This window comes from Python bivittatus, unplaced genomic scaffold (assembly GCF_059951505.1).
Source record: "Python bivittatus isolate LINGU-HERP-01145 unplaced genomic scaffold, Pbiv_v1 ctg000810_np1212, whole genome shotgun sequence".
Lineage (NCBI taxonomy): Eukaryota > Metazoa > Chordata > Lepidosauria > Squamata > Pythonidae > Python > Python bivittatus.
Genome location: NW_028277111.1, coordinates 1,584,501 through 1,654,421, shown reverse-complemented (window position 1 = coordinate 1,654,421; position 69,921 = coordinate 1,584,501). Strand labels below are relative to the sequence as shown.

Here is a 69,921-nt window from a genome sequence, read left to right as displayed (position 1 = left end):
GATGTCGAATAATTTAAATATCCTCCTTTTAATACCGGCATAAGGATAAGAGCTTAGTAGTGGGTATGGCTGGAGAAAAAATGGCAAGTCTGACTTTAAATAATCATGCGATATATAATCCAGTTGACCTGCTTGCCTTGCCTTTCCTTGGTTCATCAGGATACTGATGTCCTGAAAAGTTGTGGGTTAAACATGAAAATGTCTCCAAAGAAAAGACGCATCTGTCCTTTTAAATTTGTTTTTGGAACCCTTCCATCCATCAGGAAAGCTGAGACTTTAAAAAGGGCCTATTCCTACAGGAGCATATGCCTCTCGGTGGCTAGATGGAGCTTCCACGTTCAGAAGCAGTGTACCTTTAGAAAGCCGTTACAGAGGGAAGGGCTGCTTCGCTCAGGCCAGGGTTGTCGGGTTTTCAGAGGCCTGGTGAGGAGAATATCTTGCTGGGCTCAGCGACTTCCATTCAAAATCTCTAGGACCGTTCACCAGAGCGCCCCATCCAGGTTTGCTCTTAGGATAAAATGGATAGTGTGAGACTAGGCTGAAGCTGCCATAACTAAAGATGAAGCAGGCAGGTAAGCAGAGAGGACCAAAGCCAGGAGACTTGTCTATGCGATCCCTTCCGGGAGGTAGATAAGAAGGAAGCAAGTCGTTAAGGAAAAAAACAAAGGACCTGAACCAGACAAAGGAAGTTGGGCCTGAGCACATGGAAACCCTCACCCCAATCCCATCAACTTGTGAATCAACCCAGCAAGGGCTTTTGGGGATAAAAGGGGTCCCAAAGCCCGCCCACTCTGAGTCGTCTTGAGTCATCTGTGCTGAATCATCTAAGTCACCTTTGTATCCAGACTTGGCGGCTTCCGTCCCTCTAGCTAGTGCCTGGCAGCCTAGTTGGGAAGGACCTGGGTAAGCGTTGATCATCCTCTGTTTGTCTGTGTGTGTGTGTGTGTGTGTGAGAGAGAGAGAGAGAGAGAGAGAGAGAGCGCAAATGTACCTTGCAACCACTAAAGTTTTGCTGTTACTTTAAATTCACTGGCTCTCCGTGTACTACAAAGAACCTCTTGTGCCTCACTGTTCGGTTGGAAGTGATTTGTGTGTGTCCCTAATTATTTCCCCACTGTTGACCAGGGCTGCGTGTCTCTCTGCTCCGGCCGCACCTATCAGGAAAACCCAAGTCTGCCTTTTGGAGACCAAGGGCCATGTGCAATACTTTACAGCAGGCAGAAATACGTAGGAGCACATTATATGAGTGCAATCCTTTTATTCATCACACGTCCTGGTGGTCTCCCATCCCAAATATTAACCAGGTCTGCCCCTATTTAATTTCTTTGGGAAACAGCTAAAACAATGGAAAGGAGAGTGTCCTGTATTTATTTATTTCCTTTTTATGAACTTTCATGTATTTTACAGCTCAAAAACGGGGGCCTTTGTGGTGCTGGGGTGCATGGGGCCCACCCCACCCCCAGGGGAAGGAAGGTCTGGGTTAGCTCCGTACTGGGGCCCCAACTTGGCTTCCTAAAGCTCCCCACCTTCAATTCCCAGCCCTCCAGCTTGCTCTGGGAACACCCTTGCCCCCTTCCCTTGGTGCCCTAAGACAGACTGCCAGGCCCGTCCCAAAGCCGCCGTCCCTGGTCTTTGGGCAGCTCTCACTCCTGCACTGGCTGTTTGGGGCCAGGAAATGTGGCGGGGACCTGGTAGCACCGGCCCAACGGTCTCTTCCGCAGCAGCGTCCATCTTTCGTGCGTCTCTGCAGGCTCTGTGCTTCCAGCCACGATCTCTGCCTGCCGACTTTCTCACTCTCAGGGGCCCATCTGGTGCCAGCAAAAGAGCGCAGCTGCTTCGTACAAGGGAGCCAGCTTGGTGTGGAGGCCCTGAGTTCCAGTCCTGCCTTCCGCATGAAGCCGGCAGGGTTGCTTTGGGCCGGTCCCTGTCGCTCAGCCCCAGGAAGGAGGGGCAGGCAAGGGCAAACTGCTTCTCAAAGCGCTGCCAAGGACCCTGCAGGGACTTGCACGGGGAGCTGCCAGGAGTCAGGACTGACTTGGAAACAGAGAGAGGTTTATTGACCCTCCCCTGAGCAGCCCATCAAAGTCAGACTTCTGAAAATGATCCACCAAGAACTCTCAAGCAGAAGAATTCAGAGCTACATTTCTCCTTGCAGGGAAAGCTCTCCTTGCAGAAGACGCCCGATGGGGAGCCGGAGGACAGAGGGGCCCTCCCCGTGCGATGTGGGGCAGGACAAAGATCTTCAGGTGGCCGACCAAGACTTTGGGGGCGAACCTCCCCAGCGCGGAGGGTCCAGCTTTAAGGCCTCCCCGGCAGGAGGGGCAGCATCTGCGCTGGGGGGCGAGTCCCGGGAGCCCCGCCAGCCCCGCCCGGCAGCCTCAAGGCCGGGGTGGAGGCGGAAAGAGCTGCCCGCGATGCTGCCCTCCCTGCCATGGAAACGGCGCCCGGGCTGGCCGAGGGAAGCCGCGGCAAAGGAAAAGCCGCGCTGGGGACGAGGACCTGGCCCAGGGGGCGGGGCCAATGGTGGGCTCAGGCCCTTCCCTGCCGGCCAAGGCTCCCGGGAGGGGCGGGGCTGGCAGAGGAGGCGGGGCCCGAGCGCAGCCCCGCCCCCCGCCTCGGCGCCGGACCCTCGGAGGGCTCGCTGGGCCCCGGCTGCGGGCAGGTAGGGCTCCCCTCCCGCGGCGCCCGCCCGGAGCGCCTTCCCCGCCGGCAGGACCGCGGCTGCGGCGCCGCGCCTCGGCCCGCGTCCCCGGAGGCTGCGGAGCTGCGAGGCCTGCCGGGGGGCTGCCCGGGCCGGGCCGGGCCGGGCCGGGCTGGGCTGGGCGGACGCGGAGCCCCTGCTCAGCTGGGAAGTTACATATCGATCAATCAAATCTTTGTTCGGTCAAAGACCAGCATAAGGAGCGTGGGAGACAGTCAGTTAAAAAGCATAGAAAATACATCGGAGTCTAAGTAATAATAATGATAATATAAAAAAACAGCTAAAAGATATAGAATAGGATACTAATAGTAGGGGTAGGGGCATTAGGTGGGTGTAGGGCAGCATACAGGTTCATACACGCAGACTAGTTTACGGCACAGGCCATCATCGGACGAAATTTAATCGCTGCCGTGCGGAACCGGGCACCGGGCACGGGCACCGTTAAACGCTGTGGCAGGGCTGGTGTCTGAAGGCAGCAGGGAGGTGCGGGATTGCCCCGTGCGCCCTGGATGTTTATGCAGTGATGGTGAGGTGAGGCTGGTACGAATGTCTGTGTGGTGCAGACGCTGGAGAAGCACCTGCTCCGTTGTCCCTCCGTGTCCAGAGTGAGAGCGACATGGTTTCTCCAGGTAAGGAGTCCTCCTGTACTGGCCTTCAAGGACAGCTGAGGGGAGGGCGTGGCACGGTGGCAGAGTAACGGCCCTCCCGTGGTTAGGTACTTTGAGTTAGCTGAGTATGTCGTAGGGCAGGCAGAGTGCCTGTTGGATTCACTGGCAGTAAAGGTTGGGGACCTGGCCAGATCCAGTTGGCACCCTGTGTCTGCTGCCCGCTATTTAAGGAGTGCTTTGGCCTGGTCAGATCCCCTGCTGAGTAGAAGACCTGGAGTAAAGCCCAGGGATGAGATTTTAGTTGCTACTGCCTGTTGCCATGTGGACTGAAAACCATCCCTCAGAGGTGATGGGGCAAGGCCAAGGGGAAAAAAGGAGAGTCTGAGCCAATGGTTGAGAATGGTCACCCACCTTCTAGCCTCCACTTTCAGGAAGCCTGTTTCAGGGTGGCATTAGAGACCCATCTGGGGACTTGAAGGGCCGATCTTAGAAATTTGGATTGTACAAGTTCTAACGGTGCGCAGTTGGAGAAGGGGCCCAGCTGGGCACCATAAAGAAGCTGTGCTATTGGCTTGGCTTCAAATAGTTTGAGTGCTGCTGGAATATAGTGGCCACCTCTTGTCTTGAGGAATGTAAGGATGGCAGATGAGCTCCTCTGTGCATTTTCAGCAGCGTAATCCCCATGGGCTTTTTTACTGCTGGCAGAAGGAAGGACTACTGCCAGGTATTTGAAACAGGACACCTGCTCAGTCTTGTGGCCATCGATGCTCCATGAGTGGCTCTTGGGCCTTTTGACAAATGCCAGGATTTCAGTTTCCTGATAATTGAGTTCTAGCTGGTCTTCCTTGCAGTTCTGGGTTAGTGCTCTCGGTGCTCTTTTAAGGCCAAGAGGTGTCCTTGAAAGAATTGCTGCATCTTCTGCATAGAGTAGAACAGAGATGCGTCTTCCTGCAAGTTTGGGGGGTGAGCGTTTGTGTTGAGGAGATGGCCCACCGTGGAGTTGATACAGAAATTGGACCAGAGTGGGGCCAATATCCAGCATAGCTTCATGCCTTTCTCAGTTCCCGTGGTGCTGGTGGGATGGCCCTGGGGGTTACATCTTACTTCGAGTGAGGCCCCTTCATGAAGCATACGTATTAGATGAAGTAAACGTCAGTCAATCGAGGAGGCCTTCAGTTTTTCAGTTCAGTTTAGCTCGGGATATGGAATCAAAGGCTGCTTTGAAGTCTATGAAAGCGGCATAAAGGGAAGTTGTGTTGTGGGAGGAGTATTTTTCAATGAGATGTTGGAGTACTAGGCATTGATTGATGGTGGATCGGCCATCTCTAAAGCTGGCTTGCTCCTCTGCCAGTATGTTTTCTTGTTCCAGCCAGACCTGAATTTCCACTGTAGATGTCTTGCACAGAGTTTGCTGATTGTGTTGAGGAGGCTGATTGGTCTATAATTAGCAGGATCATCCTTTCCCCCTTTTTTATATATAGGGACAATGATTGCAAGCCCCCAGTTGTTGGGGGCTCGGCCACAGGTGTTGACGCAGATAAAGACTGAGGCCAGAGTAGGGGCCCATAATCCCAAGTTGTTTTTAATAGCCTCGGGATGGATTAGATCTTCTCCTGAGGCCTTCCCTGGTCTTAGCTGAGCAACAAGATTCTTGATCTCTGTCACTGTCACTGGTACCCACATTGGCAGATTTTCTATACAGGTAGTACTCATTTAATGACTGTTTGTTTAACAGCAGTCTGGTGTTACGATGACCTTGGGAAAAGTGCGTTATGACCTCCGAGGTCATGTGATCATGATTTGCGACTTTTTTTACAATGGCCGTTAAGCGAATCACATGGTTATTAAGTGAATTCCTGCAAAAAACTCCATTGGGGAAGCTGGATTCATTTAACAACAATGCGATTTGCTCAACAAATACGTGATTCGCTTAATGACCGTCGTAAAAAAGGTGGTAAAATCAGCTCCTATTCGCTTAACGACCAAATTACTTAGTGACCTAAATTGGGGTCCCTGTTTTGGTCGGATAGCAAGGACTACCTGTAGTTTGGCTAGGGCGCCCACTTCCAACAGTGGTGTCCATATGCAGTTCCTGAAAGTATACCTCCCAGGTCCCTGGGGGGATGTGATGTGACAGTCCACCATGAGTGGACCATTGCTTTGAGAGCTTGGTGTGATACGCCAGAAAGAGGCTGAGTCATTGGATTTGACTGCTTGGATGAGTTGTGTCCATTTGTTTTTCATGGCTTCTTTTTTCAAAGAAACTGCTTGAGGACTGAGCCCAAAGTCTGACCTGGACAGGTAGGACCATCTCGGGAGGTTTTGGTCAAAGAATGCGATGAGCCTGCCTTTCAGGAAATGGAGGGCTGAATTGACCCCCAACATGGAGCTTTGCAGACCTTGAGGATCAGATTTACACCCTCTGTAAACCATAAAGAAACAACAGGAAACCATGCTAGGAGGATGGCCGTGTTACTCTGTGGTGGCAAAAAGAACCATGTCCATATGTGTCTACATGGGATATACGATCTGTATGTATGGACCTACCTAATACATACAAGTCCTGCGGTGGTCCTCGCAGTGTCTCTCACATGTAATTTGCGTCACCTCCCAACCGAGCGAAAGGAAAAGACGGAGATCATACCAGTTCAGGCAAGCAAATGGGGAGCAACAGGGACTCTGTTAATCTTGCTAAGAAATGGGGAGGGGAGATCTCAAGTCAGATTCAGAGGGAAAATCGCAGCGTTGCTTTGGTTTGGGTGGGGGAATTGAGGTTTGGGGGCACCTTTGTAGCTCATGTAAGGGGTCTCCTAGCTATTGTTTGGGCTATTTTTGGAGCTGGAGAACGAAACTTCCTCTCTTCTTCACTTCTTTTTCCTTCATCCAACAGATGCCGCCTGGAAAAACCTGTGGCCAAAGTTTTGCTTGCAAATTGTCTCTGGTTAGAAAGCCCTGCAAGGGAGAAGCCCCCGGAAACCATGCAGGGGGGGAAACCCTTCGACCAAAGGCCCCCTCAGGGGAAGCTGCGGAGACTGGCCACATGCTCCGAGTGCGGGAAATCCTTTACTCACCGGTCCCTCCTTTTGATCCACCGGAAGGGGCACACGGGGAATGGATCGCATCTGTGTTTGGAATGTGGGAAATCCTTTCCTTGAGTGTGGGGCTTTGCCAAGCATCTCAGGAGCCACCCCGGACTAAGGCCCTACAAATGCAGAGAGTGCGGAAAGCGTTTTGCTAAAGGCTCGGACCTTGGAGCCCATCAGCGAATCCACCGGGAAAAGAGGCCTCAGGAATGCTGGAAGCGCCGCAAAAGTTTTCCTGAGAGATGGTGTCTTTCTAGGCCTCAGAACAGCCCAACTGAAGAGAAGCCCTGCAAGTGTGTGCAGTGTGTGCTGTGCTTTTCTCAAATGTCAGAGTTTCTTAAAACATCAGCAAATCCATACCAGAGAACAACCTTATAAAAGTCTGGAGTATGAAAAATCGACCCTTAAGACCCATGAGAAACATCACACAGGAGAGAAACCTTACAAATACATGCAATGTGGAAAGAGCGTTGCTGGTAATCCGCAGCTTTGGGTCCATGAGAAACTTCACACAGGAAAAAAATCTTATAAATGCTTCGAGTGTGGAAAATGTTTTACTTGGAGTTCATCTCTTTGGCGTCATAACAAAACACACAATGGGCAGAAAAATGAAATGTGCCTAGAATGTGGGAAATCTTTTTCCAGGAAATCAAGCCTGGTGCGACATCAGAGAATTCATACCGGAGACAGACCCTATGAATGCCCAGAATGTGAGAAACGAGTTCTGGCTTCTTCTGAACTTCGGAGACACCAGAAGGGGCACAGAGGAGAGAAGCCATATAAATGTGGAGAGTGTGGAAAAAGCTTTTCACAAAAACAATACCTTGGAAGGCATCAGAGGGTCCATACAGGAGTGACACCATATAGATGTATAGAATGTGGGAAATGTTTTTGTCAAAAGACAGTACTTTCAGAACATCAGAAGATTCACACAGGAGAGAAGCCCTATCAATGCATCGAGTGTGGAACGTTTTTTCGTCGGAAATCAAACCTCACACGTCATATGAAAGTTCACACAGACGAAAAAGATTATAAATGCTTAGACTGTGGGAGAGCATTTGCTTATTCATCATCCCTTAGAAATCACAGTCGCTTAATGCATATAGGAGAGACGCCCCATAAATGCTTGGAGTGCAATAAATGTTTTTCCAGGGAAGATACTCTTTTGAAGCATCAGAGAATTCATACCGGAGAAAAACCTTATCAATGTGTACGGTGTGGGAAATCTTTTGTTCACAAAGAATATCTTAGAAAGCATGAGAGAATTCACACAGGAGAGAAACCTTACAAGTGTGGGCAATGTGGGAAGTGCTTTACTTGGAAATCAAAGCTTACAGTTCATGAGAAGCTTCACACAGGAATAAAATCACACAGAGGGGAGAAAACCAAAAAGTGCCTAGAATGTGGGAGATGTTTCTCCCAGAAATCACACCTGGTGCGACATCAGAGAATTCACACCGGAGACAGACCCTATGAATGCGCAGAATGTGATAAAAGATTTGTGGAGTCTGCTGAACTTCGGAGACACCAGAAGGGGCACAGAGGAGAGAAGCCATATAAATGTGGGGAATGTGGGAAAAGTTTTATCTCAGCAACACAGTTTCGGATTCATCAGAGAATCCACACGGGGGAGAAGCCGTTCAAATGTGGGGAGTGTGGGAAATGCTTTTCCCAAAAACAACACCTTGTAAAGCATCAGAGGGTCCATACAGGAGTGAAGCCATACAAATGTGTAGAATGTGGGAAATGTTTTGCTCAAAAGGCTGGACTTTGTGAACATCAGAAAATGCACACAGGGGAAAAGCCCTATCTAGGCACTGAATGTTGAACATTTTTTTGTAGTGGGTCAGCCCTTAGAAGTCATATGAAAGTTCACACAGGGGAAAAGATTACAAATGCTTGTCGGTCCCTTAGAAATCACAGCTGCCTAATGCGTATAGGAGAGACGCCCCCTAAATGCTTGGAGTGTGTTTTTCTCAGAAAGGTGGTCTTTTGCAGCATCAGAGAATTCACACTTGAGAAAAATTTATTGGTGCTTAGAATGTGGCAAACGTTTCTCCCGCTAATCAGATCTTCAGGTGCACTTGGGAAATCACACAGAAGAGAAAGCTTACATGTGTGTAGCGTGAGAAAGCTTTTCCTTGCCAATTGAAAATATTTATTTATTTATTTACTTATTTACTTATTTATTTACTTATTTATTTATTTATACATCACATTTATATAGCCGCCCATCTCACACAAAGTATGCACCACAGAATCCAAACTGGAGAAAAACAATTCAATTGTGAACAATGTGGGAAATATTTTTCTCAAGAGCCACACATTAATGTTCACTTCAGTGTCGGGAGTCTGGGGAATGTTTTGATCAGGAAGCAGCATTAATGACTCATCAGAGAGTCCACATAGGAGGAAAGACAATGAGAAGTGTGAGAAATGCTTTGTAGAGAATTCAGTATTAGAGAAACATCAGAAAGTTCACAAAAGGAAAAGTGTTTAAATGTTTGGAATGTGGAAGATTGTTGGAAGGTCAGTCGGACCTCCGGAGCCACCAAGGAATCCACAAAAAAGACCCACGTGAATAGAGTGTGGGAAATGCTTTTCCGAGACAGAGTATCTTGGCGTGCATGAAAGAGTTCACGAGAGAAACCCTGCAGCTGTTTCCAGTGCGGGAAATCTGTTTCCCAGTTAGATGCACGTCTTGCACACCAAAGCGGCCCCAAGGAAGAGGGCCCAGAAATGGTTCAGCAGAAATCACATTTGTTTACATACCAGAGGATCCAGACCGGAGAGAAACCACACAAGTGCTCGGAGTGTGGGAAATCATGTGCTTCAAAGGCCAATCTTTTGCGTACATTTAAAACTTATCAATGTTTGCAGTGTGGAAAATGTTATGCCAAAAACATCTCTTAATAAGCACAAGAAAGCTCATAATTCTGGAGCAGTGTGTAAGGAAAATGCTTTCCTCACACAGCAACTGTGACACATGAGAGAAATACTGTCTGAACGGGGGGAAAGATTGCTCAAATGACGGGTATCTCTAAATGTCTCCACCACAACCCCTACCCTGCCCTCATTTGTACTCTTGTATTCACACACGGAAGAACCCCCAAGAGACTCTTCCCCAGAACAGAAGAAGGAAACCCTGTTTAGGCTCCTACGGTAAAGAGAGGTCACGGAAGTTGCCTTCTGATTGCATTGCAACTAAACGAAAGGGAGATCCCACTGTGCTCTTGGATATGTATTTATCTCCCAGCTCATTGTAGAAGTCCTGGTGGTCTCCCATGTAACACTGCTGGGCTTTCCAAGAGTAGCCAAGGTTGTCCAGGTGTGGCCTACCTGAGTCCAGGCTCAGAAAAACACAATTAAAGGGAGTCTCTTAGGCCTGGCAAGATGGTAAAAAAGAAAGTCATGTGTCTGGTTAAAAATAAAGGATATTTTCAAGAGCTTCACACAAAAATTGCAAAGCGGGAAAGGATTTGCATTAGCCTCCTGTAAGCCACCAAAAGTCTTTTTGGAATTAGGCAGCTTTAAGAAATCTAATAAATAATTAAGTATCCTACAGCGCAGCAGACAGAAGCTAAGACAATAAAGAAAGTGAGGAAGAGGAAGTCCATGTTGAAGAACCAGAGAAAGATCACGATGCTTAAGGAAAAGCCGGGGAAGGTCTATCCTGTGAAGGCATGGAATGAAATCAAGGATATATTAAGATGGGAAGAATTACAATTGTCATTGTGGGGGAGAATTTTTGTGATAAAAATGAATATCACATAAAATGCTGTTTCTGTTTCTAACAATACCTCTCTTGACAATTGATGCACCATTTAAGCAATGGCAGAAAGATATATCTAGGTTTATACGGCAGGGAAAAAACCGAAGAGTTCAAATTAAAACTCTTCAAGACGCAAAGGAAAGAGGAGGATTGGGATTTCCTGAGTGGAGATTGTATTTTCCAGGCTTCTGTTTGGTTTGGATGAAAGAGTGGGTGTTGCTGAGAAGAGAATTTTAAAATTAGAAGGGCACGACCTGAGGTTTGGATGGCATGGTTGGTTATGGTATGATAAGGTGAAGATTAATGTAGACTTTAAAAGTCATTATCCTCAAAGTGCCATATTGAGAATATGGAATAGCTACCAACCCAGGCTGTGTCTGAAAATGCCTTTGTGGGTCTTGGCACAAGAAGCATTTTATAGAAAAGGAACAGCAGGCAAAGAGTAATGGTTACAATATCAAGAGTTGTGAGAACAAGAACATGGAGAACCGAAGATGAAGTCAAGAGATCAATTGACTGCCAATGGATTTAGTTTTCAATGGTCTTGATATGTACACATAAAGGAAAGATTTAAAGTAGAGACAAGGACATTTGGAATTGAACAACATAAGACAGAATTTGAAACTGAATTATTGTATGTGCAAATGATGAACTTGTAGTTGCTGAGATGTATAAGCTTTTACTGAAATTTGAAACGGAAGAAGAACAATTTAAAGAGTGTGTGATAAAATGGGCCAAGACCTTTGGTTAGAATGTACAGATGGAGCAATGGGAAAATATGGGGCTGAAAGGACTGACATTCTCATTGTGTTACAATTTAAAAGAGAATTTTTATAAAATGATGTACTATTGGTATATGACACCAGGAAAATTATCTAGAATGTATTATAAAGGTACTTAAAATCTATGTTGGAAATGTGGAAAACACGAAGGGTCAGGTTATCATGCTCGGTGGACTCGTAAAAAAGCTAGAAAATTTTGGGTTCAGATCCATGTGGAATCAAAACGCAGGACCTGAAGTAAATAATCAAGGCTCACTGCACTGTTTATTATATAAACAGCAGGTGCTGGAGGGGACCCCACGAAAAGGATAGTGAGAGACACCCTTGCAAATAAAATATATAAATTTCAGAAAAGGGGAAGGAAGGATGCAGGCATGAATATTCACGAGTAATCAATCTTTGGTGACTTCCTGCCCCTCTGCTTCGAAGGAAACACTTGTCTTAGCAAGAAGTTCGAAGGGAAAGGACAATTTAGGGTGCCAAGATGCCTGGAAGAAGACTTCCTTTAACGGCATCTGGAGGACAGTTTGATGGGTTGCCCTGGGAATGCTCTGATGAGATGTGCAAAAGGCTGGTGTGACCTAGATGCTAAGTCAGCTGCAAGGCCATTGCAAATTCTCTCTGTAACAGTGTGATTGAAATGATCCCATTCGTCTGAAAACTTATTTTCCTCACATACATATAACAGTACAAAGCATTTTAAAGCATTTAATTTTCGACTGAAACCAGGCCTTTTCTTCCTGGGACTAATGGACAGACAGCTAGAAAGACTTAGGGAAGGCTGTTTTTGTACATGATGACTGTATTGAGATTATGATATGTACAAAGATGGAAAGACTCTGAAATGCCCACAAGGGGAGAGTGGTTGGCGACAGCGACAGCATTTGCAAAGGTGGCCAAACTGACTTGTCTGATTAGGGAAAAGGCAAGAACCACATTTACTAGTGAGCGGAAACCCTTTATGGACGTTTTGCTGAAAATGGGAAAAAATGACCTTGTGATTTATGGGTCTGATGGTTAGAAAGGGTAGAATACGGAACGAAGGGAGTTACGATGTAACCTTAGAGAATAAAATATTATCGCATTTATAACTGATCAGAAGCCACTCTTATAAAAATGTTCACATCTTTTTTCTGTGTCTTTTGCTTCTTTGTTATTTACTTATCACTTTTGTTTCCTTTGTTTCCTAAAGTTGTATTGTTCTTATTCTGTAAGAAATTTCTCCATTAAAAAATTATTGAAAAATAATTTTGAATCCTTGAACTTTTTAGAGTTGCTTTGAAGTTCTTTACCATCAGAAATGTGCTGGAAATTGTGGGAAATGCTGGGGGTGAGAGGTTTGTTTTGTAAGCAAAAGCAGGTTGTTTTGCTGTTGTTTTAAAGATTGTTTACCACTTCCAATAAATGTTAATCACTTTTCTTTTCCATGGATGGATGGATGGATGGATGGATGGATGGATGGATGGATGGATGGATTTATTTATGTATAAATTTGTATGCCGCCCATCTCCCCCCAACGGGTGACTCTGGGCGGCTCACAGTTAAAATCAAAAACCCCATCAACCATTAAACCCCCCCCCCAAATAGTTAAAATAAATGAATCCATTAAAAATCAAATAAGGACAACAAACCCTGTATATAAATACTAAAAACGTTCAAGATGACGGGGGGGCAAGGTCAATCACCCCATAAGCCACCTCCACTGGTGTGAGCCCCCATCTGGCCCCCAGGCCTTCTGGCACAGCCAGGATTTCACCCCTTTCCTGAAGGCCATGCGCGTGGGGGCACACCGCACCTCGGGAGGCAGATTGTTCCATAGGGCGGGGGCCACAGCAGAAAAGGCCCTCTGCCTAGACCCCACCAGTCGAAATTCCTTGACCAGTGGGGTCTGCAACATGCCCTTTCTGTCGAACCGAGTGGGGCGGGCTGAAGTAGCCGGGGCAAGACGGCTCCTCAGATAACCTGGTCCTGTGCCATGAAGGGCTTTAAAGGTGATGACCAGCACCTTGAATTGGACCCAGAAGCAAACTGGCAACTAGTGCAGCTCGCGTAACAGCGGTGTTAAGTGCCCCCCAGGGGCATTCAGAACTGTCCACGCCGCCGCGTTCTGCACCAGCCGTAGCTTCCAGATACTCTTCAAGGGTAGCCCCATGTAGAGCGCATTGCAGTAATCCAACCAGGAGGTGACCAGAGCATGAGTGACCGTGTGGAGGGCCTCCTGATCGAGGAAGGGGCGTAGCTGCTGCACAAGACGAAGTTGCGCAAAGGCCCTTTATAGTTACAGTTGTCATTGTCAATGCTGCAATGTGCAGTAACTGCCTGGGCAGTGTAGCTGGTCATGGAAACTCTAGTAGGAAAAAATATCTAGAAAGAGCAGAGAAGAAAGAACAAGCTGTCAATAAAGAAAATGGTATAGCAACGCAAGGAAAAAGATGCAGAAGAGAAGATGATAAGGAGGTTTTCTGCTTAACCCTTTGGGGCTTCACCCCCAACTTGATCCTCCTGGAAGGCAAGCTGAACCAATCATTTATTTATTTTGGTTAACTGGAGCTTAAGGCAGCACAATTCCCATTTTATTCAACTGAGTTTATTCTCAGTTGCTCTTATTCCAACTACAGTATTTGTTTGCTAGCACGCAAATCCCAGCTCCCTTTTTGCCCACTTAGTCCTTGACATTACCGTTGCGACAGACACAACCATTCTGATTATTGCTCTCATGAACTTGGTTAGTCCTGTCTTGTTTCAAGCCGTGTTCGGGGTTAATTCCACAGAGCGTTGCATTCCTAGAAGGGCGCCTTGGGGGAAAGAGAGGGGCACTTCTGGCCAGCCCTGGCTCCCCAAGCCCCCCCCCCTTACGCAGGCAAAGGAGATTTTGCGTTTTCTCCTGGAAGGAAATAGGCAAGTGGGGCTGAAGGGGGAGAGAAAACCAGGGCAATGCTTTGCAGTCGTGCTAGGGCTCTGCGCTCCCAAATGGGATGCTGACTGGGAAATGTGAGCCAGGTGGTTTTTCCCGCTCCAACCCAGATGATTTTTATACAAACTCATTTTTAAGCACCACTTTGTGGTCAGGTCAACCTGTGACTTGCTTTCCAGTTTCCAGTTCTGGAAGCTTGTTTTATTGGGGGCCTTTTCACCCATGTCTCCTTTCAGAATAGCTCTTGAAGAGTAGCAGAATTAGCAGACGCTTTGCTGCTTCAGCTTACAAAACCAAAGCTGTAACCTGAGAAGAAAAAGAATGGGGAGGGAGGAGGAAAGAAGCAAACTTAATTACCCAATGAAAAATTGATCCGGATGCCTTTCACAAAGGGGCTGCTGGCAGGCCACTCTGTGAGGACCGTGGGAAAGGGACAATCCTGCTGGAGTAAGCCATGATTTTTCCTCTATGTGTCTCCAGTTTTCCAGTAGCGTTGGTGTAATTATTTTAGGCTATGACAACTCCTGGGAAGATTTCAGTCTACTGAGATTTCAGAGAAACTTTTGTAACTGCTTTGATTCCAGGTTGATTGCTAAGTGGCTTCAAACTCTTCCTGAGCTGACTGGGTTTTTAAAGCATGTTGCAAACAGCTTTCACTGCAGTTGGGATTTGAACAGGTTGTCAAAGGGCTTTGAATCTGGCTTGGTTTTAAAATGATATTCAAAATAGTTTTAAATCTGGCTGAGTTTTCACATTTCTCGAAAACCCTGTGCTAAGTGGCCAACCATCCTAACATCCGAGTTAGGCTGAAAGAGGGCCCAAATGAATCCATTTCCACTGTGGGGCGTTAGCTGGTTGTGGAAGAAAGCGGGGAGCCGGGGTATGGGGTATCTTGGGCTTCAGCAGTGATGTGGGTTTTTAATAATCCTCAATAAAAGAATGCCCCCTACCTTATTGTGCCATCCTGGTTTTCTCAGTGTGAATTCTTCCTACTTCATTTCTCTTTCCCACAGGGAGAAAGTCTTCTCTGAACGGATGTATCCTTTTATTTCCCAATATCTGGATGCCTGGAGGTTATAATGAACCAAAGCCCTGGCTCAGAGGGAGAATTATTAAACAGACCTGTACGTGGAAGCCCCAAAGGAGGGGAATCTTTCCCTCCCAGGTTTCTGAGTTGAGGCTACGTGAGAACAGAAAATAAAAATGGGAGGAGGAGACCTTCGAGCAGGAAAAAGCTCTGGGAATTTCACAGGAGCCAGCCGGGCTGAGGACGGCAGGGAGTTCTGGGAAGAATCAGAGGTCACCAGTTCGGAGGCTGAACAGCAGAGCATCAGGAGGTTCCTCTATGTATGACGACAGAGGGTCCCCGCGAGGTCTGCCATCGCCTCCGTAAACTCTGCTGTCGGTGGATGAAGCCAGAAATACACAGCAAGGAGCCTGGAGATGCTGGTCCTGGAGCAGTTCCTGGCCATCCTGCTCCCGGAAATGGAGCGCCGAGTTCAGGAAGGTGATCCGGCCAACCGCCTGCAGTCTGTGGCTTTGGCCGAGGATTTTTCAGGCCAACGCTCAAAAGACGGGAGACGGGAAGAGCCAGTGAGCGTCAGACATCTTGGGGGTTCAGCGGGGTGCATGTCTGAGTTGAGGCCACGCTGCAGACGTGCTGCATTCCCAAAGTGCAGTGACACGGGGGGCTGGTTTCTCAAATAGGAGTCATTGATTGTTTAAGCCTGCACAAGGATTGAGGCTCCTGCCGGACCCTCTCTACCTCCGCCTAACCCCCTCCAGCCCTGCCCATGAATCGTGGCCAATTGGCCAGAGGGGGCACTCACTCCGGGGGATTCTAGGGAATGCAGAAATGTGGCGGGTCCCTCTTTACACTCCCGTGGTACTTCCCAGAGGCAACTAAAATTATTCTTGACCCCCTCCCTTCAGGAGTTGACGCTGCATCGGGCCACGCAGACCCATTCAGTCCCCCTCCCTGGGTGATCCGGTGGCCAAGCAGAGCCTTCGGGCGGCTTGGAAGGCCCAAAGGCCGATGGCTCTCGTCCCCCATCGCTCCCTCGCAGGTGGCACTGAAGATGCCCTGACTGGGAGTCCGGAGGTAGCAAACCAGCCCCCAAACTAGCAACCGCTGGATTTGCCTGCTGTGTTTTAAAATGGGCCAAATTTGGGGACTGCAGATTCCATCGTTTAAGACAGTGTTTCTCAACCTTGGCTGCATTAAGACATGTGGACTTTAATTCCCAGAATTTATCAGTCCATGTATCTTAAAGTTGCCAAGTTTGAGAAACAGTGCAATCTTTAGATATTAAAGGTATTACATGGGCAGGGTGTGAGTATAAATTATTTTTTTATGCTCATGAAGGTTTGGCAATTTTGGATCACTACCCTACCTGTATGCCTAATTTTATAAAGATTGTAGGGTAATTTTGAAAGTATTCTGGTTATAAAATAAATTGGGATAAACCTTGTTCACTTCCCTTGGCACATAATTAATCTATAAAGTTATACAAAGAGATGGATTTTGTGATTGCTACTGAGTGTATTAAATATTTGGGGCGTTATAGACTCTTATTTATCTGTCTGTCTGTCTGTCTGTCTGTCTGTCTGTCTATCTATCTATCTATCTATCTATCTATCTATCTATCTATCTATCTATTATTAAATTTGTATGCCACCCATCTCCCCCAACGGGTGACTCTGGGCGGCTCACGATTAAAATCACAAACCCATAAGCAATTAAAATACCCCGTAAATAATAAATCAATACATTAAAATCCAGTATAAAAACCAACCCTATACATAAATACTAAAGACATTCAAGATGACAGAGGGGCAATCAATTACCCCAGAAGCCACTTCCACTGAGGTGAGCCCCCATCCGGCCTACAGGCCTTCTGCATAGCCAGGATTTGAGACCTTTCCTGAAGGCCATGTGGATGGGGGCACACCGCACCTCGGGAGGTAGATTGTTCCACAGAGCGGGGGCCACAGCAGAAAAGGCCCTCTGCCTAGACCCCACCAGTCGAAATACCTTGATCAGTGGGGCCCCAGGTCCTTCATGGTTTCTTCTGAAAATGATCTATAGGCTGGGTTACATAGAAACACTGTTGGGATTTTTAACCAACGTTTGAGGATACCATAATAGCCTGCGTTCAGTGCTAAGCCATGATGGGTGGCCTACTCATGGTCTTTGTAACTCTTTCAGTGGGAAGAGTCTCAGATGTTCTTGGGTTTCCAAACCCCAACCATGGTGGGAGATGATGGGAGTTGTCACTGAGTGCATCTCATGACTCTTAAACTCCTTGGTGATGGATGGGAACCCAGATGAATAGATTGATGGTTTGCCAGAACCGGCATATCAGAACTACCTTTCTCCTTGCGGGGAAAAGCTCTCCTTGCAGAAGACGCCCGATGGGGAGCAGGAGGGCAGAGGGGCCCTCCCTGTGCGAGGCGGGGTACGATGAAGATCTTCAGGTGGCCAACCGAGACCTTTGGGGGGCGACCCTCCCCAGCGCGGAGGGTCCGGATTCAGTCCCCCCCCCCCGCCAGGAGGGGCAGCATCTGCACTGGGTGGCGAGTCCAGGGAGCCCCGCCAGCCCCGCTCAGCAGCCTCAAGGCCGGGGCTGGAGCCGGAAAGAGCTGCCCGCGATGCTCCCCTCCCTGCCATGGAAATGAAGGGCATTATTTTGATACACAATTTTATATTCTATATATACACAATGTTATATTATATATATATATATATATATATATATATATATATATATATATATATATATGCTTCACATAATGTATAACCATACCTGTAACAGTGCACTCTATTTTATTTCTAAAGGGTTAACTTGCTTTTGTTTTGTAAAGAGCACTGGTTTCTTCCCCCCCCTTATCTCTTTGCTGAATGCCCGAGTACAAGCTCAATGTTGTACCAAGCTTTTTGCAACAGTTGTGAGGCCCTGCATTCTAGAGAAAGATAAGAAGAATCTGGTATGCCATTCCCTTGGTAACCAGAAGAAAAAGTTACATTTAAGTTTACCTTCCTAAGAACCACCTTTCACTTGCTCAGACCATCCCAAAAATCCCTTGTATGGGTATGAGGGGATGTACTATCTGATTACAGATTTAAATGTCTATAAAGCCTCTGATGTTTGTTTTGTGAGGTGTGGTTCCATCAACATCTCTTGTTAATGTGTTGATTGGGGTCACCCAGCTGTGTCTTGATCAAAATACATCTGCTATCTTAAAGAAGCCTCGTCTCAAGTCTTCTTATTGGCTTTTTATTGAAACTTGGGAAATAAAAGTGCCATACAGAAACGGCGCCCGGGCTGGCCGAGGGAAGCCGCGGCAAAGGAAAAGCCGCGCTGGGGACGAGGACCTGGCCCAGGGGGCGGGGCCAATGGTGGGCTCAGGCCCTTCCCTGCTGGCCAAGGCTCCCGGGAGGGGCGGGGCTGGCAGAGGAGGCGGGTCCCGAGCGCAGCCCCGCCTCGGCGCCGGACCCTCGGAGGGCTCGCTGGGCCCCGGCTGCGGGCAGGTAGGGCTCCCCTCCCGCGGCGCCATCCCGCCCCGCTCGCCCGCCCGCCCGCCCGGAGCGCCTTCCCCGCCGGCAGGACCGCGGCTGCGGCGCCGCGCCTCGGCCCGCGTCCCCGGAGGCTGCGGAGCTGCGAGGCCTGCCGGGGGGCTGCCCGGGCCGGGCCGGGCCGGGCCGGGCGGACGCGGAGCCTCTGAGGGGCGCCGAGCGAGCCTGGCCCGCGGGAGGGGACGGGAGGGGAGGGGAGGGGGGAGCCCTCGGCGCTGGAGGGCGGAGCGGAGGGTCCCGGCGGCCCCTGCGGGCCTCCCGTGTCCGTCGGGGGTCCTCGGAGGGGAGGAGGGGCTTCGGGGGCCCGGGCTGAGCCCGGTTCTCCCGCCCGGGAGGGACCCCCTTCCTCGGCGCCTCGTCTGGACGGAGAGGGAGGATTTCCCCGCTTTCAGGCCAGTAAAACCGGCCCTGCTGGCGAGTGGTGGGAGAAGCCCTGGAGAGACTGGGGGAAAGGGAGCGAAGCAGCAGCTGAGGTGTGAGGGAGGGGAGGGAGGAGGAGGGAGCCAGAGGAAGAGGAGGGGAGGGGGCGGTCCGTGGCAGTCGGCGGCCTTGCCCGGGACAGCCCCAGACACCTGCAGAGCGTCCCAGGAAAGGAACTGAGGGGGAAGTGGTGAGATCTGAGCCTGGGGAAAAACCACATTAATCACATTTAATTTTTATAAAACATAAAAGCAATGCAGTAAAGTTGGGTTTTGCCCCCAGCACTCTCCCCAAGGCTGGGAGCTGTTTTCAGCTGGGAAGGTATACATCCCTCGGCTAAACCGTGATTAGTTTAACAATGATTTGTGCAGCTACCGCCCTTGGAGTAATTCCAAAGGCTGGATGGATGTGGGACATTAAGCCAGAAGAAACTGCTTGAGGTCTGAGCCCAAAGTCTGACCTGGCAGGTAGGACATTCTTGGGGAGATGTGGCTGCCTTTCAGAAAATGGAGGGCTGAAATGGCCCCTGACATGAAGTAGTACAGACCTCAAGGAATAGATTTACGCCCTCCCTAAACCGTAAAGGAGGAACAGGAAGCGATTCTAGGAGGAGGGCCATGTTAGTCTGTAGTGGCAAAAAGAACTGTGTCCACGTATGGCTACGTGGGAAGTACGATCTGTATGTATAGACCTACCTAACACAAACAAGTCCTGTGCTGGTCCCTGCAGTGTGTCTCTCACATGTAACCTGCATCACCTCCCAACCGAGCGAAAGGAAAAGACGGAGATCATACCAATTCAGGCAAGCAAATGGGGAGCAACAGGGACTCTATTAATCTTGCTAAGAAATGGGGAGGGGAGATCTCAGGTCAGATTCAGAGGGAAAATTGCAGCGTTGCTTTGGTTTGGGTGGGAGGAATCTAGATTTGGGGGCACCTTTGTAGCTCGTGTAGGGCATCTTCTAGTTTTGTTTGGGCTATTTTTGCAGCTGGAGAACAAAACTTCCTCTCTTCTTCATGTTTTCCTTCATCCAACAGGTCCTTTCTGGAAAAACCTGTGGCCAAAGTTTTGCTTGCAAATTGTCTCTGGTTAGAAAGCCTTGCAAGGGAGAAGCCCCCGGAAACCATGCAGGGGGAGAAACCCTTCGACCAAAGGCCCCCTCAGGGGAAGCTGGGGAGAGTCTCCACATGCTCCGAGTGCGGGAAATCCTTTACTCACCAGTCCCTCCTTTTGATCCACCGGAAGGGGCACACGGGGAATGGATCGCATCTGTGTTTGGAGTGTGGGAAATCCTTTCCTGGAGTGTGGGGCTTTGCCAAGCATCTCAGGAGCCACGCCGGACTAAGGCCCTACAAATGTGGAGAATGTGGAAAGTGTTTTGCCAAAGGGTCGGACCTTGGAGCCCATCAGCGAATCCACCGGGAAAAGAGGCCTCAGGAATGCTGGAAGCGCCGCAAAAGTTTTCCTGAGAGATGGTGTCTTTCTAGGCCTCAGAACAGCCCAACTGAAGAGAAGGCCTGCAAGTGTGTGCAGTGTGGGCTGTGCTTTTCTCAAAAGTCAGAGCTTCTTAAACATCAGCAAATCTACATCGAAAAGAAACCTTATGAATTTCTGGACTGTGGCAAATCATTTAATCAAAAATTGATCCTTAAAAACCATGAAAACATTCACCCGGGAGAGAAACCTTACAAGTGCTGGCAATGTAGGAAAGATTTTACTTGCAACTCTCAGCTTCAGGTCCATGAGAAGGTTTGCGGAGGAATAATACCTTATAAATGCTTTGAGTGTGGAAAACATTTTACTCGGAGTTCATCTCTTCGGAGCCATGAAAAAACACACAGAGGGGAGAAAAACGAAAAGTGCCTAGAGTGTGGGAAATGTTTTTCCTGGAAATCAGACTTAGTGCGACATCAGAGAATTCACACCGGAGACAGACCCTATAAATGCCAAGAATGTGAGAAACAATTTGTGGAATCTTCTAAACTTCGGATACATCAGATGAGGCATAAAGAAGAGAAAGCATATAAAAGTGAAGAGTGTGGGAAATGCTTTTCCCGGAAGCCAGATGTTGCTTCAAAGCAGTGTGTCCAGATGGGCGAGAAACCATACAATTGTGTGGATTGTGGGAAATGTTTTGCTCAAAAAGGAGGACTTTGGGAACATCAGAAAATTCATACAGGGGAGAAGCCCTATCAATGCATCGAGTGTGGAACATTTTTTCGTATGATATCAGGCCTAAGGCGTCACGTCAAACTTCACTCAGGGGAAAAAAATTACAAATGTTTAGACTGTGGGAAAGCATTTGCTTCTTCATCATCCCTTAGAAATCATAGCCGCCTAATGCATATAGGAGAGACGCCCCATAAATGCTTGGAGTGCAATAAATGTTTTTCTGGGAAAGCAATCCTTTTGAAGCATCAGAGAATTCATACTGGAGAAAAACCTTATCAGTGTCTGGAGTGTGGGAAATGTTTTCCTTACCAAGAATGTCTTAAAAACCACGAAAGAATTCACACAGGAGAGAAACCTTACAAGTGCATGCAATGTGGCAAATGCTTTACTCGCAGTTCAGACCTTGGAGTCCATAAGAAGATTCACACAGGATTAAAACCTTATAAATGTGTTGAGTGTGGAAAATGTTTCCCACAAAACTCATCTCTTCGGAGGCATCAGAAAACACATGAGAAACATGAAAAGTGCCTAGAATGTGGAAAATGTTTTTCCCAGAAATCACACTTGGTGCGACATCAGAGAATTCACAGTGGAGACAGACCCTATGAAGGCCTAGAATGTGAGAAACGATTTGTGAACACCTCTGAACTTCGGATACATCAGAAAGGGCACAGAGGACAGAAGCCGTATATATGTGTTTTTTGTGGGAAAAGTTTTACATCTGCAACACAGGTTCAGATTCATCAGAAAATCCACATGGGGGAGAAGCCATTCAAATGTGGGGAGTGTGGGAAAAGTTTTACATCAGCAAACCATGTTCGGATTCATCAGAAAATCCACACAGAAGAGAAGCCATACAAATGTGGGGAATGTGGGGAATGCTTTTCCCGAAAACAATACCTTGGAAGGCATCGGAAGGTCCATACAGGAGTGATGCCATATAGATGTGTAGAATGTGGGAAATGTTTTACTGAAAAGGCAAGACTTTCAGAACATCAAAATATTCACACAGGGGAGAAGCCCTATCAATGCATCGAGTGTGGAATATATTTTCATATGAAATCAGGCCTCAGACATCATATGAAAGTTCACACAGAGGAAAAAAATTACAAATGTTTAGACTGTGGGAGAGCATTTGCTTCTTCTTCATCCCTTCGAAATCACAGCCTACTGCATATAGGAGAGAGGCCCCATAAATGCTTGGACTGTGAAAAATGTTTTATCAGGAAAGATAGTCTTTTGAAGCACCAAAGAATTCATACCGGGCAAAAGCCTTACCAATGCCTGGAGTGTGGGAAATCTTTTCTTTACAAAGAATGTCTTAGAAACCATGAGAGGCTTCACACAGGAGAGAAACCTTACAAGTGCGGGCAATGTGAGAAGGACTTTACTTGCAACTCACTACTTTGGCTCCATAAGAAGATTCACACAAGAGAGGAACCTTACAAATGCCTTGAGTGTGGAAAAAGTTTTGCTCGAAATTCATATCTTCAGAGGCATAAGAAAACACACAACAAGGACAAAAGTGAAAAGTGCTTAGAATGCGGGAGATGTTTTTCCGAGAAAGCACACCTGGTGCGACATCAGAGGCTTCACACTGGAGACAGACCCTATGAATGCCCAGAATGTGGGAAACGGTTTGTGGAGTCTGCTGAACTTCGGAGACATCAGTTCAGGAGGCACAGAGGAGAAAAACCATATAAATGTGGAGAGTGTGAGAAAAGTTTTACCTCAGCAACGCAGGTTCGGATTCATCAGAGAACCCACACGGGGGAGAAGCCGTACAAATGTGGGGAGTGTGGGAAATGCTTTTCCCAAAAACAACACCTTGGAAGGCATCAGAGGGTCCATACAGGAGTCAAGTGATAGAGATGTGTACATTGTGGGAAAGGTTTTGCTCAAAAGGGAGGACTTTGTGAACTTCAGAAAACTCACACGGGAAAAGCCCTATCTATGCACCAAATGTGGAACATTTTCGTAGTGGATCAGCTCTTAGAAATCATATGAAAGTTCACACAGGGGAAAAAATTACAAATGTTTAGACTGTGGGAGAGCATTTGCTTGTAAATCATCCCTTAGAAATCCCAGATGCCTAATGCATATAGGAGAGACGCCCCCTAAATGCTTGGAGTGTGTTTTTCTGAGAAAGGTGGCCTTTTGCAGCATCAGAGAACTCACACTTGAGGAAAACCTTATCAGTGCTTAGAATGTGGCAGACGTTTTTCCTGATAATCAGGTCTTCAGGTGCACATGAGAAATCAAACAGGAGACCAAGTTTATAAGTGTGTAGTGAGAGAAAGCTTTTCCTTGCCAATCAAAATTTAATATTTGTTTATTTGTACATCATATTTATATAGTCGCCTATCTCTCACAAAGCATGCACCAGAGAATCCAAACTGGAGGAAAGCCCTTCAGCTGTGAACAATGTGGGAAATGGTTCTCTCAAAAGCCAGAACGTTCACTCAGTAACAGAAGTGAAATCCTATGAAGATTTGGTTTGTGGGAAATATTTTTCATGATCAGAAAACCCTCAGATGCAACAGAATCACAAAATATTACATCAGAGTCAGGAGTGTGAGGAATGTTTTGATCAGGAAGCAGCGTTAATGACTCATCAGAGAGTCCACGCAGGAGGAAAGACAATGAGAAGTGTGAGAAATGCTTTGTAGAGAATTCAGTATTAGAGAAACATCAGAAAGTTCACAAAAGGAAAAGTGTTTAAATGTTTGGAATGTGGAAGATTGTTGGAAGGTCAGTCGGACCTCCGGAGCCACCAAGGAATCCACAAAAAAGACCCACGTGAATAGAGTGTGGGAAATGCTTTTCCGAGACAGAGTATCTTGGCGTGCATGAAAGAGTTCACGAGAGAAACCCTGCAGCTGTTTCCAGTGTGGGAAATCTGTTTCCCAGTTAGATGCATGACTTGCACACCAAAGTGTCCCCACGGAACCCAGAAATGGTTCAGCAAAAATCACATTTGTTTACACACCAGAGGATCCAAACTGGAGAGAAACCATACAAGTGCTTGGAGTGTGGGAAATCATGTGCTTAACTTATGTTTGTAGTGTGGAAAATGTTACGCTGAAAAATCTCTTAAGAAGTACAAGAAAGCTCATAATTCTTGAGAAGTGTGGGGACTTATGATGGCTCCCATTGTTGCAGTTCGTTGGTGGGAAAATCGATACTGCCCCCTCCATTATCATGAATTGTATATAGTCTTTTTATATACAATTGCTATTAGCTAATTTTAATCTGTATATTTAAATTTTCATAGTTTCTACTGCTTTGGATTTTTACTGTGAGCCTCTTGATGAGGATGAAAGAGGAGAGTGCAAAAGGTGACTTGAAACTCAACATTAAAAAAACTAAGATCATGGCATCTGGACCCATCAATTCCTGGCAAATAGAAGGGGTAGAAATGGAAGCAGTAACAGACTTCATTTATTTGGGCTCCAAGATCACCGCAGACGGAGACTGCAGCCATGAAATTAAAAGACGCTTTCTCCTTGGGAGGAAAGCTATGGCAAACCTAGACAGCATATTAAAAAGCAGAGACGTCACCTTGCCAACAAAGATCCGCATAATCAAAGCTATGGTTTCTCCAGTAGCAATGTTTGGCTGTGAGAGCTGGACCATAAAGAAGGCTGAGCGCTGAAGAATTGATGCCTTTGAACTGTGGTGCTGGAGAAGACTCTTGAGAGTCCCCTGGACTGCTAGGAGGTCAAACCAGTCAATCTTAAAGGAAATCAACCCTGATTGCTCATTGGAAGGATCGATACTGAAGCTCAAGCTCAGATATTTTGGCCACCGAATGCGAAGAAAGGACTCTTTGGAAAAGACCTTGATGCTGGGAAAGATGGAAGGCAAAAGGAGAAGGGGACGGCAGAGGATGAGATGGTTAGATAGCATCACTGAAGCAATGAGCATGAAACTGAGCGAACTCCAGGAGGCAGTGAAGGACAGGAAGGCCTGGGATGATATGGTTCATGGGGTCATGAACAGTCGGACACGAGTTAACGACTGAACAACAAAAGCCCAGAGTCACCTTATTTAATGCATAAATAAATAATTAAACAGTGAGGAAAATGCTTTCCTTGCACAGCATCTGTAAGATATCAGAGAAATACTGTCTGAAGGGAGGGAAAGATTGCTCAAATGACGGGTAACTGTAAATGTCTCCATCGTAACCCCTACCTGCCCTCATTTGTACTCATATTCACACATCAAAGAACCCCCAAGAGACTTCCCCAGAACAGAAGAAGGAAACCCTGTTTAGGCTCCTAAGGTAAAGAGAGGTCACGGAAGTTGCCTTCTGATTGCATTGCAACTAAACGAAAGGGAGATCCCACTGTCCTCTTGGATATATATTTACCTCCCAGCCCATTGTAGAATTCCTGGTGGTCTCCCATGTAACACTGCTGGGCTTTCCAAGAGTAGCCAAGGTTGTCCAGGTGTGCCCTCTTATCTGAGTCCAGGCTCTGAGAAAAGCATAATTAAAGGGAGTCTCTTAGGCCTGGCAAGATGTTATGAAAGAAAGTCATGTGTCTGGTTAAAAATAAAGGATATTTTCAGGAGGTTCACACAGAAAAATAGCAAAGCGAGAAAGGATTTGCACTAATATCTTTTAAACACCAAGAGTCTTTTTGGAGTTGGGCAGCTTTAAGAAATCCAGTAAATAATAATAATAAAAAAAAACAGCAGACAGAAGCTCAGATGTAGGATTGATCAGCCTTGGTGATAGTGAGGAAGAGTTTGTCCGTGTTGAAGAACCAGAGAAAGATCACGATGCTTAAGGAAAAGGAGAAAACGTCCAGGTGGGAAGGGTCTATCTTGGACCAGAAAGACTGTGTGCACAATGACTATGCTGTAAAGTCTCCATTGAATATTTTAAAATTGAGTCAGGTTTTTTCCCTTTCTTCCTCTTTTACCCTGGGTGGGAGGTGTGAAATTCCTGGGTGTTAAAGATTTTATCTACCAAGAAGAGGGCTTTTTTAAAATGAATTCCCTTCTTTTGTTATTCTATAAGCAGGATGGTGATGAATGGTTTGTTTTGCTCCTGGCTGTCTTCCCCTCGGAGATGGAGCGCCAGGTTCGGGAAGGAGATCCGGCCAATTGCCTGCAGTCTTTGGCTTTGGCCGAGGATTTTCCAGGCCAACACTCAAAAGACGGGAGATGGGAAGAGCCAGTGAGCGTCAGACATCTTGGGGGCTCAGCGGGGTGCATGTCTGAGTTGAGGCCACGCTGCAGACGTGCTGCATTCCCAAAGTGCAGTGACACGGGGGGCTGGTTTCTCAAAGAGGAGTCATTGATGCGTTAAGCCTGCACAAGGATTGAGGCACCCGCCAGACCCTCTCCACCTCCGCCTAACCCCCTCCGGCCCTGCCCATGAATCGTGGCCAATTGGCCAGAGGGGGCACTCACTCCGGGGGATTCTAGGGAATGCAGAAATGCTGGTGGTTCCCTCTTTCCACCCCTGTGGTACCTCCCAGAGGCAACTAAAATTATTCTTGACCCCCTCCCTTCAGGAGTTGACGCTGCATCGGGCCACGCAGACCCATTCAGTCCCCCTCCCTGGGTGATCCGGTGGCCAAGCAGAGCCTTCGGGCGGCTGGTAAGGAAGGCCCAAAGGCCGATGGCTCTCGTCCCCCATCGCTCCCTCGCAGGTGGCACTGAAGACATCCTGACTGGGATTCAGGAGGTAGCAAACCAGCCCCCAAACTAGCAACCGCTGGATTTGCCTGCTGTGTTTTAAAATGGGCCAAATTTGGGGACTGCAGAATCCATCCTGTTTCTATATATGGGCAACGTTAAGATGCGTGGACTTTAATTCCCAGAATTCCTGAGTCAGCATGCTGGCTGGGGAAGTCTAGGAATTGAAGCCCAGGTATCTTAATGTTGCTAAGGTGGAGAAACTCTGGTTTAAGTGAACAAAGCATTTTGGGCTCACCCTTTTTTGAATATTTAAAGGATTCCACTTTCGCAGCCCCCAGTGGGGGAGGGAAAGTGGGGGCTGGTTGGGTTGTGGCAACTTGGCCCTCGCCCTTCCAAGCTGGACAAAGCGGGTCATGAGGTTAGCTGTCACGTCATTGACTTCTTCGGGCGTAGCTATTTCATTTGAACCCGGCTTTTGTGGCCAACGTTCAGTATCTTGTGTCAACGGTGTCCTTAAGAAAAACAAAGCAGTGCTGTGCAGACCCCTTAATGGCATGTAAATTCAAAAACGATCATAGAAGTCCCCCCACCCACCCACCCACCCACTGGCAAGCTTATAAATATTTCAACATACCCTATAAAGTCTTTATAAATTTTAAGTAAAACGCTGCAGATGCTGCACACATTTCAAGATCCTCTTCTTAGTACCTGCATAAGGATAAGAGCTTAGTAGTGGGTATGGCTGGAGAAAAAATAGCAAGTCTGACTTTAAATAATCATGCAATATATAATCCAGTTGACCTGCTTGCCTTGCCTTTCCTTGGTTCATCAGGATACTAATGTCCTGAAAAGTTGAGCGTCAAACATAAAAACGTCTCAAAAGAAAAGACACGTGTCTCCTTTTAAATTTGTTTTTGAACTGTCCATCCATCATGAAAGATGAGACTTTAAAAAGAGCCAGCTCCTAGAGGAGGATATGCCTCTTGGTGGCTAGATGGAGCTTCCATATTCAGAAGCAGTGTACCTTTAGAAAGCCGTTTGCAGAGGGAAGGCCTGCTTCACTCAGGCCAGGGTTGTCAGCCTTTAAGAGGCCTGGTGAGGAGAATATCTTGCTGGGCTCAGCGACTTCCATTCAAAATCTCTAGGACCGTTCACCCAGAGCACAATATGCAGGTTTGCTCTTAGGATAAGATGGACAGTCAGCCTTTTGGAGATCAAGGGCCATGTGCAATAATTTCCAGCATGGCATAAATACGTAGGATGACATTACACGTCAGTGCAGGCCTTTTATGCAGCAGATGTCCTGGTGGTCTCCCATCCCAAACGTTAACCAGGTCCAGCCCTTCTTAATTCCTTTGGGAATCACCTAGAGCAATGGAAAGGAGAGTGTCCTATATTTATTTATTTCCCTTTTATGCAGCTTCATCTGTATTCTAGCTCAAAAACGGGGGCCTTTGTGTGCTGGGGTAAAAGAGGGCCCACCCCACCCCTGGGGGAAGGAAGGTTTTGGGCAGCTCCCTACTGGTGCCCCAACTTGGCCCGCTACTCTTCCCCACCTTCAATTCCAACATCTCCAGCTTGGTCTGGGAAAACTCTTGCCCAATCCCTCCAAGAGCTGGCACTGGGCACGGTTAACAGAACAAGGGTTTATGGAATTAACTTCATGGCCTCGGTTCTAAAGATTGTGCTGGTAAAAGAGAGCCCCCCGCAATGCACACGTGAGCTGCGTTCACTACCAAACCAATGAGATGCTCCCCATACATATGACCTACTTAAAGTGCCTTTGTAAGAAAACATTTACAGCAAGCTGAATTGATTTATGTTGCATCCATTTCACTTTGTTCATTCATTCATTCATTCATTCATTCATTCATTCATTCATTCATTCAATCAATCAATCATTCAATCAATCAATCAATTTGGTGACTTTGGATCAGGCAGGATTCCTGGTGATTGTCTGGAGGAACTTTTTTGGCAAGATTTTCAGAAGTGATGTGCCTTTTCCTTCTCCTTCCTAAGGCTGAGACAGAGTGCGTGGCCCAAAGTCACCCTGTCGAGAACCACAGGGAGCACCTGGAGAAGGAATGCAGCAGTTAGCAAAACACGAGTTAAGTCCAGGAAAGAAATAAGGCATTTGAAAGAAGCTTATACTGACTGTGCCTGGACTCTCTTTGAAGGGGTAGAAAATAGACGGAAGGGAAAGTGCTGTCAGGTTTTCAAGATTTGTGTTTGTTTTTTTAAATGATTATATGTCATCAAGTCTGGGTCAACACTTAGCAACTACACAGAGAGATTTTCTCCAGGTGGATCTTTTTCCAGGAGGATCTGTCCCTAACCCACTCTTTCAGGTATCCCAACGGTGCCCCCATCGCCACAGAACTGAGTCCCCCCCCCCCTTGCTGCTGGTTGTCCTCTTCCCTTTCCCTCCATCTTTCCCAGCATCAGAGCCTTCTCCAGTAAGCAAGATTTTTGCATAATATCTCCGATATATGAGCCTGATCATTTATGCCTTGGGTGAGAACTCTGGGTTGATTTGCTCTGTAATCCATGTCTGTTTTCTTGGCTGTCCATGGAGTCTTCTCCAACGTTAAACTTCAGAAGCGTCAATACTCTTCCTATCCTGCTTCTTTAAAATCCAACTTTCGCTTCTATAGAATGTCACAGGGAATACCCTGGCTTGCCCGATTCTGATCCTGAGATTGTATTACTCTGGCCTAGATCAATAAAATAGAGTTCTAGAATTCTTGTGACTTCTGTTTCCTGATCCCGATTCCTTGAGGGGCTGATATCCATGATAACATTTTGCTTTGCTTTCCAAACACAGGCAAGGCAAAGACACTTTAATTTTCTTTGCAACACCTTCTTCCTTTCCCAGCCTTAATTTGTGTTTGGTTAACTGCTGCTTTCCTTTTGCAAGTTGATATCTGTGGTTCTCTACCCAGCCGACTGTCATCCCTAAGATGGGACTAGGACCGGGATCTCCTGGGTTCTCGCCCAGTGCCTTAACCACTACACCAAACTGGCTCAAACTCCCTTTGAGCTTGGAGATGAATGCAAAGGCACCTGCAAGAGCAGTAAGATTTCATTCAATATAGGCGTGCTACAGGCCTTTAAAGCAGTGTTTCTCAATCACTTGGCAGCTTCAGATGTGTGCACTTCGTCCCAGAATTCTCCAGCCACCATGTTGAAGTCCACAACCTTAAGGTCGCCAAGGCTGAGAAACACTGCGTTCAACACCGGAGAAAGAGCCCCCAGCTCAGAGAAGCCCCCCGCAAACAGTCCTCAGGGCGTGTTGGAGGGGAGGCGCTCTTTCAGAGGACAGCGACCTCTGCTGAGGTGGGAACGCATTTCACGGAAGAGGAGCGAGCCCTGTGGGATCCCCGTCAAGGAGGGCTGCCCCGGGAGGTCATACGATAAAGCAGGGGCTGCTCCGGATCAGAACCCCTTGGCCCATCGGTCGCTCCCCCCCACTCTATCCCAGCCAGCATTTCGGACGGTCCTCTTGCCCAGCCGTAGCTAGAGATGCCGGGGGCTGAACTGGGATTTGGGGGCATCTGCGGGGCAGGGAAGTCAAAAAAGTTAAGATGGCGTCTGCAGCTGTCCAACTGATATGCCTGTGTTTGATATATGAAACATTCTTCTTCAGTGTTTACATTATTCCTCCTCTGGTGGATTTTCCCACTTGCTAACATGAAAAGAGGTCACCTTTAATTCAGCCATACCTTGACATAAATTTTCTAACAGTGATCCGCATATTTATGTAGAATAAGTAACAAAAGAATGGAATTAATGAAAAACCACCCACTTCCTGGTAGATAAAACTGTTCACACCAGGAATTTTAGCATCTCTTTGGACAAAAGATAGAAAGGTGGACAAAAGAAGAAAAAGATGAGTGGAAGATCATCTCTGGTTAAATAATTAAATATTCAAGGGAGGCTTTATGCTGTAGTCATTGTGAAAGAGGGTTTTATGGTCCAAGGTAGATCCGCCCTGGGTGGAATTTTCCTCCTTTCCCCGAAGAAGCATCACGACCTCCCCTCTGGCCCTCCAATTCAGAGCTCAGCCCGGCCACGATTTCCAAATCCTCCAGAATGGAGCCCCGGCAGGAGGCTGCTGGGTCCCGATCCAGCAACACCCGCTCCCCTCTGTGGAGTGCATGGCCATATCTTCCAAGTCTGCTGGTCTCTGCACAAGCGAAACGAGAAAGCCTCAGAGGCCAACAAGGATGCTGAACATAGGTATAAATGACCTGGAAGAGGGATTAGAAAATAGGATTATATTATTTGAAGACAATACAAAATAATGGGGATAGAATCGTGATTCAGGAAGATCTTGACAAGCTGCCAAAATGGAAGAAAACTGCCAGATGAAGTTCAACAGGGACGAGCGCAAAGGCCGACCTCTGGGTAGGAAAACTCAGTGGAAAGAGGAGAGAGATCATCTGGGGCAGAGCGCCTGTGAAAAGGACCTGGGTGTCTCAGTCGATATCCAGCTGCACCTGAGCCCGTTTGGAGTAGTGGTTCAGGCTTCAGGCTAGCAACTGGGAGACCCTGAGTTTTAGTCCTGCCTTGGGCACAAAGCCAGCTGGGTGACCTTGGGCCAGTCCCTCTCTCTCAGCCCCAGGAAGAAGGAGGCAAAGGCAAACCACATCTCAAAATGTTGCCAAGAACACTGCAGAGACTTGCACAGGGAGCCGCCAGGAGCAGGACTGACTTGAAAAATTCAGAGCTACCTTTCTCCTTGCGGGGAACAGCTCTCCTTGCAGAGGAGCCCTCGCTGTGCGATGCGGGGCACGACGAAGATCTTCAGGTGGCCGACCGAGACCTTTGGGGGGCGACCCTCCCCAGCGCGGAGGGTCCGGATTCAGTCCCCCCCCGGCAGGAGGGGCAGCATCTGCGCTGGGGGGCGAGTCCAGGGAGCCCCGCCAGCCCCGCCCGGCAGCCTCGAGGCCGGGGTGGAGGCGGAAAGAGCTGCCCGCGATGCTGCCCTCCCTGCCATGGAAACGGCGCCCGGGCTGGCCGAGGGAAGCCGCGGCAAAGGAAAAGCCGCGCTGGGGACGAGGACCTGGCCCAGGGGGCGGGGCCAATGGTGGGCTCAGGCCCTTCCCTGCCGGCCAAGGCTCCCGGGAGGGGCGGGGCTGGCAGAGGAGGCGGGGCCCGAGCGCAGCCCCGCCCCCCGCCTCGGCGCCGGACCCTCGGAGGGCTCGCTGGGCCCCGGCTGCGGGCAGGTAGGGCTCCCCTCCCGCGGCGCCAGGCCGGCCCGGCCGCCCGCCCAGAGCGCCTTCCCCGCCGGCAGGACCGCGGCTGCGGCGCCGCGCCTCGGCCCGCGTCCCCGGAGGCTGCGGAGCTGCGAGGCCTGCCGGGGGGCTGCCCGGGCCGGGCCGGGCTGGGCGGACGCGGAGCCTCTGAGGGGCGCCGAGCGAGCCTGGCCCGCGGGAGGGGAGGGGAGGGGGGGAGGCCTCGGCGCTGGAGGGCGGAGCGGAGGGTCCCGGCGGCCCCTGCGGGCCTCTCGTGTCCGTCGGGGGTCCTCGGAGGGGAGGAGGGGCTTCGGGGGCCCGGGCTGAGCCCGGTTCTCCCGCCCGGGAGGGACCCCCTTCCTCGGCGCCTCGTCTGGACGGAGAGGGAGGATTTCCCCGCTTTCAGGCCAGCAAAACCGGCCCTGCTGGCGAGCGGTGGGAGAAGCCCTGGAGAGACTGGGGGAAAGGGAGGGAAGCAGCAGCTGAGGTGTGAGGGAGGGGAGGGAGGAGGAGGGAGCCAGAGGAAGAGGAGGGGAGGGGGCGGTCCGTGGCGGTCGGCGGCCTTGCCCGGGACAGCCCCGGAGACCTGCAGAGCGTCCCAGGAAAGGAACTGAGGGGGAACTCGTGAGATCTGAGCCTGGGGAAAAACCACGTTAATCACATTTAATCACATTCAATTTTTATAAAACATAAAGGCAGTGCAGTAAAGTTGGGTTTTGCCCCCAGCACTCTCCCCAAGGCTGGGAGCTGTTTTCAGCTGGGAAGTTATACCTCCCTCGGCTAAACCATGATTAGTTTAACCATGATTTGTGGAGCTACCATCCTTGGTGGAGCAATTCTAGAGGTTGGGTGGATGAGGGACGTTAAGCCAGAAGAAACTGCTTGAGGACTGAGTCCAAAGTCTGACCTGGGCAGGTAGGACCATCTCAGGAAGGTTTTTGTCAAAGGATGTGATGAACCTGCGTTTCAGAAGGATCATCTCACAGAGGTTTTAGTAAAGTGATTAAATCAATTTATGGCTGCCCATCTCACCACAGGCGACTCTGGGTGGCATGCAAAAAAGCTAAAAGCAGTCAATAAATACATTAAAATATAAAGAGCAAAATAAAACAGAATTTTTAACAGGATGTTAAAAATAAGGGAGCCACCTCACTAACTTCCCCACCACCTGGAATCCCCAGGCCTGCTGGGATAACAAAGTCTTAAGTGACCTCCGGAAGCTCAACAATGATGAGACCAACCTCACCTCAGTGGAGAGAAATTTCCACAGCGCAGGTGCAGCAGAAAAGGCCCGCCAAATGTAGCTCCTTAGCCGACGGAAGCTGTAACATGCCCTCTCTGCTGGATCTGGTAGGACGGGCAGATGAAATCAGGGAGAGGCAGTCCCTCAGATAGCCCGGCCCCATGCCATGAATGGCTTTAGAGGTCAACACCAGCATCTTGAATTGGACCTGGAAAAAAACTGGTAACCAGTGCAGCTCGCGAAGCAGAGCTGTAATGTGTGTTCTACTAGAAACACACACAACTGCTCGTGCCGCTGCATTTTACACCAGCTGAAGTCTCTGGATACTCTTCAAGGGCAGCCACACGTGGAGCGCATTACAGTAGTCTAACTGGGAGGTGACCAGGGCATGAGTGACCGTGAGTAGGTCCCTCTGATCGAGGAACCGGTGCAACTGGCGCACAATATGAAGTTGTGCAAAGGCCCTCCTAGCCATGACTGCCACCTGCTCTTTGAGCAGGAGTCGTGAGTCCATGAGGACCCTTGGATTGCACACAGGGTCTGTTTGGGGCAGTGCGACCCCATCCAGTACCAAAGATGATAAAATCCTAGAACCAGAGGAGTTCAAAACCCACAGCCACTCAGTCTTGCCAGGGTTCAGTTGAAGCCCGTTGTTTTCCATCCAGATTCTCACAGCCTCCAGGCACCAGGATAAGACATTCACAGCATCACTTAAGTCGCCAGGGGTTGAGATGTAGAATTGAGTATCATCAGCATACTGATGACAGCTCACCCCATGGTGACGGATGAGCTCACCCAGCAGTTTCATGTAGCTGTTAAGTAGGAGAGGTGAGAGCACCGACCCCTACGGCACCCCACATAGCAGAGGGTGGGGGTGGGATCTCTCCTCCCCAATCACCACTGACTGGAACCGACCCTGGAGGAAGGAGGCGAACCAACACAATGCCGTGCCACCCACCCCCAATTCTCTGAGTTGGCCCAGAAGGGTACCACGGTCGATGATATTGAAAGCTGCCAAGAGGTCAAGTAAGGCAAAGATGAACACACAACCAGCATCCCGCCGATGCCAGAGATCATCTAAAAGCATGACCAATGCTGTTTCTGTACCATACCCAGGTCTGAACCCTGACTGAAAAGGATCTAGATAGTCCACTTGATCCAAGGTCCTCTGAAGCTGCTGCGCAACCACTTTCTCAAAAAGGGAAGATTGGATACTGGACGAAAATTGTCCAATATTGTTAGGTCCGGTGATGGCTTCTTGAAGAGGAGGTGAATGAGAGCCTCTTTAAGAGGTGCAAGAACAACCCCCTCACTCAAAGAAGAATTCAACATTGCCAGTACCGACCCACACGACACCCCCCAGGCTGCTTTCACAAGCCAAGAGGGGCATGGATCTAGAGAGCGGGGGGCTGAGCTCACAGTCCTAAGGACCCTGTCCACTTCCTGAGGTGCAACAGGTTCAAACCGTTCCCAGATGAGCAGGCAAGACTTCACCCTAGGCATGTCCCACAAACTTGCAGCAAAGCCAGCATCCAACTGTGAATGAATCTGGGCAATTTTATCCGACAGATGCTCAGCGGATTCCTCCGACCCTGCAAAAGGTGGTCCGGGCCCCCTGTACTTAAGAGGGTCCATATCACCCAAAACAGGGCTGTGGGGCAGCAATCTGCAAATGCAATAGGAGTGGAGGAGTGCTGTCACTTTGCTGCCCTTACTCCCACTTGGTAGGCCTTTATAGCAGCTCTAACCTGTGCTCAGTAGAGTTCATTCTTAGATGAGCACCAGCGATGCTGTAAACATCTCATTTCGTCTCCCTCAACCCCTCCGCAAACCATGGGAAGTGACAGGATCCATGGGAGGGGAGGGGTCACATAGGTGCGATCCAATCCAATGCCTCAGCTGCCCTTTTTATTCCAGGAAGCAACCAAGGCTTCGGATGGGCCATGCAACAGACCACCAGGATCAGCCCCCTGCTCCCTCTGGAACCCCTCCGGGTCCATCACTCTCCAGGGGTGGACCAGTCTCATTGCAGTGGATAGCGGCGCCAGAGAATCCCATGGTAATCAGGCCGTGATCTGACCATGAAAAGGAGGACACCAACAACTCCCCCAATTGCAGTCTTTGGTCAAAGGATTGCAAAGATGCAATGAGCCTGCCTTTCAGAAAATGGAGGGCTGAATTGACCCCCAACATGAAGCTTTGCAAACTGTGAGGAATAGGATGGCTGGTGTGGGTCTTCCGGGCTGTGTGGCCATGCTCTGGAAGTTTTGTTTCCTAACGTTTCGCCAGCACCTGTGACCGGCATCTTCAGAGTGAGGAATACCTTCCCTAAACCATAAAGAAAGAACAGGAAGCCATTCTAGGAGGAGGGACGTGTTAGTCTGTGGTGGCAAAAAGAGGCATGTCCACATATTCCTACGTGGGATGTACGATCTGTATGTATGGACCTACCTAACATATATAAGTCCTGTGCTGGTCCCTGCAGTGTGTCTTGTTATAATCTGCATCACCTCCCAACCAAGTGAAAGAAAAAGACGGAGGTCATACCAGTTCAGACAAGCAAATGGGGAGTGACAGGGACTCTGCTAATCTTGCTAAGAACCAGAGTGGGGAGATCTCAGGTCAGATCCACGGGAAAAATCCCAGCATTGCTTTGATTCGGGTGGGAGGAATCAGGTTTTGGGGGCACCTTGGTAGCTCATGTAAGGCGTTTCCTAGCTATTGTTTGGGCTATTTTTGGAGCTGGAGAACGAAACTTCCTCTCTTCTTCACTTCTTTTTCCTTCATCCAACAGGTGCTGCCTGGAAAAACCTGTGGCCAAGGTTTTGCTTGCAAATTGTCTCTGGTTAGAAAGCCTTGCAAGGGAGAAGCCCCCGGAAACCATGCAGGGGGGGAAACCCTTCGACCGAAGGTCCCCTCAGGGGAAGCTGCGGAGACTGGCCACATGCTCCGAGTGTGGGAAATCCTTTACTCACCGGTCCCTCCTTTTGATCCACCGGAAGGGGCACACGGGGAATGGATCGCATCTGTGTTTGGAGTGTGGGAAATCCTTTCCTGGAGTGTGGGGCTTTGCCAAGCATCTCAGAAGCCACCCCGGACTAAGGCCCTACAAATGCAGAGAGTGCGGAAAGCGTTTTGCTAAAGGCTCGGACCTTGGAGCCCATCAGCGAATCCACCGGGGAAAGAGGCCTCAGGAATGCTGGAAGCGCCGCAAAAGTTTTCCGGAGAGATGGTGTCTTTCTAGGCCTCAGAACAGCCCAACTGAAGAGAAGGCCTGCAAGTGTGTGCAGTGTGGGCTGTGCTTTTCTCAAATGTCAGAGTTTCTTAAACATCAGCAAATCCATACCAGAGAACAACCTTATAAAAGTCTGGAGTATGGCAAATCATTCAATGAAAAATTGACCCTTAAGACCCATGAGAAACGTCACACAGGAGAGAAACCTTACAAATACATGCAATGTGGAAAGAGCGTTGCTGGTAATCTGCAGCTTTGGGTCCATGAGAAACTTCACACAGGAAAAAAATCTTATAAATGCTTTGAGTGTGGAAAATGTTTCACTCGAAGTTCATATCTTCGGAGCCATGAGAAAACACACAGAGGGGAGAAAAATGAAAAGTGCCTAGAATGTGGGAAATATTTTTCCCAGAAGTCAGACCTAGTGCGACATCAGAGAATTCACACTGGAGACACACCCTATGAATGCCCTGAATGTGAGAAACGATTTGTGAATTCTTTTGGACTTCGGAGACACCGGATGAGGCACAAAGGAGAGAAACCGTATAAATGTGAGGAGTGTGGCAAAAGTTTTATTTCACTAGCAAGCCTTCTGATTCATCAGAGAATCCACACGGGGGAGAAACCATACAAGTGTGGGGAATGTGGGAAATGTTTTGCTCAAAAGGGAGGACTTTGGGAACATCAGAAAATTCACACAGGGGAGAAGCCCTATCAATGCATTGAGTGTGGAACATTTTTTCGTACAATATCAGGCTTAAGATGTCATGTGAAAGTGCACACAGGGGAAAAAAATTACAAATGTTTAGACTGTGGGAAAGCATTTGCTTCTTCATCATCCCTTAGAAATCACAACCGCATAAGTCATATAGGGGAGACGCCCTATAAATGCTTGGAGTGCAATAAATGTTTTTCCAGGAAAGATACTCTTTTGAAGCATCAGAGAATTCATACTGGAGAAAAACCTTATCAGTGCCTGGAGTGTGGGAAATCTTTTCCTTACAAAGAATATCTTAGAAACCACGAGAGAATTCACACAGGAGAGAAACCTTACAAGTGTGGGCAATGTGGGAAGTGTTTTACTCGCAACTCACAGCTTTGTGTCCATCAGAAAATTCACACAGGAATAAAACCTTATAAATGCCTTGAGTGTGGAAAAACCTTCACTCGGAATTCATCTCTTCGGAGTCATAAGAAAATACACAAAGGGCAGAAAAATGAAAAGTGCCTAGAATGCGGGAAATGTTTTTCCAGGAAATCAAACTTGGTGCGACATCAGAGAGTTCACACTGGGGATAGACCCTATGAAGGCCCAGAATGTGAAAAACGATTTGTGGATTCTTCTGAACTTCGGAGACACCAGAAGGGGCACAGAGGAGAGAAGCCGTATATATGTGGTTTTTGTGGGAAAAGTTTTATCTCAGCAACAAAGGTTCAGATTCATCAGAGAATTCACACAGGGGAAAAGCCGTACGAATGCGGGGAGTGTGGGAAAGGTTTTATCTCAGCAACAAAGGTTCGGATTCATCAGAGAATCCACACGGGGGAGAAGCCATACAAATGTGGGGAATGTGGGAAATGCTTTTCCCAAAAAGAATACCTTGGAACCCATCAGAGGGTCCATGCAGGAGTGATACCATACGGATGCATAGAATGTGGGAAATGTTTTGCTCAAAAGGCAAGATTTCTGGAACATCAGAACATTCATACAGGTGAGAAGCCCTATCAATGCATTGAGTGTGGAATATTTTTTCATATCAAATCGGGCCTTAGACGTCATATGAAAGTTCACACAGAGGAAAAAAAATACAAATGTTCAGACTGTGGGAGAGCATTTGCTTATTCGTCATCCCTTAGAAATCACAGCCGCCTAATACATATAGGAGAGAGGCCCCATAAATGCTTGGAGTGTGAAAAATGTTTTTCCAGGAAAGAAACTCTTTTGAAGCATCAGAGAATTCATACTGGAGAAAAACCTTATCAGTGCTTGATGTGTGGGAAATCTTTTCCTTACAAAGAATGTCTTACAAACCATGAGAGAATTCACACAGGAGAGAAACCTTACAAGTGTCCGCAATGTGGGAAGCGTTTTACTCGCAACTCACAACTTTGGGTCCATAAGAAGTTTCATACAGGAATAAAACCTTATAAATGCTTTAAGTGTGGAAAATGTTTTGCTCGAAGTTCATATCTTCGGAGCCATGAGAAAACACACAGTGGGGAGAAAAATGAAAAGTGCCTAGAGTGTGGGAAATGTTTATCCAGCAAATCAAGCCTGGTGCGACATCAGAGAATTCACACTGGAGACAGACCCTATGAATGCCCAGAATGTGAGAAGCGATTTTTGGAAGCTGCTGAACTTCGGAGACACCAGAAGGGGCACAGAGGAGAGAAACAGTATATATGTGGGGAGTGTGGGAAAAGTTTTATCTCAGCAACACAGGTTCGGATTCATCAGAGAATCCACACAGGGGAGAAGCCATACAAATGTGGGGAGTGTGGGAAATGCTTTTCCCAAAAACAACACCTTGGAAGGCATCAGAGGATCCATGCAGGAGTGAAGCCATAGAGGTGCGTAGAATGTGGGAAATCTTTTGATCAAAAGGCAGTACTTTGTAAACTTCAGAAAATTCACACAGGGGAAAAGCCCTATCTATACACTGAATGTGGAAAATTAGTTTGTAGTGGATCAGTCCTTAGAAGTTATATGAAAGTTCACACGGGAAAAAATTATAAATGATTAGACTGTGGGAGAGCATTTGCTTGTCAATCATCCCTTAGAAATCACAGCCACCTAATGGATATAGGAGAGACATCCCATAAATGCTTGGAGTGTGTTTTTATTTGAAAGGTGGTCTTTTGCAGCAACAGAGAATTCACACTTGAGAAAAACTTTATCAGGGTTTAGAAGGTGGCAAATGGTTTACCTGATACAGGTAGTCCTTGACTTACAACCACAATAGAGACCAGAACTTCCATTGCTAAGCGATGTGGTCATTAAGTGACTCGCGTGAGACTTTACAACCCTTTTTGCCATAGTCATTAAGTAAATCAGCATGGTCATTTAGTGAATCATTTGTTCATTAAGCAAATCTGGCATCCTTGTTGATTTTGCTTGTTGGAGGCCCCGTGGGAAGGTTGCAAATGGTGATCATGTGACCCCGGGACACTGCAACTGTCATAAATACATGCTAGTTGCCAAGCACTGAAATTTTGATCACGTGACCATGGGGACACTGTGATGGTCATAACTGCAAGGACTGGTTGTAAGTCACTTTTTTCAGCACCCAGTGTAACTTTGAACAGTTGTTAAATGAAAGGTCATAAGTCAAGGACTACCTGTAATCAGATCTTCAGGTGCACATGAAAAATCACACAGGAAAGAAAGCTTACACGTGTGTAGAGTAAGAAACTTTTCTTTGCTAATCAAAATTTAATATGCAGCAATCCATACAGGAGAAAAACCCTTCAGTTTTGAACAGTGTGGGAAATGGTTCTCTCAAAAGTTACACGTTAATGTTTACTAGAACGTTCACTGAATAACAGTAGTGAAATCTTACAAATATTTGGTCTATGGGAAACGTTTCTCACGATCAGGAAACCTTCAGATGCAACAGAATCACAAAAAATCACATCAGTGTTGGTAGTGTGGGGAAAGTTTTGATCAGGAAGCAGCGTTAGTGACTCATCAGAGAGTCCACACAGGAGGAAACAGAGTATAGTGGTACCTCGGTTCACGAACTTAATTCGTTCCGTGACTCTGGTCGCGAACCGAATTGGTCGTGAACCGAATCAAATTTTCCCATAAGGTTCAATGTAAATACGGTTAATCTGTTCTGACCCCTCCGAATTTGGTCGCCAACCGATTTTTGATCGCGTCCCGAATCAAATTTCCCATAAGGTTCAATGTAATTATGGTTAATCCGTTCTGAACCATGTTTTTTTTTTTTAAACTGCAAAAATATGACACACAGTACAGCACGAAGAGAGAGAACGCTAACCTTGCTCGAGGCGACTTCTGGCGTGGAGGACAGGAAGGCGGGTGGGGAGGCGGTTATTGCTCGGAGGGAGAGTCCCCCTCCCTACAGGAAGCCACGACCATGTGTCACAGCAGGGAAAATGGCCGCAGATCCTGTTCGTCACTCGATCCGGCGTTCGCGAACGGAGGCAAACCTTTGCGACCGGAGCTGTTCGTGAACCGAATTGTTCGTGAACAGAAGCATTCGTGACCCGAGGTACCACTGTATCTTGGCATGCATAAGAGAGTTCACCCATGAGAGAAAACCTATGGCTGCTTCTAGTGCAGTAAATCTTTTTATTACTCCCCAGAAGATCTATACCAGAGAGAAACCACACATACGTTTGGAGAGTGGGAAGTCATATGCTTCAGCGGCCAATCTTTTGTGTACATTTTTGAGGACATTCAGGAGAAAAACGTTATAAATGTTTGCAGTGTGGAAAAAGTTACGCCGAAAAATCTCTTAATAAGCACAAGAAAGCTCATAATTCTGGAGCAGTGTGTGAGGAAAATGCTTTCCTCACACAGCATCTGTGACACGAGAGAAATACTGTCTGAAGGGGGGGAAAGATTACTCAAACGACAGGTGACCGTAAATGTCTCCACCACAACCCCTACCCTGCCCTCATTTGTACTCTTGTATTCACACATGGAAGAACCCCCAAGAGACTCTTCCCCAGAACAGAAGAAGGAAACCCTGTTTAGGCTCCTACGGTAAAGAGAGGTCACGGAAGTTGCCTTCTGATTGCATTGCAGCTATTTCAAAATAATTATGTTAAGGCATGGAATGAAACCAAGAAGGATGGGTTAAGATGAGAAAAATTAGAATTGTTATTGCTGGGAAGAATTTCTGTGATAAAAATGAATGTATTACCTAGAATGATGTTTCTGTTTCTAACAGTGCCTCTCTTGACAACTGATGCACCATTTAAGCAATGGCAGAAAGATATATCTAGGTTTATATGGAAGGGAAAAAAACCAAGTGTTAAATTTAAAGTTCTTCAAGACACAAAGGAAAGAGGAGGATTGGGATTGCCCAATTGGAGAAGGTTAATGTAGACTTTAAAAATCAATATGTTTGAAGTGCCATATTGAGAATATGGAATAGATACCAACCCAGGCTGTGTCTGAAAACACCTTTGTGGGTCTCGGCACAAGAAGCATTTTATAAAAAAGAAACAGCTGGCAAAGAGAAACAGTTAACATGTCGAGAGTTGTTAGAACAAAAACACGGAGAATACAAGATGAAGTCAAGAGACCAATTGACTGTCGAGTGATTTAGTTCTCAATGGTTCTCCTATGTACAGTTAAGGGAAGGATTGAAAGTAGACAAAAGGACATTTGGAATCGAACAACATAAGACAGAATTTGAAACTGAATTACCGTATGTGCAAATGATGAACTTGTAATTCCTAAAATGTATGAGCTTTTACTGAAATTTGAACCAGAAGAACAATTTAAAGAGTATATAATAAAATGGGCCAAGACCTTAGGTTATAACATACCGATGGAGCAGTGGGAAAATATGCGGCTGAAAGGACTGACACTCAGATTACGTTGCAGTTTAAAAGGGAATTTTTATAAAATGATGTACCGTTGGTATATAGCACCAGAATGGTGATGTTGATGAACGGTTTGTTTTGCTCCTGGCCATCTTGCTCCCAGAGATGGAGCGCCGGGTTCAGGAGGGTGATCCGGCCAATTGCCTGCAGTCTGTGGCTTTGGCCGAGGACTTTTCAGGCCAACGCTCAAAAGACGGGAGACGGGAAGAGCCAGTGAGCGTCAGACATCTTGGGGGCTCAGCGGGGTGCATGTCTGAGTTGAGGCCACGCTGCAGACGTGCTGCATTCCCAAAGTGCAGTGACACGGGGGGCTGGTTTCTCAAAGAGGAGTCATTGATTGTTTAAGCCTGCGCAAGGATTGAGGCACCCGCCAGACCCTCCCCATCTCCGCCTAACCCCCTCCAGCCCTGCCCATGAATCGTGGCCAATTGACCAGAGGGGGCACTCACTCCGGGGGATTCTAAGGAATGCAGAAATGCTGGTGGTTCCCTCTTTCCACCCCTGTGGTACCTCCCAGATGCAACTAAAATTATTCTTGACCCCCTCCCTTCAGGAGTTGACGCTGCATCGGGCCACGCAGACCCATTCAGTCCCCCTCCCTGGGTGATCCGGTGGCCAAGCAGAGCCTTCGGGCGGCTGGTAAGGAAGGCCCAAAGGCCGATGGCTCTCGTCCCCCGTTGCTCCCTCGCAGGTGGCACTGAAGACATCCTGACTGGGATTCAGGAGGTAGCAAACCAGCCCCCAAACTAGCAACCGCTGAATTTGCCTGCTGTGTTTTAAAATGGGCCAAATTTGGGGACTGCAGAATCCATCCTGTTTCTATATATGGGCAACGTTAAGATGCGTGGACTTTAATTCCCAGAATTCCTGAGTCAGCATGCTGGCTGGGGAAGTCTAGGAATTGAAGCCCAGGTATCTTAATGTTGCTAAGGTGGAGAAACTCTGGTTTAAGTGAACAAAGCATTTTGGGCTCACCCTTTTTTGAATATTTAAAGGATTCCACTTTCGCAGCCCCCAGTGGGGGAGGGAAAGTGGGGGCTGGTTGGGTTGTGGCAACTTGGCCCTCGCCCTTCCAAGCTGGACAAAGCGGGTCATGAGGTTAGCTGTCACGTCATTGACTTCTTCGGGCATAGCTATTTCATTTGAACCCAGCTTTTGAGGCCAATGTTTGGTATCTTGTGTCAACAGTGTCCTTAAGAAAAACAAAGCAGTACTGTGCAGACCCCTTAATGGCATGTAAATTCAAAAACGATCATAGGAGTGTGTACTTCAACTCCCAGAATTCTCCAGCCAAGGTATTCCCTGTGGCGTAATATAGAAGCGAATGTTGGATTTTAAAGAAGCAGGATAGGAAGAGTATTGACGCTTCCGAAGTTTAGCGTTGGAGAAGACTCCATGGACAGCCAATAAAACAGACAAATGGATTACAGACCCAGAGTTCTCACCCAAGGCATAAATGATCGGGCTCAAAATTTATTTTATTTATTATTTTATTATTGGATTTCTCCCCCGCCCATCTCCCCCACAATAGGGGACTCTGGGCGACTTACAAAAACATTAAAACTATAAATATATCTAAAACATAATACATCCAGAATTAAAACAATACTAAAAAAGGAAAATCCAAGAAGATGGACAATCAGGCTGCGGACAGCTGGCCACTATGGGGCTAGCCATCCACCTGCTTGAAGCATTCCCTCCCCACCCCAGGCCAAGTGACAAAGCCAGGTCTTCAAGGCCCTTCAGAAGGCCAGGAGGGAGGGGGCCAATCGCACCAAGGGGGCAGGATGTTCCAGAGAGCGGGGGCTGCACCGGGAGGTCATGCTGGAGAACTATGAAGCAGGGGATGGTCTGGGTCCGAACCCCTTGGCCCACCGGTCGCCCCCCCCACTCTATCCCACCTAGCGTTTGGGACAGTCCTCTTGCCCAGTCGTAGCTAGAGATGCCGGGGATTGAACTGGGATTTGGGGGCATCTGCGTGGCAGGGAAGTCAAAAAAGTTAAGATGGCGCTTGCAGCTGTCTGACTGATATGCCCGTGTTTGATATACAGTGCATTCGGAAAGTATTCAGACCCCCTTCACTTTTTTCAATTTTGTTATGTTGCAGCCTGATACTACAATTGCTCAAATTCATTTTTTTTCTCATTAATCTACACCCAGTACACCATAATGACAAAGTGAAAACAGAATTTTAGAAATACATATGTATAAATGACCTGGAAGAGGGATTAGAAAATAGGATTATATTATTTGAAGACAATACAAAATAATGGGGATAGAATCGTGATTCAGGAAGATCTTGACAAGCTGCCAAAATGGAAGAAAACTGCCAGATGAAGTTCAACAGGGACGAGCGCAAAGGCCGACCTCTGGGTAGGAAAACTCAGTGGAAAGAGGAGAGAGATCATCTGGGGCAGAGCGCCTGTGAAAAGGACCTGGGTGTCTCAGTCGATATCCAGCTGCACCTGAGCCCGTTTGGAGTAGTGGTTCAGGCTTCAGGCTAGCAACTGGGAGACCCTGAGTTTTAGTCCTGCCTTGGGCACAAAGCCAGCTGGGTGACCTTGGGCCAGTCCCTCTCTCTCAGCCCCAGGAAGAAGGAGGCAAAGGCAAACCACATCTCAAAATGTTGCCAAGAACACTGCAGAGACTTGCACAGGGAGCCGCCAGGAGTCAGGACTGACTTGAAAAATTCAGAGCTACCTTTCTCCTTGCGGGGAACAGCTCTCCTTGCAGAGGAGCCCTCGCTGTGCGATGCGGGGCACGACGAAGATCTTCAGGTGGCCGACCGAGACCTTTGGGGGGCGACCCTCCCCAGCGCGGAGGGTCCAGCTTTAAGGCCTCCCCGGCAGGAGGGGCAGCATCTGCGCTGGGGGGCGAGTCCCGGGAGCCCCGCCAGCCCCGCCCGGCAGCCTCAAGGCCGGGGTGGAGGCGGAAAGAGCTGCCCGCGATGCTGCCCTCCCTGCCATGGAAACGGCGCCCGGGCTGGCCGAGGGAAGCCGCGGCAAAGGAAAAGCCGCGCTGGGGACGAGGACCTGGCCCAGGGGGCGGGGCCAATGGTGGGCTCAGGCCCTTCCCTGCCGGCCAAGGCTCCCGGGAGGGGCGGGGCTGGCAGAGGAGGCGGGGCCCGAGCGCAGCCCCGCCCCCCGCCTCGGCGCCGGACCCTCGGAGGGCTCGCTGGGCCCCGGCTGCGGGCAGGTAGGGCTCCCCTCCCGCGGCGCCAGCCCGGCCCGGCCGCCCGCCCAGAGCGCCTTCCCCGCCGGCAGGACCGCGGCTGCGGCGCCGCGCCTCGGCCCGCGTCCCCGGAGGCTGCGGAGCTGCGAGGCCTGCCGGGGGGCTGCCCGGGCCGGGCCGGGCTGGGCGGACGCGGAGCCTCTGAGGGGCGCCGAGCGAGCCTGGCCCGCGGGAGGGGAGGGGAGGGGAGGGGAGGGGGGGAGGCCTCGGCGCTGGAGGGCGGAGCGGAGGGTCCCGGCGGCCCCTGCGGGCCTCCCGTGTCCGTCGGGGGTCCTCGGAGGGGAGGAGGGGCTTCGGGGCCCGGGCTGAGCCCGGTTCTCCCGCCCGGGAGGGACCCCCTTCCTCGGCGCCTCGTCTGGACGGAGAGGGAGGATTTCCCCGCTTTCAGGCCAGCAAAACCGGCCCTGCTGGCGAGCGGTGGGAGAAGCCCTGGAGAGACTGGGGGAAAGGGAGGGAAGCAGCAGCTGAGGAGTGAGGGAGGGGAGGGAGGAGGAGGGAGCCAGAGGAAGAGGAGGGGAGGGGGCGGTCCGTGGCGATCGGCGGCGGCCCCGGAGACCTGCAGAGCGTCCCAGGAAAGGAACTGAGGGGGAAATGGTGAGATCTGAGCCTGGGGAAAAACCACGTAAATTTATCTAATTTTTATAAAACATAAAGGCAGTGCGGTAAAGTTGGGTTTTGCCCCAGCACTCTCCCCCAAGGCTGGGAGCTGTTTTCAGCTGGGAAGTTACACATCCCTCAGCTAAACCATGATTAGTTCAACCATGATTTCTGCAGCTACCACCCTTGGAGTAATCCCAAGGGCTGGGTGGATGCAGGACATTAAGCCAGAAGAAACTGCTTGAGGACTGAGCCCAAAGTCTGACCTGGGTAGGTAGGACCATCTCGGGGAGGTTTTGGTCAAAGGATGCGATGAACCTGCCTTTCAGAAAATGGAGGGCTGAATTGGCCCCCAACATGAAGCGTTGCAGACCTCGAGGAATAGATTTACACCCTCAGTAAAGCATAGAGAAAGTACAGGAAGCCATTCTAGGAGGAGGGCCATGTTAGTTTCTGGTGGCAAAAACAACCGTGTCAACATGTGCCTACATGGGATATACGATCTATATATATGGACCTGTGATGGAATGGACTTATGAAGGCCAGGCTCAGGGAGATAACCGTGTTCTTAGCCCCCAACAGGAGCGTGGGAAGTTCAAGAAGATGAGGCTGGCACCTCCCTAAGGAATTCACAGTGTTGTGGCTGGCTGGCTTGGGAACTTGGGTTCAGTCCGGTGAGATTCTGTCTTGAGGTGGAAGCTAATAAACACAACAGAACTGTATTTGCATTGTCTCGTGGGGTTCTTTGGGCTGAACCTGACAGGACCTACCTAACACGTATGTTAGTAGTGGTCCTGCAGTGGTCCTTGCACTGTGTCTTGTATATAATTTGGATCAACTTCAAACCGAGGGAAAGGAAAAGGCGGAGATCATACTAGTTCAGAAAAGCAAATAGGGAGTGATAGGGACTCTGTTAATCTTGCTAAGAAATGGAGAGGGGAGATCTTAGGTCAGATTCAGAGGGAAAATCCCAGCGTTGCTTTGGTTTGGGTGGGGGGAATTGAGGTTTGGGGGCACTTTGGTAGCTCATTTAAGGTGTCTCCTAGCTATTGTTTGTGCTATTTTTGGAGCTGGAGAACAAAACTTCCTCTCTTCTTCACTTCTTTTTCCTTCATCCAACAGGTGCTGCCTGGAAAAACCTGCTGCCAAAGTTATGCTCGTAAATTGTCTCTGGTTAGAAAGCACTGCAAGGGAGCAGCCCCCAGAAACCATGCAGGGGGGGAAACCCTTTGACCGAAGGTCCCCTCAGGGGAAGCTGCGGAGATTCTCCACATGCTCCGAGTGCGGGAAATCCTTTGCTCACCGGTCCCTCCTTTTGATCCACCGGAAGGTGCACATGGGGAATGGATCGCATCTGTGTTTGGAGTGTGGGAAATCCTTTCCTGGAGTGTGGGGCTTTGCCAAACATCTCAGGAGCCACCCCGGAATAAGGCCCTACAAATGTGGAGAGTGCAGAAAGCGTTTTACTAAAGGCTCGGACCTTGGAGCCCATCAGCGAATCCACCAGGGAAAGAGGCCTCAGGAATACTGGAAGCGCCGCAAAGGTTTTCCTGAGAGATGGTGTCTTTCTAGGCCTCAGAACAGCCCAACTGAAGAGAAGCCCTGCAAGTGTGGGCAGTGTGGGGTGTGCTTTTTAAAACATCAGCAAATCCACACTGGAGAGCAAACGTATAAATGTCTGGAGTGTGGCAAATCATTTAATGAAAAATTGATCCTTAAGAACCATGAGAAGCGTCACACGGGAGAGAAACCTCACAAATGCATGCAATGCCAGAATGTCTTTCCTCAGAACTCACAGCTTCAAGTCTATAAGAAGAGTCTTAGAGGAATAACACCTTATAAATGCTTGAAGTGTGGAAAATGTTTTGCTGAAAGTTCATATCTTCAGAGCCATGAGAAAACACACACAGGGGAGAAAAATGAAAAGTGCCTAGAATGTGGGAAATGCTTTCTCACCAAATCAACCCTGTTGCGACATCAGAGAATTCACACTGGAATCACACACTATGAACGCCGTGAATGTGAGAAACGATTTCTGACTTCTTCTGGACTTCATGGAGGCGAGATGAGGCACAAAGGAGAGAAACCATATAAATGTGAGGAGTGTGGGAAATGCTTTTCCTGGAAGTCACATCTTGGTTCACACCTGTGCGTCCATACAGGCGAGAAACCATACAAGTGTGGGGAATGTGGGAAATGTTTTGGTCAAAAGGGAGGACTTTGGGAACATCAGAAAATTCACACAGGGGAGAAGCCCTATCAATGCATTGAGTGTGAAACATTTTTTCGTACAAGATCAGGCCTAAGACGTCATGTGAAAGTTCACACAGGGGAAAAAAATTACAAATGTTTAGACTGTGGGAGAGCATTTGCTTGTCAATCGTCCCTTAGAAATCACAGCCACCTGACACATATAGGGGAGACCCCCTATAAATGCTTGGAGTGCAATAAATGTTTTTCCGGGAAAGGAACACTTTGGAAGCATCATAGAATTCATACAGGAGAAAAACCTTACCAGTGCCTGGAGTGTGGGAAATCTTTTTCTTACAAAGAATATCTTAGAAATCACGAAAGAATTCACACAGGTGAGAAACCTTACAAATGTACGCAATGTGGGAAGGGCTTTACTCGCAGCTCAGATCTTGGGGTCCATGAGAAGATTCACGCAGGAGTAAAACCTTACAAATGCTTTGAGTGTGGAAAAAGTTTTACTCGAACTTCATCTGTTCGAAGTCATAGGAAAACACACAGAGGGGAGAAAAATGAAAAGTGCCTGGAATGTGGGAAATGTTTTTCCCAGAAATCACACTTGGTGCGACATCAGAAAATTCACACCGGAGACAGACCCTATCAATGCCCAGAATGTGAGAAACGATTTGTGGATTCTTCTGAGCTTCGGAGACACCAGAAGGGGCACAGAGGAGAGAAGCAATATATATGTGCTTTTTGTGGGAAAAGTTTTACGTCCACAACACAGGTTCAGATTCATCAGAGAATCCACATGGGGCAGAAGCCGTACCAATGTGGAGAGTGTGGGAAAAGTTTTACTTCAGCAATGCATGTTCGGATTCATCAGAGAATCCACACAGGGGAGAAGCCATACAAATGTGGGGAGTGTGGGGAATGCTTTTCCCGAAAACAATACCTTGGAAGGCATCAGAGGGTCCATACAGGAGTGACACCGTATAGATGCGTAGAATGTGGGAAATGTTTTTCTGCAAAGGCCGGACTTTGTGAACATCAGAACATTCACACAGGGGAGAAGCCCTATCAATGCATCAAGTGTGGAATATTTTTTCATATCAAATCAGGCCTCAGACGTCATATGAAACTTCATACAAACGAAAAAAATTACAAATGTTTAGACTGTGGGAGAGCATTTGCTTATTCATCATCCCTTAGGAATCACAGTGTAATGCACATAGGAGAGAGGCCCCATAAATGTTTGGAGTGCAATAAATGTTTTTCCAGGAAAGAAACTCTTTTGAAGCATCAAAGAATTCATACCGGACAAAAACCTTATCAGTGCCTGGAGTGTGGGAAATCTTTTCTTTACAAAGAATGTCTTAGAAACCACGAGAGGCTTCACACAGGAGAGAAACCTTACAAGTGCGGGCAATGTGGGAAGTGCTTTACTTGCAACTCACAGCTTCACGCGCATGAGAAGATTCACACAGGAATCAAACCTTATAAATGCCTTGAATGTGGAAAAGCCTTTGCTCGAAATTCATCTCTTCAGAGGCATAAGAAAACACACAACAAAGAGAAAAATGAAAAGTGCCTAGAATGTGGGAGATGTTTTTCCGAGAAAGCACACCTGGTGCGACATCAGAGACTTCACACCGGAGACAGACCCTATGAATGCCCAGAATGTGAGAAACGATTTGTGGAGTCTTCTGAACTTCGGAGACATCAGTTCAGGAGGCACAGAGGAGAAAAACCCTATAAATGTGAAGAGTGTGAGAAAAGTTTTACCTCAGCAACACAAGTTCGGATTCATCAGAGAACCCACACGGGGGAAAAGCCATACAAATGTGGGGAATGTGGGAAATGCTTTTCCCAAAAACAACACCTTGGAAGGCATCAGAGGGTCCATACAGGAGTGAAGTGATGGAGATGCGTACATTGTGGGAAGGGTTTTGCTGAAAAGTCAGTACTTTGTGAACTTCAGAAAACTCACAGGGGAAAACCCTATCTATACACCAAATGTGGAACATTTTTTCATAGTGCATTAGCACTTAGAAGTCATATGAAAGTTCACACGGGGGAAAATTACAAATGTTTAAACTGGGAGAACATTTGCTTCTCAGCCATCCCTTAGAAAACTTTTTGGAATTGGGCAGCTTTGAGAGATCCAATAGATAAATAAGTATCCTATAGTGCAGCAGACACTAAGATGTAGGATTGATCAGCCTTGGTGATAAAGAAATAGAAAGTGGGGAAGAGGAGAGCCATGTTGAAGAACCAGAGAAAGATCACAGTGCCATCTGGCTTGGACCAGAAAGACCACATGCACAATGTCAATACTGTCAAGTCTCCACAGAATATTTTTAAAATATAGTGATTTTGTTCCCTTTTTCTTCCTCTTTTTCCTTAGGTGGTGAGGTTGGAAATTCCTGGATGAAAAGTTTTATCCACCAGGAAGTGGGGGTTTTTTTCTGTTCTTTTGTTATTCTACAAACAGGACATATAAATATGGGGAGAGGAATTAGAAAAGCCATATCGGTGCAGAGTTGAATTAAAGGGAACCTCTGGTCATGTTAGCAAGTAGGAAAATCCAGCAAAAGAATAAACACTGAAGAAGAATAATCCCCAATGACATAATAAAAACTTAATTTATTTTTATTTTTAAAATTCCCGAACACCTCATTCTAGCGCTTGAAGTATTGAATAGAGATATAAGACAGGATGAGAGAATTGCTACAGTGAAGAAGAAAAGAGAAATAGATAAACTAAGGGCATTTGCTGAGCACTTGGTAGTAATTTTGGAAGCCCCTTTGGAAGGAATAGAAATATTCATTGATTTTGATTAATGTAAGAGATAGTAACAAAGTATGAAAATTGAAGACCAAATAGAATTGATGGAAAAAAACTGGTTTTAGGATTGAAACAAAAGTAAAACACTTGGGTATTATTCTGACTAATATGAATTGTATGTTATTTCAAAATAATTATATGAAGGCGTGGAATGAAATCAAGAAGGATATGTTAAGATTGGAAAAATTACAATTGTCATTGTTGGGAAGACTCTCTGTGATAAAAATGAATGTATTACGTAGAATGATGTTACTGTTTCTAACAATACCTATCCTGACAACTGATGCACCATTTAAGCAATGGCAGAAAGATATATCTAGGTTTATATGGCAAGGGAACAAACTGAGAATTAAATTTAAAACTCTTCAAGACGCAAAGGAAAGAAGAGGATTGGGATTGCCTGAGTGGAGAAGGTTAATGTAGACTTTAAAAATAATTATGTTTGAAGTGCCATATTGAGAATATGGAATAGATATCAACCCAGGCTGTGCTGAAAACGCCTTTTTGGGTCTCGACACAAGAAGCATTTTATAGAAAAGAAAGAACAGGCAAAGAGTAATGGTTAAAATATCGAGATTTGTCAGAACAAGAACATGGAGAATAGAAGATGAAGCCAAGAGATCAATTGACTGCCAATGGATTTAGTTTTCAGTGGTCTTGATTTGTACACATAAAAGAAAGATTTAAAGTAGACAAAAGGACATTTTGGAATCGAACAACATAAGACAGAATTTGTAACTGAATTATCGTGTGTGCAAATGATTAATTTGTAAGTGCTAAAATGCATCAGCTTTAACTGTAATTTGAAACAGAAGAAGACCAAATTAAAGAGTATATAATAAAATGTGCCAAGACCTTTAGTTATAACATACCGATGGAGCAATGGGAAAATATGGGGCTGAAAGGACTGACACTCAGATTACGTTGCAGTTTAAAAGAGAATTTTTATAAAATGACATACCGTTGATACATGGCACCAGAATGGTGATGGTGATGGTTTGTTTTGCTCCTGGCCATCTTGCCCTCAGAGACGGAGCATCGGGTTCAGGAAGGTGATCCAGCCAATTGCCTGCAGTCTGTGGCTTTGGCCGAGGATTTTCCAGGCCAGCGCTCAAAAGACGGGAGATGGGAAGAGCCAGTGAGGGTCAGACATCTTGGGGGTTCAGCGGAGTGCATGTCTGAGTTGAGGCCACGCTGCAGACGTGCTGCATTCCCAAAGTGCAGTGACACGGGGGGCTGGTTTCTCAAAGAGGAGTCATTGATTGTTTAAGCCTGCACAAGGATTGAGGCACCTGCCGGACCCTCTCCACCTCCGCCTAACTCCCTCCGGCCCTACCCATGAATCCTGGCCAATTGGCCAGAGGGGGCACTCACTCCGGGAGATTCTAGGGAATGCAGAAATGTGGCAGGTCCCTCTTTCCACCCATTGTACCTCCCAGAGGCAACTACAGTTATTCTTGAACCCCTCCCTTCAGGAGTTGACGCTGCATTGGGCCATGCAGACCCATTCAGTCCCCCTCTCTGGGTGATCCGGTGACCAAGCAGAGCCTTCGGGCAGCTGGTAAGGAAGGCCCAAAGGCCGATGGCTCTTGTCCCCTGTCGTTCCCTCGCAGGTGGCATTGAAGACACCCTGACTGGGATTCAGGAGGTAGCAAACCAACCCCCAAAATAGCAACCACTGAATTTGCCTGGTGTGTTTTAAAATGGGCCAAATTTGGAGACTGCAGATTCCATCGTGTTTCTATGTATGGGCAACGTTAAGATGTGTGGACTTTAATTCCCAGAATTCCTCAGTCAGCATGCTGGCTGGGGAAGTCTAGGAACTGAAGCCTACGTATCTTAATGTTGCTAAGGTGGAGAAACTCTGGTTTAAGGGAATAAAACTTCTTGGACTTGGGCTGTTTTGAATATTTAAAGGATTCCACTTGCACAGTCCCAAATGGAGGAGGGAAAGTGGGGGCTGGTTGGGTTGTGGCAACTTGGCCCTCGCCCTTCCAAGCTGGACAAAGCAGGCCATGAGCTTACGCTGCCGTCTGATTTACTACGTCAGGCATCGGTATTTCATACGATCCCAGCTTTTGTGTCCAACGTTCAGTACGGTGTGTCAATGGTGTCCTCGTTGAAAACAAAGCAGTGCCGTGCAGACCCCTTAGTGGAGTGTAAATTCACCCATTTGAACATACCCTGTAAAGTATTTATAAATTTTAAGTAAAATGGTGCATATGTCGAAGAATTTTAAAATCCTCCTTTTAATACCGGCATAAGGATAAGAGCTTAGTAGTGGGTATGGCTGGAGAAAAAATGGCAAGTCTGACTTTAAATAATCATGCAATATATAATCCAGTTGACCTGCTTGCCTTGCCTTTCCTTGGTTCATCAGGATACTAATGTCCTGAAAAGTTGAGCGTCAAACATAAAAACGTCTCAAAAGAAAAGACACGTGTCTCCTTTTAAATTTGTTTTTGAACTGTCCATCCATCATGAAAGATGAGACTTTAAAAAGAGCCAGCTCCTAGAGGAGGATATGCCTCTTGGTGGCTAGATGGAGCTTCCATATTCAGAAGCAGTGTACCTTTAGAAAGCCGTTTGCAGAGGGAAGGCCTGCTTCACTCAGGCCAGGGTTGTCAGCCTTTAAGAGGCCTGGTGAGGAGAATATCTTGCTGGGCTCAGCGACTTCCATTCAAAATCTCTAGGACCGTTCACCCAGAGCACAATATGCAGGTTTGCTCTTAGGATAAGATGGATAGTCAGCCTTTTGGAGACCAAGGGCCATGTGCAATAATTTCCAGCATGGCAGAAATATGTAGGATCACATTACACGTCAGTGCAGGCCTTTTATGCAGCAGATGTCCTGGTGGTCTCCCATCCCAAACGTTAACCAGGTCCAGCCCTTCTTAATTTCTTTGGGAATCACCTAGAGCAATGGAAAGGAGAGTATCCTATATTTATTTATTTCCCTTTTATGCAGCTTCATTTGTATTCTAGCTGAAAAACAGGGGCCTTTGTGTGCTGGGGTAAAAGAGGACACACCCCACCCCTGGGGGAAGGAAGGTTTTGGGCAGCTCCCTACTGATGTCCCAACTTGGCCCGCTAATCTTTCCCACCTTCAATTCCCAGCGTCTCCAGCTTGGTCTGGGAAAACTCTTGCCCGATCCCTCCAGGAGCTGGCACTGGGCACGGTTAACAGAACCAAGGTTTATGGAATTAACTTCATGGCCTCGGTTCTAAAGATTGTGCTGGTAAAAGAGAGCCCCCCGCAATGCACACATGAGCTGCGTTTTCTTTGCAACACCTTCTTCCTTTCCCAGCCTTAATTTGTGTTTGGTTAACTGCTGCTTTCCTTCTGCAAGTTGATATCTGTGGTTCTCTACCCAGCCGACTGTCATCCCTAAGATGGGACTAGGACCGGGATCTCCTGGGTTCTCGCCCAGTGCCTTAACCACTACACCAAACTGGCTCAAACTCCCTTTGAGCTTGGAGATGAATGCAAAGGCACCTGCAAGAGCAGTAAGATTTCATTCAATATAGGCGTGCTACAGGCCTTTAAAGCAGTGTTTCTCAATCACTTGGCAGCTTCAGATGTGTGCACTTCGTCCCAGAATTCTCCAGCCACCATGTTGAAGTCCACAGCCTTAAGGTCGCCAAGGCTGAGAAACACTGCGTTCAACACCGGAGAAAGAGCCCCCAGCTCAGAGAAGCCCCCCGCAAACAGTCCTCAGGGCGTGTTGGAGGGGAGGCGCTCTTTCAGAGGACGGCGACCTCTGCTGAGGTGGGAACGCATTTCACGGAAGAGGAGCGAGCCCTGTGGGATCCCTGCCAAGGAGGGCTGCCCTGGGAGGTCGTGCTGGAGAACAATGAAGCAGGGGCTGCTCCGGATCAGAACCCCTTGGCCCACCGGTCGCCCCCCCACTCTATCCCAGCCAGCATTTCGGACGGTCCTCTTGCCCAGCCGTAGCTAGAGATGCTGGGGGCTGAACTGGGATTTGGGGGCATCTGCGGGGCAGGGAAGTCAAAAAAGTTAAGATGGCGCCTGCAGCTGTGCAGTTGATGCTCTGGCAATTTTTTACATGAGTTGCACGTGTGACACACGTAAAAGCCAAATGGAGCTTGGATTTCCTGGTCACAGCTGCCATCTTGACATTTTGGACACCACCCCACAGACATTCCTGAACCAGATGCTGAAATTCCTGAGGGAAACTTTTACTAAATGTTTCTGCTCACCTAATGCAAGCTATTTACGTTGCATTTTCTGTGCGCTCAACCTCTTGCTGAGCAAGCTGGTATCCTCGCTCTCCTCCTCCTCTTCTTGGACCTCTTTGTCTGACTGTCCTGTTTCCACATCCAGTGGAGACCCAACGGCAGCTTTCATCTTTTCCTTTCCAGATGACAGCAGCTCCACCTCGTTGCCATGGAAACGGCGCCCGGGCTGGCCGAGGGAAGCCGCGGCAAAGGAAAAGCCGCGCTGGGGACGAGGACCTGGCCCAGGGGGCGGGGCCAATGGTGGGCTCAGGCCCTTCCCTGCCGGCCAAGGCTCCCGGGAGGGGCGGGGCTGGCAGAGGAGGCGGGGCCCGAGCGCAGCCCCGCCCCCCGCCTCGGCGCCGGACCCTCGGAGGGCTCGCTGGGCCCCGGCTGCGGGCAGGTAGGGCTCCCCTCCCGCGGCGCCAGGCCGGCCCGGCCGCCCGCCCAGAGCGCCTTCCCCGCCGGCAGGACCGCGGCTGCGGCGCCGCGCCTCGGCCCGCGTCCCCGGAGGCTGCGGAGCTGCGAGGCCTGCCGGGGGGCTGCCCGGGCCGGGCCGGGCTGGGCGGACGCGGAGCCTCTGAGGGGCGCCGAGCGAGCCTGGCCCGCGGGAGGGGAGGGGAGGGGAGGGGGGGAGGCCTCGGCGCTGGAGGGCGGAGCGGAGGGTCCCGGCAGCCCCTGCGGGCCTCCCGTGTCCGTCGGGGGTCCTCGGAGGGGAGGAGGGGGCCCGGGCTGAGCCCGGTTCTCCCGCCCGGGAGGGACCCCCTTCCTCGGCGCCTCGTCTGGACGGAGAGGGAGGATTTCCCCGCTTTAAGGCCAGCAAAACCGGCCCTGCTGGCGAGCGGTGGGAGAAGCCCTGGAGAGACTGGGGGAAAGGGAGGGAAGCAGCAGCTGAGGTGTGAGGGAGGGGAGGGAGGAGGAGGGAGCCAGAGGAAGAGGAGGGGAGGGGGCGGTCCGTGGCAGTCGGCGGCCTTGCCCGGGACAGCCCCAGACACCTGCAGAGCGTCCCAGGAAAGGAACTGAGGGGGAAGTGGTGAGATCTGAGCCTGGGGAAAAACCACATTAATCACATTTAATTTTTATAAAACATAAAAGCAATGCAGTAAAGTTGGGTTTTGCCCCCAGCACTCTCCCCCAAGGCTGGGAGCTGTTTTCAGCTGGGAAGTTACACATCCCTCAGCTAAACCATGATTAGTTCAACCATGATTTCTGCAGCTACCACCCTTGAAGTAATTCCAAGGGCTGGGTGGATGTGGGACATTAAGCCAGAAGAAACTGCTTGAGGACTGAGCCCAAAGTCTGACCTGGGCAGGTAGGACCATCTCGGGGAGGTTTTGGTCAAAGGATGCGATGAACCTGCCTTTCAGAAAATGGAGGGCTGAATTGGCCCCCAACATGAAGCGTTGCAGACCTCAAGGAATAGATTTACACCCTCAGTAAAGCATAGAGAAAGTACAGGAAGCCATTCTAGGAGGAGGGCCATGTTAGTTTCTGGTGGCAAAAAGAACCATGTCCACATATGCCTATATGGGATGGAAGATCGATATGTATGGACCTACGTAACACATACAAGTCCTGCGGTGGTCCTTACAGTGTGTCTCACATCTAATCTGCATCAACTCCCAACCGAGTGAAAGAAAAGGCAGAGATAAGAACATTTCAGGCAAGCAAACGGAGCAACACGGACTCTGTCGACCATCCCTCCCACCTTGCTAAGAAACAGAGGGGAGATCTTAGGTGAGATTCACTGGGAAAATCCCAGCGTTGCTTTGGTTTAGGTGCGGGCACCTTGGTAGCTCATGTAAGGTGTCTCCTAGGTATTGTTTGGGCTATTTTTGGAGCTGGAGAACGAAACTTCCTCTCTTCTTCACTTCTTTATCCTTCATCCAACAGGTGCTGCCTGGAAAAACCTGTGGCCAAAGTTTTGCTTGCAAATTCTCTCTGGATAGAAAGCCCTGCAAGGGAGCAGCCCCCAGAAACCATGCAGGGGGAGAAACCCTTTGACCGAACCCCCCCTCAGGGGAAGCTGGGGAGACTCACCACATGCTCTCAGTGCAGGAAAACCTTTACTCACCGGTCTCTCCTTTTGATCCACCAGACGGTGCACACAGGGAATGGATCACATCTGTGTTTGGAGTGTGGGAAATCCTTTCGTGGAGTGTGGGGCTTTGCCAAACATCTCAGGAGCCACCCCGGACTAAGGCCCTACAAATGTGGAGAGTGCGGAAAGCGTTTTGCTGAAGGCTCGGATCTTGGAGCCCATCAGCGAATCCACCGGGGAAGGGGGCCTCAGGAATGCCGGAAGCGCCAGAAACGTTTTCCTGTGAGATGGTGTCTTTATAAGCCTCAGAACAGCCCAACTGAAGAGAAGCCCTGCAAGTGTGTGCAGTGTGGGCTGTCCTTTTCTCAAACATCTGAGCTTCTAAAACATCAGCAAATTCACACCGGAGAGAGACGTTATAAATGTCTGGTGCGTGGCAAATCATTTAATGAAAAATTGATCCTTAAGAACCATGAGAAGATTCACACAGGAGAGAAACCTTACAAGTGCTGGCAGTGCGGGAAGGGCTTTACTTGCAACTCACAGCTTTTGGTCCATGGAAAGGTTCACACAGGAATAAAACCTTATAAATGCTTTGAGTGTGGGAAACATTTTGCTCGAAGTTCATATCTTCGGAGCCATGAGAAAACACACAGAGGGGAGAAAAACGAAAAGTGCCTAGAATGTGGGAAATGTTTTTCTGCCAAATCAACCCTGTTCCGGCATCAGAGAGTTCACACTGGAGTCACGCCCTATAAATGCCGAGTATGTGAGAAACGATTTGTGGATTCTTCTGGACTTCGTAGACACGAGATGAGGCACAAAGGAGAGAAACTGTATAAATGTGAGGAGTCTGGGAAATGTTTTTCCTGGAAGCCATATCTTGTTTCACACCAGTGTGTCCCCTCAGGTGAGAAACCATACAAGTGTGCAGAATGTGGGAAATGTTTTATTCAAAAGGCAAGACTTTGGGAACATCAGAATATTCACACTGGGGAAAAACCTTATCAATGCATTGAGTGTGAAACATTTTTTCGTACGATATCAGGCCTAAGACGTCACGTCAAACTTCACACAGGGGAAAAAAATTACAAATGTTTAGACTGTGGGAGAGCATTTGCTTGTCAATCTTCCCTTAGCAGTCACAGCCGTCTAATGCATATAGGAGAGACGCCCCATAAATGCTTGGAGTGCGATAAATGTTTTTCCGGGAAAGCAACTCTTTTGAAGCATCAGAGAATCCATACAGGAGAAAAACCTTATCAATGTCTGGAGTGTGGGAAATCTTTTCCTCAAAAAGAAAATCTTAGAAACCATGAGAGACTTCACACAGGAGAGAAACCTTACAAGTGTGTGCAATGTGGGAAGGAGTTTACTCGTAACTCACGGCTTCACGTCCATCAGAAGCTTCACGCAGGAATAAAATCTTATAAATGCTTTGAGTGTGGAAAATGTTTCACTCAAAGTTCATCTCTGTGGAGGCATAAGAAAATACACAACAAGGAGAAAAATGAAAAGTGCCTCGAATGTGGAAAATGTTTTTCCCAGAAATCACACTTGGTGCGACATCAGAGAATTCACAACGGAAAGAGACCCTATGGATGCCCAGAATGTGAGAAACGATTTGTGGATTCTTCTGAACTTCGGAGACACCAGAAGGGGCACAAAGGACAGCAACCTTATAAATGTGGGGAGTGTGGGAAATGCTTTTCTCAGAAACAACAGCTTGGGAGCCATCAGCGGGTTCATACGGGAATGACACCATATCGCTGCATAGAATGTGGGAAATATTTATCCACCAAATCAAGTCTGGCACGACATCAGAGAGTTCACACCGGAGAGAGAACCTATGGATGCCCAGAATGTGTGAAGCGGTTTGTGGATTCTTCTGAACTTCGGAGACACCGGAAGGGGCACAGAGGAGAGAAACCGTATATATGTAGGGAGTGTGGAAAAAGTTTTATCTCAGCAACACAGGTTCTCCTTCATCAGAGAATCCACACAGGGGAGAAGCCATACAAATGTGGGGAGTGTGGGAAATGTTTTCCCCAAAAAGAATACCTTGGAAGGCATCAGAGGATCCATACAGGAATGAAGCCATACAAGTGTCTAGAATGTGGGAAATGTTTTTCTCAAAAGGTAGGACTTTCAGAACATCAGAAAATTCACACAGGGGAAAAGCCCTATCTATGCACTGAATGTGGAACATTTTTTCGTACGAGATCAGCCCTAACACGTCATGTGAAAGTTCACACAGGGGAAAAAAATTACAAATGCTTAGACTGTGGGAGAGCATTTGCTTATTCGTCATCCCTTAGAAATCACAGCCACCTCATGCATATAGGAGAGACGCCCCATAAATGTTTGGAGTGCAATAAATATTTTTCCAGGAAAGAGACTCTTTTGAAGCATCAGAGAATTCATACTGGAGAAAAACCTTATCAGTGCCTGGAGTGCAGGATATCTTTTTCTTACAAAGAAAATCTTAGAAACCACGAAAGAATTCACACAGGAGAGAAACCTTACAAGTGCGCTCAATGTGGGAAGTGCTTTACTCGCAACTCACAGCTTTGGGTCCATAAGAAGGTTCACACGGGAATAAAATCACACAGAGGGGAGAAAAATGAAAAGTGCCTAGAATGTGGGAGATGTTTTTACCAGAAATCACACTTGGTGCGACATCAGAGAATTCACACTGGAGACAGACCCTATGAATGCCTGGAATGTAAGAAACGATTTGTGGAGGCTGCTGAACTTCACAGACACCAGAAGGGGCACAGAGGAGTGAAACCATATATATGTGGGGAGTGTGGGAAAAGTTTTATCTCAGCAGCACAGGTTCGGATTCATCAGAGAATCCACACGGGTGAGAAGCCATACAAATGTGGGGAGTGTGGGAAATGCTTTTCCCAAAAACAACACCTTGGAAGGCATCAGAGGGTCCATACAGGAGTGAAGCCATAGAGGTGCATAGAATGTGGGAAATGTTTTGCTCAAAAGGCAGTACTTTGTGAACATCAGAAAACACACATGGGAAAATCCTTATCTATTGTTGGAATAAAATGCTTGCTTATCAGAAACTTGATTCAGGCTTCTGCAGTGTGGCCAGGCCAGTGGCCAGCACACGAACCAGAAACCTAGGATGAGGGAAGGTACCAGATAATAAAAGCACCTAAAAGCACGATAAGGCGATCACTGCTTGAGAAATACCTGATGCTACGTAAGCAAGTAGGGAAACGTATAACCATGACAGGCTATACAGGAAACATAGAATAAACCAATAGTGTTGCTTAAAGCTGTTGCATGACTATAAAAGGCTATATGCCCCCACCACCTGCCCCCACCACCTGCTTCCTGATTTGTAATACCCAATAAAAGAGTAGTTCAGAACACGCTCTGGGCTCACTCACCTCGAGGAAAACCTGCGTGTTTGTCTTCACTCTCGCCTGTCGAGACCCCATGAGTGGCCCACCCTGATGCGGACAGCAAAACCGCATTGTGGTGACCCCGACGTGATCGCGTGAGTTTACGAGGTGCGTCTCGGACCGTCCTTACTTATTCGCTCGAGGGGAGCTGTGCACTCGTCCCGTCTGAAACACGGCTGGATATTCGTAAGTATGGGCGGAAAATTCTCTCAACAACAGACAGCGCATCTGAAGGAATTGAGGGAATTAACCGAATCATCCTCTAAAATTTCTTCAAACGGAGGCAAAACCCTCCCCCGTTTGAAAAACAAAGAATTAATTGGCCTTTTGTCTTACATTTGGCAACAATGTCCATCATACCCTGAAAAAGGGTCACTGAAAATATCCACATGGACAAAATTGGGGGAATACTTCCACGCGGCCCCTAGGGCCCCGGTCCAAATTCTGACCTCATGGCGTGTGGTCATGGAATGCTTAATGATTCACCATAAATTCGACAACCAAATGCCGGCAGAACCCATACCACCCCCGTATGATTCTGTTAAAAATTCTCCGGCCACTTTACTTCCCATGTCGGCAGGTTCTGGGTGCCTTGATCCAGCCAATGGTCCCACGGCTCCCATGGCTCCAAGCTCCCCCCTGACTATAAAACCTCAAAGGGGGGGTCACATAATCAGAGCTATGCAGACTGCTCAGCAGTCAGGTCAACTCTCTGCTGAGGATCTTGAAGCGTGTGCAATGTTTCCGGTGACCTGGGTGGTGCCCGCCGGAGCTGCTGCGGGCGCTCCCGGCCAGCCGGTGCATACGCACATAGATTACAAACAAATCAAAGAGATTAAAAGTGCTGTTAGAGATTATGGCCTGCAGTCGCGTTATGTTATGGGCTTGCTTACTTCGCTTTCTACTGCTGCTGTGGAAATGCTGCTTGCAGATTGGCAGTCGCTTTTTGGCATGATTTTAACCCCTGCTCAATATGTAATTTGGAATTCGGAGTACGGCAAACAGGCTGCCGTTGCCATAAATGCTGGACTCCCTCAAAATGTTACTGCTGACGATGTCCTGGGGACTGGCACCATCAGCACTATTGCACAACAGCAAAACTCCGATAGAGCTGCTTTTCCTATTATTAAAAATTGTGCCTTAGCGGCCTTACGAAAGGTTGATGACAATCAGGGCAAACCTTTGCAAACCTTTTCTAAAATAATTCAATCGCCTACAGAAGACTATTCTTCCTTTATTAGTCGCCTTCAAGTTGCATTAGAACGCCAAATTGACAACGTAGATGCTAGAGGTGAACTGTGTATGAAATTGGCTTATGAAAACGCTAATTCGGACTGTCAAAAGGTGCTCCAGCCCATAGCTAACAAACCTGGCATCACCCTGGCTGATTTTCTCCAAGCATGTCGTATTGTCGGAACCACCAGCCACAAAATGGCTGCGCTGGCCTCCGCCATTACCACAACCTTGCTTCCGCCTTCTTCTTCCTCCCTCGCGCCACAAGACGCACTTCCTGTGTCACGCCCTGCCGGAAATTGCTTCAATTGCGGGAAACCCGGTCATTTCAAATCTCAGTGCAGGGCACCAGGAGGGGGCGCACATCGCAGTTTCTCCCAACAGGCAGTCAAACCTAAGACCGTTTGTCCAAAATGCAAAAAAGGATTTCATTGGGCCAACCAATGCAGGTCCTTTAATCAAAGTCAGCAGAATTCGGGAAACTGATTGTGGGGCATGCAGCCAGCCCCACCCCCAAGGCTGAATTACCCAATGAGGACCCGTCCCCTCACTCTGTAGAGATGACTGTGGGCGAGACCGTGACCTATTCTTTACCCGCTCATGTTTATCATCTTTTTATATCGCCTCGCTTGCCTTTGACATTACCCCCCGAAATGCCGGTGCTTGTTTTCCCTAACTTGGACCTTACCGCTCAAGGAGTCATAGCTGCCCCCTTTTTGCGCAGTGCTGACTCCTTTTCTGATTTCGCCTTGGCAATTATGGTTAATTCTCCGGTAACCATCAAACAGGGAGATGTGGTGGCGACAATGATCCCCCTTGAGACTTTTTCTGACTGTATGACTATAGAGCAAAACGTCAACTCCAAAAGGCCAGTAGCCAAGTTTAAACTCAATGGACGTTCTTTTTCCGGTCTTCTAGATACCGGTGCCGACGTCTCGGTCATCTGCTCAGCTGAATGGCCTGCCGATTGGCCTACTGACCCTGCCCCATCCGTCAGAGGGGTAGGAGGGATCCAGACGGCTCAGATCAGCTGCAATTGGATCTCAGTCACGTCAGCCACAAGCCCTGTTACCGCTTTCATTAAGCCTGTAGTTTTACCTTTACATACTAACTTGTGGGGACGAGATTTGATGTCCCAATTCCAAACCAAGCTTATTTTGCAATAATGGCTGTTTCAGCTGTTTTGCGGCTGGAATTGCAATCTCAAACTCCAGTCTGGATAGATCAATGGCCGCTCACAGTGGAAAAACTCACTGTATTAAAACAATTGGTCAATGAACAATTGGACAATGGGCACCTTGAGCCCTCTTTAAGCCCTTATAACACTCCAGTCTTTGTAATTAAAAAGAAATCCGGTAAATGGAGATTTCTTCATGACCTTAGGGCGGTGAATGCAATTATCAAACCAATGGGGGCGCTGCAATGCGGCCTCCCAAATCCAAATTTGATTCCTCAAAGTTACGATATGATGATCATTGATCTTAAAGATTGCTTTTTCTCTATACCCTTGCATCCTAAAGATAAACATATCTTTGCCTTTACTGTACCTGCGCTCAATAATTCTCAACCAACTTCTCGCTATCAATGGAAAGTTTTGCCACAGGGAATGCTGAACAGCCCCACCATGTGTCAATACTTTGTATCGCAGGTTTTACAACCCTATAGGGATAAATACTCGTCATTTTTAGTTTATCATTACATGGATGACATTCTGGTTGCTGCACCAGGACCCAAAGGTACTGTCTTAAAAACATTGCCTCACCTACAACACATATTGCAACAAGGAGGATTACATATTGCACCAGACAAAGTACAACTTTCATCACCTTTTCATTATTTGGGACACAAGGTGCTTGAATCACACGCTAACCCCTGTTTGCCGAACATTCAATTGCCACCTGCGCCTACCTTGCTACAATTACAGCAATATTTGGGATCCATCAACTGGATCCGCCCCTACATAGGTCTTTCCACCATTCAACTTTCTCCCTTATTCACGGCACTAACTAAAGGAAAGCAACCTGCAGATGTCATCCCTTTGCAAAAGGAACAATTGGACGCTGTAAAATTAATTAATCAGGCCCTACGTACCAAATGGGTGGATCGCATGAAAGACAACTTGCCTTTCTCTTTGCTCCTACTGAACACGCTGACACTGCCAACAGGTGTGGTGGTTCAGGTGACACCTTCATTGCTAATCCTTGAATGGATCCACCTGTCTCACACGCCTCGTGCAACGCTTACTACTAAACCCGCTCAATTTGCTTCCCTTATTACCAAAGGTCGGCTGCGGTCTAAGGCCCTAGCTGGTGTTGAACCCTCTGTCATTTATGTTCCTTGCTCTCTCTCCACATGGGAGTCACTGCTAGTGGTCAGCGACCACCTTCAGTTTGCCCTCGCTGACTGGCCTGGCACTGTCTCTTGCCATCCACCACCAGACCCTCGGGTACAACTTCTCAGAACCACTCCCTTTATTTGGCAAGCTCCTATGTCTCCTTTCCCCATTCATGATGCAGTCACTGTCTTCGCCGACGGCAGCAAAAAATTTGGCGCCTGCGCTTGGCAGATTGACGGCCAATGGCACACAAAAACCACCCCTCCACAATCCTCCGCCCAACGGGCAGAGCTTTATGCTTCCATCCTTGCTTTTGAGGCCTTTCCTCATCAATCTTTTAACCTTATTCTTGACAGTCTTTATGTTTCCCAAATTATTTCCTCCATTTATCAAGCCTACTTATCCCCCTCTATCGAACCAACTCTTCTATCTTTGTTTCTGTCCTTACAACACCTCATTTCTAAAAGGACTCATTCTTTCCATGTTGCACACATTCGTAGCCACCAACCGTTCCCTGGTATCCTCCAGGAAGGAAATAGCGTGGCCGACGCTGCGGCTGCGGCTGCATCCTCCTCCCCACTCATTTTTGCCTTTTCCTCTCCCACTCCGTGGGAAAGTCATTCCTATTTCCACCAGAATAAAAAGGCGCTCATTAAGCAGTTCAAAATTTCTGCTACAGAGGCCACTGCAATTTTACAGCAATGCCCCACCTGTAGCAAACAAGCGCACTCTGTGCCCATGGGAGTTAACCCCAGGGGGACAGAGTGCAACCAAATTTGGCAAATGGATGTTACCCAATATGCTTCTTTTTCCCCATGGAAGTACTTACACGTTTCCATTGACACTTACTCGGGGTTCATCATGGCCACCCCTCAAAGGGGCGAAGCCTCTAAACACATTATTAATCATTGTATTCGAACCTTTGCAACGCTGGGACGCCCAAAAGAACTTAAAACAGACAATGGGCCTGGCTATACAGGCAGTGCTTTTGCCGCCTTTTGCCAGAAATGGGGAATCACACACAAATTCGGCATACCATACAACAGCAAAGGTCAAGCCATAATTGAAAGAGCAAATCAGACCTTAAAACATGCTCTTGACAGATATATAGAAACAAAGGGGAAAGGGCCCCTAGCCTCCCAGCGGTGCAAGACATTCTCAACCTTTGCCTCTATACTCTTAACTTTCTCAACTTGACCGGACTACCTGCCACTTCTGCTGCTTGTCGTCACTTTGCCTCACAACCTGCCGCTGACCACCAACGACCACTTGTCTACTATCGTTGCCTGCCAGACCCCGCCTGGAGAGGGCCTGCGCAACTCATCACCTGGGGTCGAGGTTACGCGGCCATTCAGCTTCCCGATAAGGTTCTGTGGGTCCCTGGTCGCTGCGTCCGTCCTTGTCATCTCCCGCTTTCGCCGGACGCCCAAGACGCCCCTCCTCCTCCCCACATAAGAGGCCTTACTGGTGTCACTCCGGAAGCTGACCCTCAACGTACGGCCGAGGAAGAGGACAGCAGGGACAACAGAAGGTAGACCAAGGGAAGGGCCTCAATCAAAATGTCACATCTGCCTCAATTGGGAAGAATACTGTGGTTCCTGGTTGCCCTTCAGCTACTGAGCGTTGCCCTCTGCGCACCTAACTATGCGCAGCACAATCCCCATCAACCCCAGAACCTAACGTGGGCGGTACTGGACGCACACGCAGACATCCTGAACTCCACTTCATCTATGGCGGTGCCGGGGTCCTGGTTTCCTGACCTGTACTTTGACTTTGGAGTGATGATGGACACCACCACTTCTCCCAACAGACCGGGTATGGTTAGCCACAGATGGATCAAGAGATGGCCCCTTTATGTCTGCCCCGGCCATGTCAGGGCAACAACATACCGGAAGAAGTGTGGTGGGGAAAACGATTACTTTTGTGCGGACTGGAGCTGCGTCTCCACGGGAGAAATAACATGGAACCCCCCTTTCAGAGGTGATCTTATTACGCTCAGACGGACTGGTGGGAACGTACGATGTGAGCAAAACCAATTTGGAACATATGTTAATTGTAATCCGGTTAAAATCTCTTTCACCGCTGAGGGAAAACGACACACGGGGTGGCAGTCAGGGGTCACTTGGGGAGGCCGGGTTCATGATAAAACCGGGGAGCCGGGGAATATTTTTACTATACGCCTAACACAAACCCCCATAGAACCCCCGGTACCGGTGGGCCCCAAGACAATACCAGCCAACCGCAGGGAGCCACCCCCACAACCCACCCCCACTCCCGGGAAAAGTTCGCCTACTTCCATCGGCTATTCCTTTTCCCCTTCACAGAGCCGCCCTGGGAACCCTCTTTGGGACATCGTCACAGCCACCTATCACATGGTCAATGACACCAATCCCAACCTTACTACAGCCTGCTGGTTTTGCTACGATGTTCGACCCCCATATTATGAGGCTGTAGGGCTTGTTTCTCCATACAACACTTCCTCGAATGACAAGGCATGCAGATGGAAACATGGCTCACAAACATTGCAGTCAATCTCAGGCAAGGGAACCTGCCTTGGACAGGTACCCACACAGTACGAACAATACTGCAACACAACACATAGTGAGGTTGATACAACACTCTTTTACATACCACCCACAGATGGATGGTGGGCTTGCTCTACAGGCCTCACGGCCTGTGCCCATGGTCATGTAATAAGCACCAAAGGTTTTTGCATCCTTGTCCAGGTCATGCCACGCATATACTACCACACAGAAGAAGAAGTTTACAACATTCACTCAGGGTCAGAACTCACAAGACACAAGCGTGAACCCATTTCCACCCTCACAGTAGCTCTCTTGGTAGGACTTGGCCTAACAGGAGCAGGAACTGGGATAGCATCCTTTGCAAATCAGTATGTCCAATACCACCACCTTAGGGCAGCCATCGATGAAGACTTAGAGAGAATAGAAACTTCGATCTCTCACTTACAAAAATCCCTAACCTCCCTCTCAGAAATGGTCTTGCAGAACAGAAGAGGCCTTGATTTACTTTTTCTAAAAGAGGGGGGGTATGTGTGGCTTTAAGAGAAGAATGTTGCTTCTATGCAGATCACTCTGGCATAGTGCAGGACTCCATGACCAAACTCAGGGAGGGCCTGGATAAACGTAAAAAGGAGAGGGAGGGTCAGCAAGGATGGTCTCAATCCTGGTTCAACTTTTCCCCATGGTTGACCACCCTGATAGGTACCATAGCAGGACCACTGATATTGCTACTCCTTGCATGTACATTTGGCCCCTGCATTCTATCTCGCCTAACAAAATTTGTGGAAACTAAAATAGGTGCCTTGGAAAATATGGTACTGGAACGCCACCATTACCAACCAATACGGTCTGGAGAAAATATGGAAAAAGCATCCCTCCGCATATTAGACTCTGACGAAGAGTTGGAATCCACCAGTTTTACTTTTAAAACAAAAACGGAGGAGATGTTGGAATAAAATGCTTGCTTATCAGAAACTTGATTCAGGCTTCTGCAGTGTGGCCAGGCCAGTGGCCAGCACACGAACCAGAAACCTAGGATGAGGGAAGGTACCAGATAATAAAAGCACCTAAAAGCACGATAAGGCGATCACTGCTTGAGAAATACCTGATGCTACGTAAGCAAGTAGGGAAACGTATAACCATGACAGGCTATACAGGAAACATAGAATAAACCAATAGTGTTGCTTAAAGCTGTTGCATGACTATAAAAGGCTATATGCCCCCACCACCTGCCCCCCCCACCTGCTTCCTGACTTGTAATACCCAATAAAAGAGTAGTTCAGAACACGCTCTGGGCTCACTCACCTCGAGGAAAACCTGCGTGTTTGTCTTCACTCTCGCCTGTCGAGACCCCATGAGTGGCCCACCCTGATGCGGACAGCAAAACCGCAGTCTGCACAAGAGAGACCCCACAAAATGTTCAGCAGAAATAACATTTGTTTACACACCAGAGGATCCACCCCAGACAGAAAGACACAAGTGCTTGGAGTGTGGGAAATTATGTGCTTCAAAGGCCAATCTTTTGTGTACATTTATGAGGCCACACAAGAGAAAAACCTTATGAATGTTTGCAGTGTGGAAAACGTTACGCTAAAAAATCTTGTAATACAAAAAATTCATAATTGAGCAGTGTGTTGAACAGTGAGGAAAATGCTTTCCTTGCATAGCGTCTGTGAGCCATTAGAGAAATGCAGTCTGAAGTGGGGGGAAGATTGCTCAAATGATGGGTAACTGTAAATGTCTCCACCACAACCCCTACCTGCCCTCATTTGTACTCGTATTCACACATGGGGGAACCCCCAAGAGACACTTTGCCAGAACAGAAGAAGGAAATCCTGTTTAGGCTCCTAAGGTAAAGAGGGGCCATGGAAGTTGCCTTCTGATTTCACTGTGACTAAACAAAAGAGATTCCATTGTCCTCTTGGATATATATTTACCTCCCAGCTCATCCTAGAGTTCCTCATCCATCCAACACTGCCAAGCTTTCCAAGAGAAACCAAGGCTGTCCAGGTGTGGTCTTTTAGCTGAGTCCAGGGTCTGAGAAAAGCACAATTAAAGGGAGTGTCTTACACCTGGCAAGATGGTATTAAAAAAAGTTATGTGTCTGGTTAAAAATAAAGGATTTTTTCAGGAGCTTCACACAAAAAACTTGCAAAGAGAGAAAGGATTTGCAGTAATATCTTGTAAGCCACCAAGAGTCTGACTGGAGTTGGGCACCTTTGACAAATCCAGTAAATAATAACCGGCAGCATAGCAGACGCTAAGATGCAGGATTGATCAGCCTTGGTGATAAAGAAATAGAAAGTGAGGAAGAGGAGGTCCGTGCTGAAGAACCAGAGAAAGATCACGATGCTTAAGGAAAAGGAGAAAACTTCCAGGCGGGGAGAGTCTATCTTGGACTATGCAAAATGACTATGCCATAAAGTCTCCATCAGATATTTTACATTTGACTCAGCCTCTCTCCCCTTTTCTTCCTCTTTTACCCCGCGGAGAGGGGATTGAAATTCCTGGGCATGAAAGCTTTTATCCACTAGGAAGTGGGTTTTTTAATGAATTCCCTTTTGTTATTCTACAAGGAGGAAGTATAAATATTTGTTGTTGTTGTTCAGTTGTTAAGTCGTGTCCGACTCCTCGTGACCCCATGAACCATATTGCGCCAGGCCTTCCTGTCCTTCACTGCCCCCCTGAGTTTGCTCAATTTCATGTTCATTGCTTCAGTGATGCTATCTAACCATCTCATCCTCTGCCGTCCTCTTCTCCTTTTGCCTTCCATCTTTCCCAGCATCAGGGTCTTTTCCAAAGAGTCCTCTCTTCGCATTAGGGGGCCAAAATATCTGAGCTTTAGCTTCATTATCAATCCTTCCAATGAGCAATCAGGGTTGATTTCCTTTAAGAAGTATAAATATATAAGAATATAAATATTCTACAAGGAGGAAGTATAAATTTGGGGATGGGAATTAGTAAAGCCATCAGTGAATTAAGGGGAACCTCCAGTTATGTTAGCAAGTAGGAAATACAGCCAAAGGAAGAATAAATACTGAAGAACGGTCCCCACTGACATTAAACCTGATTTTTTATTTTTTTTTAGAATCCCTGAACACTTCATTCTACCTCTTGAAGTATTGAATAGAGAGATAAGACAGAATGAAAGAATTGCTGGAGTGAAGGTGAAAAGAAATATATAAACTAAGGGCATTTGCTGATGTTTTGCTGGTAATTTTGGAAGCCCTGTTGGACGGAATAGAAATATTAATGGAAAAATTAAAGGATTTTGGTGTGTTAGCTGAAT

General features: G+C 48.0%; 5 protein-coding genes and 1 long non-coding RNA gene across 8 annotated transcripts; 5 read left to right on the top strand and 1 right to left on the bottom strand.

Moving 5' to 3' along the window:
* The first annotated feature begins 2,210 nt into the window (after positions 1-2,210).
* On the top strand, positions 2,211-12,977 carry LOC148213917 (uncharacterized). The gene is given in 3 exon segments (XM_088129416.1): positions 2,211-2,662; positions 6,200-6,725; positions 6,727-12,977. Coding segments are annotated over 3 exon segments (2,268 nt in total). The 5' UTR covers positions 2,211-2,414; the 3' UTR covers positions 8,221-12,977.
* A 5,975-nt stretch (positions 12,978-18,952) lies between these two features.
* LOC103049462 (uncharacterized) lies at positions 18,953-25,139 on the top strand. Its single transcript, XM_088129370.1, has 2 exons — positions 18,953-19,658; positions 19,894-25,139. The coding sequence occupies exon 2, from the start codon at positions 19,982-19,984 to the stop codon at positions 22,892-22,894; it is 2,913 nt and encodes a 970-aa protein (XP_087985496.1). The 5' UTR covers positions 18,953-19,658; positions 19,894-19,981; the 3' UTR covers positions 22,895-25,139.
* Positions 25,140-31,743: 6,604 nt separating this feature from the next.
* On the top strand, positions 31,744-41,917 carry LOC103049703 (uncharacterized). Its single transcript, XM_088129335.1, has 2 exons — positions 31,744-32,323; positions 35,955-41,917. The coding sequence occupies exons 1-2, from the start codon at positions 31,767-31,769 to the stop codon at positions 38,962-38,964; spliced, it is 3,567 nt and encodes a 1,188-aa protein (XP_087985461.1). The 5' UTR covers positions 31,744-31,766; the 3' UTR covers positions 38,965-41,917.
* A 2,122-nt stretch (positions 41,918-44,039) lies between these two features.
* LOC103055736 (uncharacterized) lies at positions 44,040-49,117 on the top strand. Its single transcript, XM_088129762.1, has 3 exons — positions 44,040-45,170; positions 46,926-48,780; positions 48,857-49,117. Exons 1-3 carry the CDS (start codon positions 44,923-44,925, stop codon positions 48,980-48,982), a joined length of 2,229 nt encoding a protein of 742 aa, XP_087985888.1. The 5' UTR covers positions 44,040-44,922; the 3' UTR covers positions 48,983-49,117.
* Positions 49,118-51,764: 2,647 nt separating this feature from the next.
* Positions 51,765-55,237, bottom strand: LOC148213916 (uncharacterized). The gene is made up of 2 exons (XR_015793663.1): positions 55,062-55,237; positions 51,765-53,754 (listed from the first exon to the last, which is right to left on the bottom strand). It is a non-coding gene; the product is annotated as an uncharacterized LOC148213916 (long non-coding RNA).
* Positions 55,238-55,404: 167 nt separating this feature from the next.
* On the top strand, positions 55,405-65,538 carry LOC112543293 (uncharacterized). Of its 3 annotated transcripts, none has more exons than XM_088129363.1 (2): positions 55,405-55,479; positions 56,970-60,081. In XM_088129363.1, the coding sequence occupies exon 2, from the start codon at positions 57,058-57,060 to the stop codon at positions 60,079-60,081; it is 3,024 nt and encodes a 1,007-aa protein (XP_087985489.1). In that variant the 5' UTR covers positions 55,405-55,479; positions 56,970-57,057. The 3 variants fall into 3 exon arrangements, 2 of the variants coding, with proteins under 2 accessions (XP_087985489.1, XP_087985488.1); XR_015793616.1 differs by lacking the exon at positions 55,405-55,479 and adding an exon at positions 65,404-65,538 and having other exon boundaries at positions 55,998-60,728; XM_088129362.1 differs by lacking the exon at positions 55,405-55,479 and adding an exon at positions 55,998-56,813.
* The last annotated feature ends 4,383 nt before the right edge of the window (positions 65,539-69,921 follow it).

Bases quoted from the DNA above. Each gene is read 5' to 3' on its own strand.
- LOC103049462 (XM_088129370.1), top strand. From the start codon at position 19,982: ATGCAGGGGGAGAAACCCTTCGACCAAAGGCCCCCTCAGGGGAAGCTG.
- LOC103049703 (XM_088129335.1), top strand. From the start codon at position 31,767: ATGGTGGGCTCAGGCCCTTCCCTGCCGGCCAAGGCTCCCGGGAGGGGC. The intron at 32,324-35,954 runs GCCAGCAAAACC...TTCATCCAACAG, and splicing joins GAGGATTTCCCCGCTTTCAG to GTGCTGCCTGGAAAAACCTG.
- LOC103055736 (XM_088129762.1), top strand. From the start codon at position 44,923: ATGCTGCCCTCCCTGCCATGGAAACGGCGCCCGGGCTGGCCGAGGGAA. The intron at 45,171-46,925 runs GTAGGGCTCCCC...TTCATCCAACAG, and splicing joins TGGGCCCCGGCTGCGGGCAG to GTGCTGCCTGGAAAAACCTG. The intron at 48,781-48,856 runs GTTCAGATTCAT...GTTTTACTTCAG, and splicing joins GTTTTACGTCCACAACACAG to CAATGCATGTTCGGATTCAT.
- LOC112543293 (XM_088129363.1), top strand. From the start codon at position 57,058: ATGCAGGGGGAGAAACCCTTTGACCGAACCCCCCCTCAGGGGAAGCTG.